This window comes from Zalophus californianus, chromosome 10 (genome assembly GCF_009762305.2).
Source record: "Zalophus californianus isolate mZalCal1 chromosome 10, mZalCal1.pri.v2, whole genome shotgun sequence".
In the NCBI taxonomy this organism is placed as follows: domain Eukaryota; kingdom Metazoa; phylum Chordata; class Mammalia; order Carnivora; family Otariidae; genus Zalophus; species Zalophus californianus.
In genome coordinates, this window is record NC_045604.1 from 22,684,793 (window position 1) to 22,756,881 (window position 72,089).

General features: G+C 35.5%; 1 long non-coding RNA gene across 1 annotated transcript; it reads right to left on the reverse strand.

The window, feature by feature from the left end:
- Positions 1-25,738: 25,738 nt before the first annotated feature.
- LOC113932860 lies at positions 25,739-49,411 on the reverse strand. The gene is made up of 5 exons (XR_003523150.2): positions 49,360-49,411; positions 46,217-46,464; positions 31,779-32,362; positions 26,412-26,526; positions 25,739-25,891 (listed from the first exon to the last, which is right to left on the reverse strand). It is a non-coding gene; the product is annotated as an uncharacterized LOC113932860 (long non-coding RNA).
- Between the last annotated feature and the right edge of the window lie 22,678 nt (positions 49,412-72,089).

The following is a 72,089-nucleotide window of genomic DNA, read 5'->3' on the forward strand; positions in this document are numbered from 1 at the left end:
TCATTTTGAGCCTTTAGAAGGAGGGTGACTCTACCAATACCTTGATTCCAGCCCAGTGATACTGATTTCAAACTTCTGACCTCCAAAACTGTAAGGGAATAAATTTAAGCCACCAACTTAGTGTTAATTTGTGATTATAGGCACAGGAAACTATCTCATATTTAACTCTGAGTTTTAGTGTACTTACCTCTGAAATGGGAGATATAAGTTAGAAAGCCTTTCCCACCTAGCAATCTTTGATATAAAGTATAGACGATCTATTTTTAAAAAATAAAATAAAAAGTGTCATTGCAAGAAGTGCATTTGTTCACTTATTTTTTTTACCCATTAAAAAAAATTCTGTGGATAAATTAAATGAATCCAACAGTATTATTTGCATATCTTCTATGTTACATGCCTGTTATATGCACAGCAAAATAAAGAATTTACCTTTTCCATCATAGAACTCACTTCTAACCCAGAGACTAACACATAAAGAAAAACTGTGAAACACCACGGTGAGTCCTGTGTAGAAGTCAGTCTACAAAGTGACCTAAGGGATGTTTCACTGATGCATCCCCAGGACTGTTTTAGAGAAAAATATCTGAGTGACTTAACGCAAAAAGTGAAAGTTATGAAAACAAGTTCTATGCAGTTAAAAACAAAGGAAAGAAAGAAAAGAAACAGTTATAATTGCAGAGGCAAAATCACTGTGTTTGGCACTCAGGCCATTGTTCCAATGATGGGGGTGTGAGATGTTAGTAATTACTAAGATATTTTCTCTTGATTATTTTCTCCCTTTCTTTTCAAGACATGTTGCTATTTTTGAATCCAAAAGAAACTAAAAACTCAAACATATGAAAGAGATAATGGCCTTTCTTTACATTCTGTGGACTTCATCTTAAAAATACATGCATATATATATATATATATATATATATATAAAATGAAATTATCTGTAACATAAATATACAGTCTCTGGAATAAAGAGAACAAGTATATGTAGGCATATTCCTAGTGCTAATTCAACCAATGTCTACTGCAGAGGCCAATATATTACCTGAAAAGAAATTAGTGCTACATGTCCATGACTCTAAAACTGGGGCATCCAGAATAACACCAGCATCTTTAAGGGAGTTTTTAGAAAGCGCCAGGCATAAGTGTTGTATGACAGTTTGTGTTGTTTGCTAGGGCCACCATTTTGTGACCAGATAATCAGTGTATGATAGACACACTACTTGGAAGGCAAGTGACTACTAGCAGACTAAACCAACAATTGACTTCATCCTTCAGTATTAGTATCATTTAAACCATTAAGAATGCCTTTAAAGATCATCCTAGTCACTTAAACTTTGGAGGCATTCTTAACAATATAGAGCATCCTAAAACTGTGGGCCAGCAAGGAAAAATCTGGCTCATGTGTAATATGCTCAAAGGTGAAATTTGACACAGTCATATGTTTATTCTAATTTAATGAATTTCCATTGAAACACAGTAATCTCCCTGCTTTTTAAAAATATATTTAAGCATAAAAACTCATTTTGGGGTGGTATTGAGCTTTCGTTGTGGTTTAACTCATTTGTTTCACAGGTGTTAATGAGACCATGTCATTAAATTAAATCCTATTTTTCTTTTTTTTTAAAGATTTTATTTATTTATTTGAGAGAGAGAGAGAGAATGAGAGATAGAGAGCACGAGAGGGAAGAGGGTCAGAGGGAGAAGCAGACTCCCTGCTGAGCAGGGAGCCTGATGTGGGACTCGATCCAGGGACTCCAGAATCATGACCTGAGCCAAAGGCAGTCGCTTAACCAACTGAGCCACCCAGGCGCCCTAAATCCTATTTTTCAACTAATCAGTCACATCTATGTTATTCCTTGGCTACAGACTGGAAGGTAACCCTGGGCACCAGTCATGCAAACTAGTTCAGTTGGCCTCTTCCAAAGCTCCCTCCAACATCCTCTAAGCACAGTGTTCTAATCTTTTTCACTGGAATACTTAGCTAGTGGCTATAAATCCAATAATACTTTAATCTGGTCCACAGAAACATTTCTCCATATTCTGAATAATCTTCTTCTCCCTCTCCCGTTTCAAAGAAGTATTTTTTGTTGTTGCTGATCCTTCTATTTTTGTTCTTTAATGTATTCTCAGGGCTTAACTTATTGTCTAATATGTATGGTTAGAATTCAGTACATGTTTTATATATGTCTCCTTTCTTCCAGTCTTCAGAAAGTATACTTCACAAGATTAATCTTTTTCATTTCTTTTATCTCATCCTTTCCAATCTCAGCTAGGTTCTTAGCTCATCTTGGTTCCTTACTCTATTTTTTTTTTTAACGACATGTAATAATGGTTAGAGCTATTGTGATAGGCTACCTGTGTTCAATTTCTAACTCCATTACTTACTAGATATATGACTCTGGGCACATTATCAATCAGTCTGTACTTCTGTTTTCCTGTCTAGAATTGGATATAATAATGCCACCTATCTCACAGAGTTATTAGGAAGATTAACTAGGTTATACATGGGATATATATAGAGCACTTAGAGTAGTGCTTTGCACATAGTAAGCATTCAGTAGTATGCCTGTTTTACTCGTCTGGTTTACTCATTCTATTTTTTCTTTCTCTTGGCTTATCACTTTGCTTGGGACTTTTCTTACTACAACACAACACCTTCATACATGTCTGATTTCCCTTTAATTTTCCATATTTTGTTTTTAATTTTTGGAATTCATACCCCTTAATAGAAACAATAATCTGATTGAAAAATGGGCCAAGGATCTACATAGACATTTACTTAAAGAAGTCCCACAAATGACCAACAGGTACATGAAAAGATGCTCAGCATCACTAATCATCAAGGAAATGCAAATTAAAGTCAAAATGACATATCACCTCACATCTGTCAGAATGATATTATCAGAAAGACAAGATCACTTTCCCGAGCTGATCAACTAGAATGTACATCAGACACAAAGATAATTCTGGAATAGGATGCCCCTCATCTGTTAGTAAACAACAGAAACAAACAAACAAACACCAGGAGGCACCAAAGGCAGAGTATGGGATTTATGTTAAAAGTCATGCACTGGGTCCTTTCTGGAATCTAGAGCATCTTTCTCTTGTTTTATGCAACTCTTAAGACAGTAACTACATCTTTTGGTCTGGTGAGATGCTGGTATACTGGCATGTAGCCAGGGGGAGCTATCAGCCACACAATTTCTGCTAATGGCAAACCCCTGTTCTCATTTCCAACTGGTAACTGCCAATAAAAGACTGTTAACAATAGATTGGGTCCCAGGAGCCAAGTCTGAGAAAAACATGCGGGCTGATTCTCCCTTCCTCCAAATAGGCACAAACTTCCCAGACACTATAGATGATTGGGAAGACTGAAGCTGTTCTTCATCAGCCTTTTCTTCATCCCTATGATGCAGCAAGAGATATACTAGCATTGTTCAGCTCCATACAACATTTATGTGTCACGATGATATATGCAAAACTGAACTATCTGCCTCTCCTGGACTCTTTCTATGAGGACAAGAATCTTCCTTTATTTGTATTGAGTAAATATGACCTGCACCCCAAGTGGAGCATCTTGCTTTTCCAAGATTTTTAGTTAAGACTTTCTTCTAGGACCTCATGTCCACATGCTGGTCAAGGTTTTAGGGAGTTCTCTTCCTGGGAAAGGAAAGGATCAGAGGAGACAATGTAGTGCAGAACTTTAAACATGATCCTACTCTCAGGTTGATGTAATTGAGCGGATGACAATAATATTCTGTTAGCCACATAAGGCCAAATAGGCAGTGATACCAAGCAAGTCTTTGAGGCCCAGCAGATTAGTCTGCTTTCCTTGGCCAGAGTAGTTTGCAACAGTAAAACTACCTCTAAATATCTGTGGTCCACCATGTAGGAATTTGCGTGGAGCAACTCATGTTATATGTAGGTTAAAAATAGAGTGGCTAAGTAGGAAAATCCAACTCCTGGGTGTGGGAATTTGCAGAAGATTTTCTAAAACACCTCAATCAGTACCTTAACATCTTTTTTCCTGGGATGATCTGGGCTCCTTTAAGGGAGAACTTCAGGTGTTCAAGGGTTTTTTGTTTTTTTTTTTTTCATTTATTCATTACTCTTATCTTTCACTCTCTCCTTCAGGAAGCTCAGCAACTATCCTGACAATCCTTGTGGGTTGAAATAAGATGATGGTCCATCATGAGAGGAAATACTTAAAGAGTCATCATAGATTCAGGATGGAAGAACCCTAGGAGATAAGGGTTATCTTATTCAAGATTGATCATAGACTGGGCCAGGACTCCCTCCAGAGGTTCCTGTAAACATGCTAGAGTCAGCAGTTTAAGGTAATTCGACTCTCAGAGTGCTGACAGTATGGTTGGGAGCTCTTAGACCTCTATGACATGCTGCGACAGTGACCCAGTTTTGTATCCCGGAAACTGATCCTAGCAGGGAAAGATGTAGTGTACTCACATCGTATTTCTATAATCATGGGGTTTATCTCCTGCCTTTTGCCCACTTGAGGAGGCAAAGGGACACAGTTCTTCTCTAGCTGTGTAGTTTATGAGCACATAACCCAAAGACTGTGGTCTATTTATACAAGTTTAGCATGAGGCTCTGTTTGATACCTGAAATGCTTCAGAATGTAATGGGAAATGGGGACCCCAAGCACTTGCTACTGTGCAGGTCTGTCAGTTTTCATCTGAAAATGCTTCTCTGGAAAAGTGGGTATGTTTCCTAGGTACTTAATCTTGGTTATTGAGTAAAAAGACACAATAAGAAACAAAGACAATAACGTCACAAGGTAAAAGGGAGGGGCGGGATATCTAAAAGAAAATGCAATTATGGTACACTACTTGATTTTGGATCAAGTAATAATTCAATCATCAAAATCATCTAAAAATTATTTGTTGATATTGCTAGATTGGTGTTAAAGGGGCAAAAAAAGAATGAGAAAGGGATTTATAGAAAAAGAAATACAAATACTTGTTGTATGTATACATTTCTTAACTTTATTACTAATCAGAAAAATACAGATTGAAAAAGCAATGAAATAATGTTTTCAACCCTAAGACAAGAAAACATTTTTAAGGCGTTATAGTTTGGATGTTGGCAAAAGTGTGAGAAAACTAATGTTCCCATAAACTACTAGTGGGAGTGGAAATTGGGTCAGTGACTTTGGGAAACAATTACATAATATATTGAAAAATTTAAAGAGGGACTATCCCATTTCTGGGATTATTATATCTGTGAGTATGTCTATACATGTAAAGCATCCCAGACAAAAGTTATTGCTGTTCTGATAGTCCGTGTTCTCATACTTATTCTGCTTCATGTGTTAATGTTAAATCATGATTAGTGTTAAGTCATGCTCCATGTCTTTCACTATGATTGTGGACTTATTATATCTCCTTTGAACTTCATCAATTTGTGTTCTTACAGCTCTATTCTTACTCCATTTCCCAATGTATAATTTACTTATTTTTTCTATTTAATTTTTTTAGCATCTTTTATTTATTTAATTTGGATATCTTTGATTACTAGTAAGATTGGGCATTTGTTCACATGTTTATTAGACATATATGTCTTCATTTTGGTATTTACCTATTTATTTTTTTGTTGTTTCAAATTCTGTTTAAATTCTAGTTAGTTAACATATAGTATAATATTGGTTTCAGGAGTAGAATTTAGTGAGTCATCACTTACATATTAACACCCAGTGCTCAGTTGTGTATGGAATATCTTTTTTTGCCTTCCTCCAATTTATTTTTTTCATACTTTTTTAATGACATTACTTCTGAATTCTTCTTGAAATTGGCACAGAGCTAGAATCTGTTGCATCCAGCCAGAGAATCTCTGATTTTATTAGATGGTTGAGCTATTCCATATTTATTGTTTATTAACAAATATTTGACATATCTATGCTATTTTATTTAGTGCTTTTTCTCTATCATGTTTGATTGATGTTTATTTTTCCTTTCCTACCATTTGTGGGATTGGCCATATTTTCTTGGTTCTGTTCTTTCTTTAATATTTTAGAAGATAATGCATTTATTTCTATCATATTAATAACCACCCTAAAAGTTTAAAGTTTCCTAAAAATGAGTAAATCTAATTAATGCATGCATATTTTTACAATCAATGAACTAATTACCTTAGATGGTTTTGAGTCCTTCCTCTTGCATCTCCACTTAACTCCTGTGTTCAGATCATCATTTAAATTTTTTTTCTTATTATTTTTAACAAAACACAAATTTAAATTTGGTGTTATAATTTTACCAAATGTATACATATTTTTGCTACTCCATTAATCATTTCAGTTTGAAATTTCCTTTTTCTTGCTGGAATATATGATCTGAGGAAATGAATGGAAGTCTTAAACATATTTCACTTTTAATATGTCATTTCACCTTCATACTTGAATGTTAATCTGGTCAGAAAAAGTGTTGTAAGTTATTTTTGTTTATTATTTTAACTAAACTTTTAATATAGTGAATATGTTGATTTGTTTTGCATTTAGTGTTTAGATGAGGCCTCTGTTATTCTGATTCTTATCATTATTTATATCTTTTTATTTTTCTTTATCTGTATTTTGGGGATTTTTTTCCCCTCTAGTATAATTATTTGAAATTTAATAATTTAATTCTAACTTATTCTGAATTGGCCACATGTTTTTACTGTTTCTACATTATTAACTTAAAAAAATACTGCTTAGTTCATTTTGTATTTAGAATCTGTGTTTCTGGGGCACCTGGGTGGCTCAGTCATTAAACGTCTGCCTTCGGCTCAGGTCATGATCCCGGGGTCCTGGGATTGAGCCCCGCATCGGGCTCCCTGCTTGGCGGGAGGCCTGCTTCTCCCTCTCCCACTCCCCCTGCTTGTGTTCCCTCTCTCGCTGTGTCTCTCTCTGTCAAATAAATAAATAAAATCTTTAAAAAAATAAAATCTGTTTCTGTTTACCTTCAATTCTAAAAAAGCTTCATAGATTTATTTTATTTTAATTCACTTTAAATATAACCTCCATGAATACTTTCTATTTTCTTTTTCTGGGGTGCTTACCATATAGATCTTTCAAGTTACGCTTTTAATCTCCAATATTGTAAACTTTCTTACAATATCTCCATCTAAGACCCTCTTCAGGCTACATCTTGGGAAAACTGTTGATGTTATTTTTTAAGCTTAGTAACAACTTAGCAATTTGCTCTGCATCTTTGTCCATTCTAATCACTCCTATATTATATATATATAGAGAGAGAGAGAAAGAGAGAGAGAAAGAGAGTGAGATCTCCAACTGACTTTTCCATCATAGAGTTTTACTGATGTAATAAAGTTCCATTATCCTCAGAAAAAAAATTATTATATTTATTTAAGGTTGTCTTATGGTTGTACTATTTCTTACTTATATGCATGTTCTTCTATTTAGTGAAGTTTTCTTTAATTTCCAAAAATATTGTCATTTAAGATATTTTTAGGTGAGAGTATCTGTGAACTTCTGTATTACATATTTATACATCTTATGTAAATAGGAGAAACCAGTACTTCTACCACCTGCATTTTAGCCTTTATTTTTACCTATTTTTTTTTGTAAGAATAGAGGAGGGATTGGAAGTGTCATGGAAGAACTTTTGGTCCATAGTTTGGGAGTTGGTGCTCCCCACCCTTCTTAGGTATTACCTTAGAAGTAATACCTGGAGTATTACTGCTCTATATACCCAGTGCAGGATATAATGTTCTTCTTTGGACATAGATGTTACTGTTGTCCCAGGGTCCCAAGAATTTGTGAATCTAGGAGTGGAGTACCCTTGTGGCCACATCCAACTTCTGCAGCATGACTACCCTGGATGAGATTTGAGTATCATATTCTTTATAGGATCTTGTTGGATTTTTATCTTTGTGGGATGCTTCATATTTTCTTGTTTTATACTAGTATTATCCATGCATTCCAATATTTTTAATTTAATCTATAAACTTTATGAATTTGGTTCATGAATGGAAGCCTTTAATGGATGATTAAGTTTCTAGAATTCTTTAGTCATCTAATCAAAATCATTTAGGTTAATAAAAAAGAACTATGAAATTACAGTTGAAATGAGAAACCATTTAATTATATATTTATATAATTAGGTGACTAAAATAGAAGGAAGAACATTTTTCAACTTTTAGTTATGATTCATCTTCAAAAATATATATACCATCAATTCTATAGAACATTCAGATTCTTATGATTTAAACATTGTGATTTATTTCACAATAAATACATGTGATAGTAATATTGATTAGTTACTACTTTATGATTATATGATCAGAAAGAGTGTTTTATTTTTCAATGACTGAAATGGTTTTATATCATTACATGGAAATGATAAATATAATCTTTTTTTATTTTTTATTGTTATGTTAATCACCATATATTACATCATTAGTTCTTGATGTAGTGTTCCAAGATTCATTGTTTGTGCATAACACCCAGTGCTCCATGCAGAATGTGGCCTCTTTAATATCCATCACCAGAATAACCAATACCCCCGCTCCCCTCTAGAACCCTCAATTTGTTTTTCAGAGTCCATCGTCTCTCATGGTTCGTCTCCCCCTCCGACTTACTCCCTTCATTCTTCCCTTCCTGCTATCTTCTTTTTCTTTTTCCTTAACATATGTTGCATTATTTGTTTCAGAAGTACAGATCTGTGATTCAACAGTCTTGCACAATTCACAGCGCTCACCATAGCACATACCCTCCCCAATGTCTAGAACCCAGCCACCTATCCCTCCCACCCACCACCACTCCAGCAACACTCAGTTTGTTTCCTGAGATTAAGAATTCCTCATATCAGTGAGGCCATATGATGCATGTCTTTCTCTGATTGACTTATTTCACTCAGCATAACACCCTCCAGTTCCATCCACGTCGTTGCAAATGGCAAGATCTCATTCCTTTTGATGGCTGCATAATATTCCGTTGTGTATATATACCACCTCTTCTTTATCCATTCATCTGTAGATGGACATCTTGGCTCTATCCACAGTTTGGCTATTGTGGACATTGCTACTATAAACATTGGGGTCCATGTACCCCTTCAGATCCCTACATTTGTATCTTTGGAGTAAATACCCAGTAGTGCAATTACTGGATCGTATGGTAGGTCTGTTTTCAACTGTTTGAGGAACCTCCATACTGTTTTCCAGAGTGGTTGCACCAGCTTGCATTCCCACCAACAGTGTAGGAGGGTTCCCCTTTCTCCGCATCCCCGCCAACATCTGTCGTTTCCTAACTTGTTAATTTTAGCCATTCTGATTGATGTGAGGTGGTATCTCATTGAGGTTTGGATTTGGATTTCCCTGATGCCGAATGATGTTGAGCACTTTTTCATGTGTCTGTTGGCCATTTGTATATCTTCTTTGGAAAAATGTCTGTTCATGTCTTCTGCCATTTCTTGATTGGATTATTTGTTCTTTGGGTGTTGAGTTTGATAAGTTCTTTATAGATTTTGGATACTAGCCCTTTATCTGATATGTCATTTGCAAATATTTTCTCCCATTCTGTCGGTTGTCTTTTGGTTTTGTGGACTGTTTCTTTTGCTGTGCAAAAGCTTTTTATCTTGATGAAATCCCAAGAGTTCATTTTGGCCTTTGCTTCCCTTGCCTTTGGCGATGTTTCTAGGAAGAAGTTGCTGCGGCTGAGGTTGAAGAGGTTGCTACCTGTGTTCTCCTTTAGGATTTTGATGGACTCCTGTCTCACGTTTAGGTCTTTCAACCATTTGGAGTCTATTCTTGTGTGTGGTGTAAGGAAATGGTCCAGTTTCATTCTTCTGCATGTGGCTGTCCAATTTTCCCAACACCATTTGTTGAAGAGACTGTCTTTTTTCCATTGGACATTCTTTCCTGCTTTGTCAAAGATTAGTTGACCATAGAGTTGAGGGTCCATTTCTGCGCTCTCTATTCTGTTCTATTGATCTATGTCTGTTTTTGTGCCAGTACCATACTGTCTTGATGATGACAGCTTTGTAATAGAGCTGGAAGTCCGGAATTGTGATGCCACCAGCTTTGCTTTTCTTTTTCAATACTCGTCTGGCTATTCGGTGTCTCTTCTGTTTCCATACAAATTTTAGGATTGTTTGTCCCATTTCTTTGAAAAAAGTGGATGGTAATTTGATGGGGATTGCATTGAATGTGTAGATTGCTCTAGGTAGCATTGACATCTTCACAATATTTGTTCTTCGATTCCATGAGCATGGAACGTTTTTCCATTTCTTTGTGTCTTCTTCAATTTCTTTCATGAGTATTTTATAGTTTTCTGAGTACCGATCCTTTGCCTCTTTGGTTAGATTTATTCCTAGGTATCTTATGGTTTTGGGTGCAATTGTAAATGGGATCGACTCCTTGATTTGTCTCTCTTCTGTCTTGTTGGTGTATAGGAATGCCACTGATTTCTGTGCATTGATTTTATATCCTGCTACTTGACTGAATTCCTGTATGAGTTCTAGCAGTTTTGAGGTGGACTCTTTTGGGTTTTCCACATAAAGTATCATATCATCTGCAAAGAGTGAGAGTTTGACTTCCTCTTTGCCGATTTGGATGCCTTTGATTTCTTTTTGTTGTCTGATTGCTGTGGCTAGGACTTCTAATACTATGTTGAATAGCAGTGGTGATAGTGGACATCCCTGCCGTGTTCCTGACCTTAGGGGAAAAGATCTCAGCTTTTCCCCACTGAGAATGATATTTGCTGTAGGTTTTTCATAGATGGCTTTTATGATGTTGAGGTATGTACCCTCTATCCCTATACTCTGAAGAGTTTTGATCAAGAAAGGATGCTGTACTTTGTCAAATGCTTTTTCTGCATCTATTGAGAGGATCATATGATTCTTGTTCTTTCTTTTGTTAATGTATTGTATCACGTTGATTGATTTGCAGATGTTGAACCAGCCTTGCAGCCCAGGGATAAATCCCACTTGGTCATGGTGAATAATCCTTTTAATGTACTGTTGGATCCTATTGGCTAGTATTTTGGTGAGAATTTTTGCATCCATGTTCATCAAGATATTGGTCTGTAATTCTCCTTTTAGATAGGGTCTTTGTCTGGTTTTGGGATCAAGGTAATGGTAGCCTCATAAAATGAGTTTGGAAGTTTTCCTTCCATTTCTATTTTTTGGAACAGTTTCAGGAGAATAGGTATTAATTCTTTAAATGTCTGATAGAATTCCCCTGGGAAGCCATCTGGCCCTGGGCTTTTGTTTGTTGGGAGATTTTTGATGACTGCTTCAATTTCCTTAGTGGTTATAGGTCTCTTCAGGTTTTCTATTTCTTCCCTGGTTCAATTTTGGTAGTTGATACATCTCTAGGAATGCACCCATTTCTTCCAGGTTATCTAATTTGCTGGCATAGAGTTGCTCATAATATGTTCTTATAATTGTTTGTATTTCTTTGGTGTTGGTTGTGATCTCTCCTCTTTCATTCATGATTTTGTTGATTTGGGTCATTTCTCTTTTCTTTTTGATAAGTCTGGCCAGGGGTTTATCAATCTTGTTAATCCTTTCAAAGAACCAGATCCTAGTTTCGTTGATCTGTTCTCCTGTTCTTTTGGTTTCTATTTCATTGATTTCTGCTCTGATCTTTATTATTTCTCTTCTGCTGCTGGGTTTAGGCTTTATTTGCTGTTCTTTCTCCAGCTCCTTTAGGTGTAGAGTTAGGTTGTGTATTTGAGACCTTTCTTGTTTTTTGAGAAAGGCTTGTATTGCTGTATACTTTCCTCTCAGGACTGCCTTTGCTGCATCCCAAAGATTTTGAACAGTTGTGTTTTCATTTTCATTGGTTTCCATGAATTTTTTAAATTCTTCTTTAATTTCCTGGTTGACCCATTCATTCTTTAGTAGGATGCTCTTTAGCCTCCATGTATTTGAGTTCTTTCTGACTTTCCTCTTGTGATTGAGTTCTAGTTTCAAAGCATTGTGGTCTGAAAATATGCAGGGAATAATCCCAATCTTTTGGTACCAGTTGAGACCTGATTTGTAACCTAGGATGTGATCAATTCTGGAGAATGTTCCATGGGCACTAGAGAAGAATGTGTATTCCGTTGCTTTGGGATGGAATGTTCTGAATATGTCTGTGAAGTCCATTTGGTCCACTGTGTCATTTAAAGTCTTTATTTCCTTTTTGATCTTTTGCTTAGATGATCTGTCCATTTCAGTCAGGGGGGTGTTAAAGTCCTCCACTATTATGGTATTGTTGTCAATGTGTTTCTTCGCTTTTGTTATTAATTGGCTTATATAATTGGCTGCTCCCATGTTAGGGGCATAGATATTTACAATTGTTAGATCTTCTTGTTGGATAGACCCTTTAGGTAGGATATAGTGGCCTTCCTCATCTCTTATTACAGTCTTTGTTTTATAATCTAATTTGTCTGATATAAGGATTGCTACCCCATCTTTCTTTTGGTGTCCATTAGCATGGTAAATGGTTTTCCACCCCCTCACTTTCAAGCTGGGGGTGTCTTTGGGTCTAAAATGAGTCTCTTGCAGACAGCATATTGATGGGTCTTGTTTTTTAATCCCATCTGATAGCCTGTGTCTTTTGATTGGGGCATTGAGCCCATTTACATTCAGGGTAACTATTGAAAGGTATGAATTTAGTGCCATTGTTTTGCCTGTAAGGTGACTTTTACTGTATATTGTCTGTGTTCCTTTCTGATCTCTGCTGCTTTTAGGTTCTCTCTTTGCTTAGAGGGCCCCTTTCAATATTTCTTGTAGGGCTGGTTTTGTGTTTGCAAATTCCTTTAGTTTTAGTTTGTCCTGGAAGCTTTTTATCTCTCCTTCTATTTTCAATGACAGCCTAACTGGATAGAGTATTCTTGGTTGCATATTTTTCCTGTTTAGTGCTCTGAAGATATCATGCCAGTCCTTTCTGGCCTGCCAGGTGTCTGTGGATAGGTCTGTTGCCAATCTAATATTTCTACCACTGTAGGTTACATATCTCTTCTCCCGAGCTGCTTCAGGATTTTCTCTTTGTCTCTGAGACTCGTAAGTTTTACTATTAGATGTCGGGGTGTTGACCTATTTTTATTGGTATTGAGAGGGGTTCTCCTTGCCTCCTGGATTTGGATGCCTGTTTCCTTCCCCACATTAGGGAAGTTCTTTGCTATAATTTGCTCCAATATACCTTCTGCCCCTCTCTCTCTTTCTTCTTCTTCTGGGATCAGAATTATTCTAATTTTGTTTTGTCTTATGGTATCGCTTATCTCTCGAATTCTGCCCTCATGATCCTGTAGTTGTTTCTCTCTTTTTCTCAGCCTCTTTATTTTCCATCATTTGGTTTTCTATATTGCTGATTCTCTCTTCTGACTCATTTATCCTAGCAGTTAGTGCCCCCATTTTTGATTGCACCTCATTAATAGCCTTTTTGATTTCAACTTGGTTAGATTTTAGTTCTTTTATTTCTCCAGAAAGGGTTTCTCTAATAACTTCCACGATTTTTTCAAGCCCAGCTAGTATCTTTAAAGTCAGGATTCTGAACTCTAGGTCTGACATCGTACTCTTGTCCATATTGAGTAGGTCCCTGGCTGACGGTACTACCTCTGGTTCTTTTTGATTTTTTTCATCTTGTCATTTTGTCCAGAGGAGAATAGATGAATGAGAGAACAAAATGCTAACAGGTTAACAATGTCCCTAGCAAATATACTCTATACAAATCAGAAAAGACCTGAAACCAGGGGAAAAGAAAGGGAAAGAAAGAAAAAAGAAAGAGAAAAGAAAGAAAGAAAAAAAAAACAAAAAGAAAAAGATAAATACAAAAACAGAACAATACTAAAAAAACCGAATATGATCAAATATGATCAGGCTAGTGCATAGATCAGTGCCACACACTAGATTTTGGGTGTATTTTGGTCCTTTAGAAAAAAGTGCCTAGGGGCACCTGGGTGGCTCAGTTGGTTAAGCGACTGCCTTCGGCTCAGGTCATGATCCTGGAGTCCCGGGATCGAGTCCCACATCGGGCTCCCTGCTCAGCAGGGAGTCTGCTTCTCCCTCTGACCCTCTTCCCTCTCGTGCTCTCTATCTCTCATTCTCCCTCTCTCAAATAAATAAATAAAATCTTAAAAAAAAAAAGAAAAAAGTGCCTACTAAAATTTTAAAGGAAGAAAGACTTATATATGTACAAAATAAGTGTTGATACAATGAAGGGATGGAAGATGACTGTAAAGATGAAAATTATAAAAGATTTTATAAAAGGAATTGATACGATATGAAGTTGTTTGAAAAAAGAAAGAAGAAGATTTAAAAAAAAAAGAAAAAAAAAGGGGAGAGAATGTGATCAGGCAGGAGACTAGAACAAAGCCATACACTGGTGATTTAGGGTATATTTTGATCTGTTAGAAGAAACTGTATCTCAAAATTTTAAAGAGAGAACAACTTATATATATATTACAAAAATAAGGGTAACTACTATGAAGGGATAAAATATGACTCTAAAAATGAAAAATAAAAATTTTTTTTAAAAGGGATTGATGTTAGTTGAAAAAGGGAAAAAGAAAAATTTAAAAAACCATTTAAAAAATTAACTTTGAAAATTAATGAATCATGGTAAAAAAAAGCCATGAATTCTATGTGCAGTATTCCCCTAGTGCTGGAGTTCTCCCATTCTCCTTGATCGGTAAACTTGGTCTTGGCTTGCTGGCTGTTCGTGCTGATCTTCTGGGGGAGGGGCCTGTTGCCGTGGTTCCCAAATGTCTTTGCCGGAGGCGGAATTGCCCCGCCCTTGTCGGTCCAGGCTAAGCAAGCTGCTCGGGTTTGCTCTCAGGAGCTTTTGTTCCCTGCAAGCTCTCAGTACAGCCTTGGAGGACCAGGGTGAAAATGGTGGCCTCCCAATCTCCACCCGGAGGAGCTGAGAACTCGGGGCCCTGCTCCTCAGTGCGCCCCCAGAGAAAAACAGTCACTCCCGTCTCCCTGGTCTCCAGCCGCACTGCATGCTCACCTGTCCTGTGACTGAGCGTTTCTATCTCTGGTACCTGACTCGGTGTGGAGTCTCCAAACCCAGCAGATCCCTGCAGTGCGCTCCCGCACCGCTCTTCCAGGGGAGGAAGGAGAGTCTCCCTGGATCTGCCGCTTGTTGGGTCCCTGCTGGAGGAGCAGGGGCCGACTGGGCCGCCGATCACAGTTTATGGCAACCCCGAGCTGAGAGTCTGCGCCTCGGCTCCGTCTCTGCAGCCGGCTTCCCCGCTCCGATACCTGGGAGCTCTGCTGCACTCAGGCACCCCCGGTCTTTCTGTGACCCCGAGGGTCCTGAGACCACACTGTCCCGTGAGGGTTCCACCCCCCACTTAGCCACTGGAGCGACGTGCCTCAGCGGAGCCGACTTCTAAAAGTTCCAATTTTGTGCTCCGGCTCTATCACTTGCCAGAAGCGGCCGATGGAGGCCCCCTCCCCCAACCGTCTAGCCTCCCGAATATCGCCTCGGATTCACTTCTCCGCACGTCCTACCTTCCAGTAAATGGTCGCTTCTCTGTTCAGAGTTGTTGCTACTCTCTTCTTTGGTCTCCTGTTGAGTTCGTAGGTGTTCAGAATGGTTTGATCCCTATTCAGCTGAATTCCTGAGACCAGACGAAATCTAGGTCTCCTACACCTCCGCCATTTTGCTCCGCCCCCTGATAAATGTAATCTTAATGGAATGTGAATCCAGCAATGATTTTGAAATGAATAAACATCATTATTGAGGTAAAATAGTATTATACGATTTATTTAGGATGTACCACAGTTAGTATTGGTACAAAAGGTGACTTAATATTGAATTTATACATTAAACACATTTTCACGTTTACTCTATATATTAGTATTCTCTAGAGAAACAGAACCAGTATGAGATGATAGATAGATAGATAGATAGATAGATAGATAGATAGATAGATAGATAGATCTGTTTGAGTTGTTTTAGTGCTATAATTTGAGGGCAATGTCCCCCCAAAATGGTCTCTCCAGAGGACTAAATTAATCATTAGTGGAATCATCCAGTTGTATAATGTATAGAGGTTTATGGGTATAGAAGTATACAATTTGCAAAGATATCCCTAACTAAAATATAATGTACTAGTAGTTTTTTTTTTCTTTTTACAAAAACATTCAAATTGAGTCTTACTAAGTCATTGTAATTTTCTTCTTACATAAGTAGACCAGATATAACCATTTCACTTATAAGGTAACTAAGACTCAATATTTGGCAAAGCCCAAGGCCCGGAAGCATTCAGGGATAGGCAGGACACCTAGCTTTTGTGACAAATGCACCAGCACAACATCCAAATGGTCCCTGGCCTCTTCTTTTGGATTACAAAGGTGCACTAGTGAATTTCCTCATCCTATTAGCATGTACTCATTTATCACATAAACCAGCTGCAATCTATTAAAGACCAAGACAAGAGAACATAGAATACTAAACAGATAGGGTTTTTAATGATGTTTCAGGAGTAAAGGGCTTGGAAGATTAAAACTTTACTGTTGTTACTGAGCAGTTCAGGGGCACATGAGGCACCAGCAAACAAAATAAGAAGGTAGTACTAAGAAATTAAAATATATCCTTAAACATCTTAGTAAATAAAGATCCTATGACATATCTTTTCTGTTTATAACCAAACTAGCAAACCAAAAAGTGATGACAGGGCGCCTAGGTGGCTCAGTTGGTTCAGTGACTGCCTTTGGCTCGGGTCATGATCGCAGGGTCCTGGGATCGAGTCCCGCATCGGGCTCCCTGCTCAGCAAGGAGCCTGCTTCTCCCTCTAACCCTCCCCCTCCTCATGTATTCTCTCTCTCTCTCATTCTCGGTCTCTCAAATAAATATATAAATCTTAAAAATAAAGTGATGACAAAAAAGCTAAAAGTATAATGAGTTGAGGGGTGCCTGGGTGGCTCAGTCGTTAAGTGTCTGCCTTTGGCTCAGGTCATGATCCCAACGTCCTGGGATTGAATCCCACATCTGGCTCCCTGCTCGGCGGGAAGCCTGCTTCTCCCTCTCCCACTCCCCCTGCTTGTGTTCCCTCTCTCGCTGTCTCTCTCTCTCTCTGTCAAATAAATAAATAAAATCTTTAAAAACATAAAAGTAAAAAAAAAATAAAAGTATGAGGAGTTGGACACATTATATTGCATTAATTTTAAGTTGGTGTAATCTTTCTGGAAATATGTTTGTAAACAGGTAACATCCATGTTAAAATATCCATATTCTTTGGGTTTGACTCAGTAACTTCACTTTCAGTAGTATTCTTCCAAGAAAGAATAAAGATATAACCATCCTTTTATAAAACAGTTGTTTTATGTGAACTATGTTTATAAAAAATATATATATATCATTTATATAAAATCAGCAAATTGAGAATGAATAATTAGGTATTTAATTATCCCAGAACAGAATAAAGTAAATAAAAATATAATTAAAGAGTATATTGTTACTAAAATCTTTTGTGAAAAAAATACATGGAATTATGTATTCCAGATAACACTAAGTAAACAGAAATTATACAAAAATATATACATATGTATCATATATATAGAGAGAGATGTAGATACCTAGATATATGTATGGTACATCAATTTAAAATTTATACAGAAATCAACTGAAAGAAAATAAAACAAAATACAAACCTATGAGGGCACCTGGGTGGCTAGTTGGTTGAGTGTCCACCTCTTGGTTTCAGCTCAGGTCATGATCTCAGGGTCCTAAGACTGAGCCCCAATGGGGCTCTGTACTTAGTGCAGAGTCTGCTTGAGATTCTTTCTGTTTCCCTCTGCCCTGCCCCCAGCTCATGCTCTCTCTTTCTCTCAATCTCTTTCTAAATAAACAAATAAAATCTTTTAAAGAAATACAAACCTATGATATTATCTTGGAAATGAAGATAACAATAACTCTTGGTTTTTAATTTTTTTATTTTTTTATTTATTTTTTAAGATTTTATTTATTTGACAGAGATAGACACAGTGAGAGATGGAACATAAGCAGGGGGAGTGGGAGAGGGAGAAGCAGACTCCCCACAGAGCAGGGAACCTGATGCGGGGCTCGATTCCAGGACCCTGGGATCATGACCTGAGCCGAAAGCAGACGCTTAACTACTGAGCCACCCAGGCACCCCTAACTTTTGTTTTTTTTTTTAAACTTTTATTTATTAAGTAATCTCTAGCCCAAATGCTCCACCAGCGGAGCCAGCCTAGTGCCCTAATAACTTGATTTTTATCCTGAGTGCTTTTCTCTGTTATTTTTCAAATTTCTAAAATGACTGTGTAAAATTTCTATAAACATTATTTATCATGCTATATAAATTTTAAAGCAATTATGAGGAAGGTAAACTTTTCCTAGATAACTTTTCACTTACTTCCCTTTTGAGGTCTTAGCTTCTGAAGTTAACTTTCAGATATTTTCATGCTTTTTCAGAAATCTTCACTTAGAAAAATCTGAATCTGTAAATTCTATACCGAAGCATTAAATCTGAGTGGTACTGGGAATGCTAATTACACAGGACAGTTTTCCTTTTTTTTTTTTTTCTATTTTTAAAAACTTGGCAGCTGTGTTTTTAAGAGAATTTGCCTTCCATTAGTTGTTGGGAGTGTTCAAGTCAAGAGGGCTATGCTGTAGCTTGTGGGTGAATGATCTTATGTAAGCACATTTATTCTACTCAAAATGGCTGTGATGTGACACAAGAGTTTCATGTCCTTGATATTCTCACCACCTAAATTAGGAAAAATGAAACAGCTTAAAATCACTTTAAAGTGTCGGCTAACATTTGGGCTGAATCTAACTGGTTCTGCATATGAAGAGACACAATGTTGTGTGGAATACTGAAGTTAGTTGGTGTGATTAAGCTTCATTTAAGCCAGTCCTTAAGGTGAGGGTTCTCTTCTTTATATCTATTCTGGAGGGAGATAATGTAAATCACTATATACATATTTTTTTATTAACCTAAGACTGACATTTGCTTGAAAGCTTAAAAGGATACTATTACATGTTATTGGACCCTAAGTATTTAAGGTAATAATCATTATTTCCTTTGAATTATAGTGTGTGTTCTAATTTCTATGATAGGGATTGGGGAAAAGATGAAACAATAGATGTGATTCTTGGCACATCAGTTAATATGAACAAAATTATATTTTAATGTTATTTTTAAGAGTTTTTACTTATTCCAAAATAGAAAATTGGCTACTTAGATCTGAAGACTTTAGTAGTTTGCACTTGAAGTATTCAGTTTATGATGTTATCATAACCTGCATGGTGAGAGTTTTAAAATCCAGTCATCTAATATAATTAACGTTTTTTCTGTCCATGAATAAATGGTATTTTCAGATATTTCACAAAACAAGATAATCTAATAGCCACTTCTCAGCAGACCATGGCGGGATACATAAAATTTGCGTTTGATTTTGTAGCTTATAAGTAAATGGATAAAGATGTTAAAAATCTATAAATTCATGTGGTTTAACTATGCTTACTGAAATACTAATTTTTATTCTAATGGCCTATTTTAGCCAACTTCATATCTTTTTGTTTTGTTTTGTTTTGTTTTTTTAAAGATTTTATTTATTTATTTGAGAGAGAGAGAGACACAGTGAGAGAGGGAATACAAGCAGGGGGAGTGGGAGAGGGAGAAGCAGGCTTCCCACAGAGCAAGGAGCCTAATGTGGGACTCGATCCCAGGACCCTGGGATCATGACCTGAGCCGAAGGCAGACACTTAATGACTGAGCCACCCAGCTGCCCTAACCAACTTCATATCTTAAGGTCATTTAATGAAGGAAAAGTCTTACTATTATTTTTTAAGTGTCTGTAGAATATTCTTCGATTTGCTTATATAGAAATAAACAATTAATAAGTAAACTTTAAAAATTTTATTATATGGACCACCACTTCCATTTAGGGTATGTAACAAGCGGGATAAGCTACAAAATAATAGTATTTAAAAAACATAGGAGTACTGAAGATCCAAATAGTTACATTTCCTTCCTAGGAACAAAGAGACCCATGACTCTTTTCATTCCTGGTTGAATGATAGAAGGAACACCCACCACAGAGAGAAATAAGGAAAAAATATGCTGATTGTTTAATGAACTAATGGTAGCATATGCGTGCTGAAATGACAAATAAATATTTTGTATAGCCTCAGCCCCAGAGTGAGTCTACTTTCACCCACTAATTTCCCATGGGTTTACTTACACCAAGTGCACAGGGAAGCAAACCAAAGGCTGGGAGCAGGGCAGGAAAGCTGAGATAGACCCTCCTGGTTTGCACAGGGTCTTCCCAAGGTCAAGATAGCAGTATGCTGAAGAGTAAAATAAATCTCTAAAGCACCTCAAGACTCCCCCGTGTGTAGTGCAGTGAACCTCCAATGGCTGGACCAGGAACGAATGACTCAGAGAAAACCCAGTAAGACACTCTGGATCTTCACTAAGTGCAGTTCACTAGCCCTCCAAGGGCTGGAGTCAAGGCAGCCAGGGGGAAGAGTGATCCCTGAGGTGCAGAACACCAGAGGGAGGGTTATAACACACAAGAATACCCTAGAACACAAAAAAAGATGAAAGCCAAGCCATAAAATAGAATTAAATGGTCCAAAAGTTAGAAAGCTGGCAGTTGGGCGCCTGGGTGTCTCAGTTGGTTAAGCGACTGCCTTTGGCTCAGGTCATGATCCTGGAGTCCGGGGATCGAGTCCCGCATCGGGCTCCCTGCTCAGCAGGGAGTCTGCTTCTCCCTCTGACCCTGCCCCCTCTCATGTGCTCTCTCTCTCATTCTCTCTCTCAAATAAATAAAATCTTAAAAAAAAAAAAGAAAGCTGGCAGTTGAATTATAAATCATAAAGAGATCTCTGAGTCTAGTTGGTTTTCAGGTCCCATGACCTTCTGAAGGAAAAGTAATCTCACCCTCAAAACATTGTAAACAAATGGTAATTGAATGTATTTAGAGCTGCAACAACGTTTAGGCATTTCTAAACTATGGACTAGACTCACCCAACTACAGTGACCCTGTGTAATATTCTGCAAAAATGTTTTTAATTTCTGCCTCTATTGGTCTTTTACACACAATGTGTGGAATACAATAAAAAATAATATATGAGAAATGCAGAAGAGCAAACAAACTCATGGATAAGAGTGGAAACAGTCAATAGAAACGAGTAGAGAGGGGCGCCTGGGTGGCTCAGTCGGTTAAGCAACTGCCTTCGGCTCAGGTCATGATCCTGGGGTCCCGGGATCGAGTCCCACATCGGGCTTCCTGCTCAGCGGGGAGTCTGCTTCTCCCTCTGACCCTCTTCCCTCTCATGCTCTCTATCTCTCATTCTCTCTCCCTCAAATAAATAAATAAAATCTTAAAAAAAAAAAAAAAGAAACGAGTAGAGAGACAACTGAGAATTTGAAATTATGTGAAGGACTTTAAAATAATTTTTAAAAAGTGTTAAAAGGAGGGGCCTTTGGGGGGCTCATTGAGCATCTGATGCTTGGTTTCAGCTGAGATAATCTCAGCTGAGGTCCTGAAGTTTCTCTCCCTCTGCCCCATCCCCACTCGCATTCTCGCTCTTTCTCCAAAATAAATAAGTAATCTTTAAAAGAAAGTTAAAAAAAAAAGTGTTAAAGGAAACAATGGAAAATATAGACAGCATGCAGGAACAAATAGATCATTTTAGCAGAAATTAAAGTTATAAAAAATAGAAATGGTAGAAGATACATGGTAATAGAAATGAAGCATTCATTCAGTGAGCAAACAATAGACTAGATACAGTGGAGTAAATAACCAATAAACTAAAAGACTAGTTAAGAAACTTTATTCAAAATGGAACACAAGGGGCACCTGGGTGACTCAGTTGGTTAAAGCATCTGCCGTGGGCTCAGGTCATGGTCTCAGGGTCCTGGGGATCAAGCCCTATCATGGGGCTTTCTGTTCAGCGGGGAGCCTGCTTCTCCCTCTCCCTCTGCCTGCCGCTCCCCCTGCTTGTGCTCTCTCTGTCAAATAAATAAGTAAAATCTTAAAAAAAAAAATGGAACACAAATAGAGAAATAAAGATAGAAAAAACAGAGCAGAGTATCTAAGATTTGCACATCAAATAGTTTAGCATTGAACAGCTCAATTGAAATAGTGTCTCATAATTATTACACTTATAAATTCATTCTTTTTGTTGTTTTAGGTAATACTCTAATGTTATCACAGTGATGAAGTGAAACTAGATATAATGGAATTGACATTTGAAATATGCTAACAATTCACAATTTCTTTTAAGTTTTGGAGTGAGCACCACCAAATTTGACAGACTTAAATAAAAGGGCAGAGGCAATAAATATATCAAATCATATTTTTAAAACCCCTTTTTCACAGATGTAATGAAACATTCAGGTTTATTTCCTTGTTATTTCCTTTAACAAATATTTATTGTATATCCTTATTTATGCATATTTTCATGTGTATTTGGACAAGATTTACCTTGTAGTTCATCATATTTGATACATAGATTTTCCCCCTTTTTTCTTATAAATCGGATTAAAGCAAATTTAACCCTAAACTTTACCATTCACTAAACCCTTTATTTATCCATATTTTATTAAAGTTGCTTGTATTCAGTGCTCCACAAGGTACATTTTTGGCAGCAGTTGGATAATTCATTGAATCTCTTAACTTGTATCCTAGCTAAGATGTACACGACTTCCAGGCCTGACCCATCGCATCCTTTACTTGCTCTCATCCCCCATCTAGTGGCTGGACAATATGAGAACATTCCATCTGGGATCTGGGCCAGACTATATGGAGCAGAGTTAATTCACCCTGCCCCCAGTCTATCACACTCTGTACCGATTAATATATATGTGACAGAGAAGTAAAAATGTCCTGAATTATAATTGAACTCCAGGGTGTATCTATTATAGCAGCCTGTGTTACCCTGAGTAGTATAACACTATTTTTTATTGAGTTTTGTGATAAAATGAAGAACATGGCAATAGACAAGTAAGAATGAACAAAGGATAAACATAGTGTTCCATATCAATTTGCACTTTTTTTTAAAGATTTTATTTGTTTGAGAGAGAGAGAGAGAGAGAGAGAGACCACACAGAGGGAGAGTAAGAGGGAAAAGAAGACTCCCCAGTGAGCAGAGAGCATGATGTGGGCCTCGAACCCAGGACCCGGAGATTGTGACCTGAGCCAAAGGCAGCTGCTTAAGTGACTGAGCCACCCAGGTGCCCCTAATTTGCACTTTTTTTGTGGGATTTTGTCATAATTTTATTCTAAGTTCACTTTGCTTTTGTTTTAAGTTGTGCCTCTACTTGTCCTACAAAAGTGTTACCTGACTTGTAAGATGTTTTCTTTGTGTCATCTGTGGTGCTCAGCATTATCCTATGTATAGCTACCAGTAAATAAATATTATTCCGAAGGAATAAATGAAATGACTAAATATCTGAATATATTATTTATTTAGTTTACTGTGTATCTCTATTTCATTTTTTATAGCAAATATCAAATGACTAAAACATATTTACACATGACATGTATATTGTCTTAGTTTGTAGATGAACTCAGAAGTATACAGGGATTTAAAGCAAAAAAAAAAAAAGTGAAGAAGAATGGCAACGGTCCTTGGTAATTATTTTTTGATTGAATGATCCCAAACATTAAAAGCCTTTTCTATTTAAGGTACTCTGTGAGTGATATTATATAAAGATAAAAACATTTCTTTGCTAATCGTACAATCTAGAAAATCAGATAGGTAAAAATTGCACACAATGAAACTTACATTAATAGGAAAGTGTTATTATAAAGAAAATCACATACTAACAATGAAGTACTAAGAGCAGAAACTTAATTGTTCATGGTATGAAGACAATTTAAAATATAATCTCTGAGGAAATTAATTGTAGTGGAATTTGGAAACTCAATGGTCAAGAAAAGGGGGGTAGGTTTTCCCCAAGTGAAAGAGGGAGACTTTGTAAAGGCATGAGATTATGAGAGAAAGCAACACCTTTCCTAGGAAGGGTAGTATTTCAGAAGAGTTAGTTAAGAATGTGGTAGACTGGGGTGCCTGGGTGGCTCAGTGTGTTAGGCATCTGCCTTCAACTCAGGTCATGATCCCAGGGTCCTGGGATCGAGCCCTGCACTGGGCTCCAGCCCTGCATTGGGCTCCCCGCTCAGGGGGAAGTCTGCTTCTCCCTCTCCTCTGCAGCTTACCCTGCTTGTGCTCTCTCACCCTCTCTCTCTCAAATAAACAAATAAAATAATAATGATAATAAAAGAATGTAGTAGACAGAGTCAAAACCCTGAAGTTCTATGGATATCATTTCAAGGTCTTTGGACTTTGATCAGAAAATATTGATTGTAATTGGCATGTTTTCCTCCGGTATGTGACGTGATCATTTTTTTACCCACTTGTCCTACAGCCTGTTGCCAACCATGATAATCTCATCAGAGGAATGGGAATCTTCCTAGCTCTTGTGTCTTATTTACGTTCTTTCCCTGCTGTCTACTTTTTTTTTTTTTTTTTGATATAGTAGCCAGGATGTTTTACTATACTTTTAGTCTGATCATATTTCTCCCATGCTTGAAAACCTCCAGCAGATCATAGTGAAATTCAAATTAGAAAATGAAATTCAAATTTGTTACCACAGCTTACATGAATGGGACACTGCCTGCCTCCCAGAGGCCATATTCTACCTCTCTCCTTATTTACTATTTCACTGCTGCATATGTACTTATTTCCTTGATTTTTTTTCCTTAGATATCAGATGCACAGATTGAGGAAAAATACCCCTCCAAGTTCATAGCACCTTTTAATCACTGGAGTCTTTATTACTATTATTCTATTTTACTGTGCTTATTGTTTTAAATTGTATGTCTGCTTGCCCTATAAAAGTGTCATCCCACTTTATAAGGATAGGAATTGGAGTCTCTGCAAAGCCCAAGTTTGAATTTTAATCAGCTAAATCATTCATTCATTCCGCTCATTCAGTTTTGTAGCCAACTTCCACTGTCCTCTCCCCATATAAAAGAAGCCATCCTCATGTATTTTTATTAAAATATATTCTTGCAACAGGGGAACTGTTGTTTTGTGTGCATACTTTTGTGCTGATTCTAAAAGTGTTTTTATTGTTACATATCTCACACTACTTTCATTAAGAATTCTCTTTTTAAGATACACCCATGTTGGTAATTTGTGCATCTAATCCATTGCTTCGAGGCAATGAACATGCTCTTTCTTTCTTTAAGGTAGGTATTACTTTTAGTTGCTGCTTCTCACATATTGGGCGCTCAGTAGTAGTAGCAGACACATCAGCTTCAGTGATGTGAAATTCGTGTTGTTCAAAGCTCCTTGCTACATGTTATTTGTTGAAAGGACATGTCTTTGCTTTAAAACTGTAGTGGTGTCCTCTATAACTTTTCTTTCCAGACTTGCCACAAGCCCAGTAGAAAATATGACCTTTCACAGAAACCTTGAACACCATTGAATGTATGGAATCACAAAATAGAAAAAAAAACAAAAAAACAGTGTTCATGTTGCATTTTAGTGAGCACACCCACCCAGGAGACATAACAGTGGGTTGGAGGGGGGCAGCAATAGGACAGAAACAGGCATTTTGGAAATATAAGAAACAGTTTATGTAGCTTTCTTGGACTTTATCACTTGCTTACCCCAGATTTATATAAACCACACTGACTTGATGAAGGAATGGTGCTAAGAATGCCTTAATTTATGGTTTTGTTGATCAGATTATTCACAATTGATAATGGAAAGCTTGGGTCCCACTGTCATGTTACCTTATGATCAGGCATATGGTCTCCGCTAGTGTCTGATAGCAAGCCAAGAACAGTTTTCCATCTCTAGCAAATGCATCTTACTAGGATCTCTACCAAATATAAGTCATTTCCTTCTTCGAGGTTCCCATGAGCATGATTCCATCACGGTAGTGGACCAGTATAATGTCCTGTGGGAGGATGAGGTAGTCAGTGTTTCTGTACACTACCTTATAACCAAGACTGAAGAACTAAAATAAATCTGAAGTAGGATGTTTATATTCTGCTGCTGCCCCTGCTGCTTTCTCTGTGCTTTATGGCAGATTTCTAAAGCAATGCCCATTTAAAGAGTTGCGTAGAACCTGCTAGGGGCTCCATAACGCACTCAAGTAAGGACAAAGCACCTGGAAGAACAGTTTTTTATCAAGGTTAACATCTGCTTGCACTAATAATTTATCAAGATGCAATCTCTTTCAGAATATCTAAAATGAAGACATTATATATCCAATTAAATAGGTATTTACTAAGATTCTTCTAGGTGCCAAGGACTGGAAACCTGGGTAGACTCTCCCAAACTAGGAAATTATGCAGAAACAAAGGACACAATTAAGCCTGGCTATCAGGCTTGAACTCCCCAGGCTGCTTTGGCCACTTCTCTGGGACTCCACCCAAGTGCAGCAAGACATCTGATGGCACTTATAGTGGACTTACCTCCTCCTCTTGGAATTCAAAACTGGGACATGAAGCACAGAGCTTTTTCTCATAGATCTCTCAGTATGTCAGCTGTGTCTACATTCTCTTTAGTTCTTCACTCCTCCCACCCCAGCTTGATTAAAAAAAAGGAGATGAAAACAATCTTGGTTACATTATAGGTTATCATATTGCATTATATAGAATGTTTAGAACACAGAAGGCAGTCAGAAAATATAAATTTCCTGGGGTGCCTGGGTGGCTCAGTCGGTTAAGTGTCCAACTCTTGATTTGTGCTCAGGTCATGATCCCAGCGTCATGGGATCAAGCTGTGCATCCAGCCCCACTGAGTCGGCTTGGCTCTGCACTGGGTGTGGAGCCTGCTTGATATTCTCTCTCTCTCCCTCTCCATCTACTCCTCCTTCAACCCTCTCTCCCTCTCTTGAAAAAAGAAAAAAAAAAAGACCTTTCTTTATCTGCATGTCCATTTTAGAGTTATTTAGTGTCAGGGAAGAAGACTTTGCTCTGTGGTCCTTCTAGCTGGACTTAGAATCAAATTGACACGAGACAGAGTAACAGAAAAAAATCAAACTTAATAGGCGTACATATGGGAAATCCATACAGACACAAAATTCCAAAGACAATGGGGCAACATGAAGCTTATATGAGCTAAGGAGAGGGGAGGGGCCTGAGGATTCAGAGGGGAGAATGCTTATTAGCAAGAAGGTGAAAAGAGATGTTTAGAAAAACAAGGTTGCCCTATTATGTGGATGAGTTCCTGAGGTAAAGGGGAGGTTCTCTGTTAATAGTTCTATTCCTGTTGCAGGCTTTCCCTTCCGATGTAAATTTAGGCAGCTGTGGGGGAGGCAGAGAGCTTTTTCTGCAACTAATGGGTTTTAATTACTTTGAACTTGAAATAATCTTTGTGCCAAAGTGGCACGTTTTGGGGCATCTCATCCTGCACTCCTTCATTTGGTATCTCAATTTACTTATGAATTTTCTTCATGTTAAACTATTTAATGCAATCCCGTGTCTGGTCCTGTGTTCAAACTTGCATTTCTACGTTTGAAGGTCTGGAAAAGAAAATGTGAGAATAATACCATTTTGTATTAAGATCATCTCACTTTTGTATACTTAAATTTTCAAATAATTACAAAATATGCATTCTGAAGAGGAAGAAACATGAAGTGATGTTTCATTTTATGAAATCAGTTTCTAAATAGAAACTTTTTTCTTAAGCTCTCTGCCCAACATGGGGCTTGAACTTATCACCCTGAGACTGAGACACATGCTGTACTGACTGAGCCAGCCAGGCACCCCTCTTAACAGGGACATTTTTAAAAGAAAAAAAAGAAAGAAAGAAAAGAAAAGGAATAGATGCATAGTTTAACTGTATAAAATACCACAGTTTATAGATGATCATTTGGTAATAAAATTTTACTAAAAGGACTTTTGTTATAATTTGGAAGGGAAAATAATATTTGAGAAGATCAGAAATTAAGCTATAAAATTAAGCTGGATAAATGTTTCATAACAGTTGAATGGCATAAAATCAACGATATTTTAGGATGCCCTTTAGAAATACAAACCGGATAAAACAGCAATTTCTGTTGGAAGGAAAATCAAATTCTCCCACTCTAATATAAATGAGCAGGGGATTTCTCTGAAAGCTTTTAATCCACTCCAGCAGTCAATCTTCTTATAGAAAGAGCTGTCCTGTTATTTAGACATTCAAGTAAAATTCTACCTAAATTAATAGCGACTGCATTGTAATAAGAAAATAAGAACTGGTTTATATGTGTAAATTCTCCTTTAATTATAGAAGGAGTGTGTGATAAAGTCCATTATAAAACAAAAAAATGTTCCTACTTTTAGCAAGTCACTTCTAATCAGGGTATATAAATATTTCTTTCTGGTTTTACTTTCCTAGTACAACCCACATAGTGTCGATGGGTAGAAATTTGAGAGTGGCCCCTCTCCTTTATTCAACTGATAGAAAAACAACTCAGGGGGCGCCTGGGTGGCTCAGTTGGTTAAGCGACTGCCTTCGGCTCAGGTCATGATCCTGGAGTCCGGGGATCGAGTCCCACATCGGGCTCCCTGCTCAGCAGGGAGTCTGCTTCTCCCTCCGACCCTCATGATCTCTCTCTCTCTATCTCATTCTCTCTCTCAAATAAATAAATAAAATCTAAAAAAAAGAAAAAGAAAAAAGAAAAACAACTCAGTAGTGAAATAGTCTTTGGTCTAGGCTCTGGGACTACACGATGTGGCCTCACTATTCTTTATTCCATGTAATAGCCTTTGTGCCTTTCATCCTCTCTCCCTCTCCTCTCTCATGCCCTCTGGTATCCATCACTCCATTCCCCTCCTCTGATCCCAGTGCTCAAGATGTAGGAAATGGTTAGGGTTTGGGTCAAGAAAGAATTCTTAAGATGTCTTCAGTGCAAAAAGGTGGTTTTATTAAAGCTCGGGGACTGGACCCCATAGGCACAAAGACCTGCGCTGGGATTGTGATGAGTGGCTGATTACATACTTTCAAGTTGGGAGGGGGTTAGGGATAGTATAGGTCTCTAAGGAATTTGGAAGTAAGGTTTCCAGGACCTTAAGGGGCTAGCTATGGGTCGGAAAATGTCATTTTATTGCTGTCTAATAAAACCTTAATCCTGAGAGTCTTCAGATGTGCATTGGTGGTTCATATGCTTGGGGGATGATTTCCAATATGTATCTTGAGGGGTAGAGATAAAGGAAGTTTCCAAAGGAATTTTTATGTGTTAAAGTAGACTCCCAGGATCCTGGAGGTTGGGCTAAGATTGCCTTTTGCCCTTAGCAAACTATTAACTTCTAGGCAGCTGAGTTCCTAGAGGAATGTCACTCTGCCTGTTTCAAGGACTTGTCCGTGGTCTGTAGGCAGTAAGAAATGTAATTATTTTTTTCTTTTGCCTGTTTTCCACATCACTCAGGCATAATAGCCATTTACTTACATGTAATTATGCTACTTGATGTATTGGGTTCATATTTTATGGGGGGTGGGTAATAAGAGGGGAAAAAATGAGATCCTAATCTGGTCTAACTCCAGGTGATTTATCTGTATAACAGATACATTATATTTCTAAGTTTACCCTCCTGAACTACTTTTACCCGTGGCCTAATTTTAAAATGTCCCTGTTGGATTTCTTCCTGCCCAAGAGTGCATTATCAAAATTCGACTACTTTTATCCAATCTATAAAGAAATAGGAGTTTTTTAAACAGCTTACTTGCTGTATGTTTTACATAAACTGAGTTAACACAAAACAAAACTGTTTCTGAAATAGACTACATTTCTGTCAGAAAAGAGAGTTCACTTTTCCAGAGGCTCTTTTTTAATTTCCTGGTTAACTTTTCTTCGTTTATCTCACTATTCTTTTTTTTTTTTTTAAAGATTTTATTTATTTATTTGTCAGAGAGAGAGAGAGTGAGTGAGAGAGAGTGAGCTCACAAGCAGGGGGAGCTGCAGGCAGAGGGAGAAGCAGGCTCCCCCGCTGATCACGGGACTGGATCCCAGGACCCCAGGACCTGAGCCAAAGGCAGACACTTAACTGACTGAGCCACCCAGGCATCCCTCACTATTCTAATTCTTGAGATTCATGTTTTACCAGCTCTCAGTCTTTCGTCTCTCATCATTATTATAGTTCATTATCAATCAGCTTAAAATATTTTCTAATTTCCACTGTAATTTTTTTCTTTAACCTTTGGATGGTTAGGTAATATATTACCATCCATCTCTTCTCCCAAACCTACTCAATATCAGGGAAAATTTATTTGCTGTACCCTGAAAGTGGAGATGGGAAGGATAGTTTTCTATTTTCCTTGCACTGAGGGTGTATCTTTTTTATCTTGTATCTTTTTTGAGTTAACATTGCACTGAACCAACTTGAGTTTGCTCCTGGATCCTAGTCAGAAACTGTATCAGGTTGAGTTGTTGCACAAAGTAAACTATTTGCAGCAAATAAGGAGATCATGGGGAATGGCTTCCAAAGCTGTGACTCCCCAAGAGAGGACTTCCTTCTGTTTAGGGTTAGGATGAATATTTAGATAGGGAAACCTTGACATCCTATGTGGAGGTGGGTGTAAGATCACACATGTGCCTTGAGGAAATACGTGTATATATACATGGTAAATTATGTAAATGAGGCTGAGGCTCCTCCTGGGGTGGAGATTTTAGTATTACAATGAGGTAAAGGTAATTGTGTTCCAGAGGTCTCTCCATGGTCCTTCTGCAGGTGCGAGCCAGGTTTAGCTTAAATGGTCTAGGTGGTCTGGGCCAGCAGGAGATTTTGTCAGGGCAGTTGCCAGCACCTAGGGGGTGGTTTGGGGTTTCATTTGCCTGAGTTAAGAGGAAGGTCAGAAAGAAGAGCTTAGAGGAAAATGTAAAACAAAGGTTAGTGAGTCCAAGCAGATGGGCAGTCTTGGGGTCTAACTGGTGACAGCTCTGGGTCTCCTATTATACCTCTACTTAGGCCCCGGGATTCAAACTCGTTCTTGTCCCTGGAGTTTTTTGAAACAGGAAATGCTATAAGACAACTGCAGATTCAGTGTTTCTCATGCCTTCCTCTGTTCTTGCTCTTACCCAAATCCTGAACTGGTGATTCCTTAACATATTGGCATTTCTTCATTTTTCATTAAAGAATTTTTAAAAACATGTTTTACAAAGAATCTTACTTTTTTATTCATGAGATTTTGTTAAAATATTCCAGTCCATAGTTTTCTCCCTGCTTCCCAAAGAAAGTACATTTACTTTTTTTTTTTTTTTTTAGTTCTTCAATCAAGAGATGCCGGTGGACTTAGAATAGGATGTTAGCCAAGTGATTGATTGGAAACTGAATAAATGATGCTTATGATACTGCGTGGAGTTAGGGGAAAATGGGGGAAGGGATGGAAAATAAAATTTCAAGGAATGTCACTAACACAAAATTTTATATATATCTTTTCTTTTTTGCATTCGCTTTTTTGGAACACACCTGTATTCTGTTCATATTTCATGGGATATGATGTCTTCTACCATTTTATGCATACTATTCATAGTTTCATGAACTTTTCCACTGTGTCTTTCATTGCCCTATATTCATTTGAGGATTTTTTTGTTTGTTTGTGTTTTATATCACTTGTTAGATTTTTGCCCCTGACTGATAATCCTTTGCTGTCAGATAATAGTCAGATCTAAGGAGCTCATTTTAAACTTTGGCTATTTGGAAGGGGACTTATTAATTGTTGGGTCTGATTAACGGATAATAGGGAGAAGACCATGTCTTTAGGTAGTGTTTTAATGTCAGTCTCTGTGGATTTTCTTTGTGGGCTGGCCATTTCTCTAGAAAGGAAGACTGAGTTAAAGAAAATCCTAGATGTCTTACTGTTCTATTTGTAGGCTTTCATTCAATCCTGCTGCTTGTGTCAGTGTGCAGGAGTTCTCATGTCTGATTGGTGTCCATGTTGTAGAAAATCTGATTTTCAGAATCTTTGTAGAATAAACATTCCAAGCTCTATCATCGTGGAGAAAGCACAGTGGAGAAAGCATCGTGGAGAAAGCACAGTTTCTGTGCTACACAAAATAACAAAGGAATCCAGAGTTCAAGTGATTCTTATTCAAAGTTTTAACACTTCAGTTTTGTAATTCTATCTCACATGTCCTCTGTGTCGGTGGCTGCTAATTTACTACTAAAAATTCATAAACTGGCCTTATTGATTTTTGGAATAAAGATGAATTTTTTAGTTTTTCTTGAAACTAGGAGTAATTTTTTTTTTTTTTTTTTTTTTTACTAGTGAGATGCAGGTGGTTATGTGTGACATTTCCAAAGCATCTGCTTTAAAATTGCTAACTCTACCAGATTAAAACTTTTTGCTGTTTTTGTTCTTCCATTTTCCAAATTGCTACGTTGATGTGATGACTTTCAATCATCTTGGATCGTGAGGTAAACCTGAGGAAGGAGGCCAGACCCTGGAATGGTGGAAAAGAAAGTCGGAATCAAGATGGCTACCACCGTATAAGCCCTAGACTGCCTACCCCAGTTGTTGTTTTTTTTTTTTCCAAAAAGAAAAATAAAATTTAACTTTGATTCAGTAATTTTAATTTGGAATTTTACAATTATATATTGTTGAGCTTACCCTAACTCAAAATTACTTTCTTTTTTTTTTGTTATGTTATGTTAATCACCATACATTACTTTCAATGACATTTGCTGCTTCCTCTTCCTGAGCCTTTGCTCAGTTCTGTGACACAACTGTGTGAAGAATGTTATAAAATATATGGAGGCAGAGATTCAGGATTGCTTCTAGAGGGACACTTGCCAAAGACTCCACCCTTTTCTTCCCCACTCCTCATAAATACCCTATTGGTCATCCTAATATAGTGCTCCTTGGGCACTTGGAACACACTTGTCTCCACTAGCAACACAGATTTTGTGTCGATAATGGGGAGTGGAGTACTCTGCTATTGTCCTCTACTCATTGGCCTTGCTCTATGCTTCTTGCCTCAAGAAATGAATTAACCCTGCTCACTGCATCTGCTGTCTGTGCTGACTCAGGAGATTTGCCATCAGACCAGAATTCATACCTGCCTCTCAGAAGGATGCCCTAGATGAGAATGGGGACACCTTGGTCCACTTGGGCTGCTATAACAAAATACCACAGGGGTGCCTGTGTGGCTGAGTTGGTTAAGTGACTGCCTTCGGCTCAGGTCATGATCCTGGAGTCCCTGGATCGAATGCTGCATTGGACTCCCTGCTCGGCAGGGAGTCTGCTTCTCCCTCTGACCCTCCCCCCCTCATGTGTTCTCTCTTTCATTCTCTCTCTCTCTCTCTCAAATAAATAAATAAAATCTTAAAAAAAATACCACAGACTGTGGCTTATAAAAAATATAAATTTATTCCTCACTGTTCTGGAAGCTAGAAGTCCAAGATTAGCCGTGCCAGCATGGCTGAGTGAGGGTCCTCTTTCAAGTCATAGACTTCTCCTTGAATCCTTACATGATGGGAAGTTTCTAGGGAGCTCTGTGGGCCTCGTCTATAAGAGCATTACTCCTTTCCATAAGGACATTACCCTCATGATTTAATTGCCTCCCAAAGCTTCACTCTAATACTATTACATTGAACATTAGCATTTCAATGTATGAACTTTGGTGTGGGGGGGGCAAACATTGAAACCATAGCATAGGAAGTACCTAATCTAGGGTTTCTGATAGCCTAAACCCTGCCCAGCCAAATAATTGGAAATGTCTGCTCTTCAAATTCATCACCAAATGATCATTCACAGATAGTCCAGCCTTAGAATACTCAGTTTTCCTTACAGTCCTGACAGTTGGTATTTCTACAAAACACTTTCTGACCTCTTTCATATATGCTTAAGCTTCTATCTGAGATATACTTTTGCTACCTTGTTCAATTAGGAAATGGTGAGTCCTCCTTGAGGGCCCAGTTCTAATTTTTCTTCCCTTCTAGTGTTCTGCTTAAATCTTCAAGTTGAATTTACTGATTTCTTATGTGTTCTCTTTTCATTTCATATTAACCAGGTAGATAAAAGTTACAGAATCATTTGATGATACCACATTGAAACCATTATGGGTGGGATGAGGGTGGCACCTTCAGTGCCCTAGACAGAATTTCTTTAAGTTAAGGAAAATCCACAGAATCTATAAGAATGTAAAACAAAACAAAACCACATTTATTTAGTTTGGGTTTGAGATGTGCATTACAATCTTCTAAAGGCACAATAAGAATTCTTAAATAATCAATATTGATTTGTCTGCCCTTTTCTATTATCATCACTAGCATCAGGTTTCCTCCCTGGTCAGGACCTCAGTTTTTTATCTTTTTCTATGAACACACCATGGAGAATCATAGAGCATAGTCTTCTTCTAGCACTGCCCATCTGTTCTTCTACCTTAGTTCACTTATATCCATATGACCCTTAGCCACAGGCACCTTACTTTTTCTTATATTAGCTGCCTATCCTTATGCACACTCAGCTTTCTTTCAATCCTATGGAATAGAGAAGGAAAGGTGAGGAAAAATGCATCTTCATGTGAATTTGCCCTCATAGTGTTTTCTTGAAGATGATAAGGCTTCTTTATATACTGCCCAGTTTAATAATCGTCTGGTCATCTTTAATATGATTTTTTATGATAAAAGAGGGTCTATACTTGACCATAATCTGAATTTATGCTTGACTCCAGAGGAGGGAGAAATAGGAAGCAGTTAGTTAGTTGATATGCTAGTTAGTTGAATTTTACCTATTGGATTGCTGAGAATCTTAAAGGCAAGTACTATGTCCTATTCATGTTTACATTCCTAGCATCTAGCATGGTTAGATGCTAGGAACCTTAAGGTCCTTCATATAGGTTTCCCAGAATTTAAGAACATATTTATTATGTATATATAATACATTTTTAATTAGTTCAAAATAAGTTGGGTTTATGTTAGCAAACAAAAATGTCTGCAGCACTTATAAAATTTGAAATTGTCTAGTCAGAGGTATTCTTAAATACCCATTAGAAAAGCATGAAGTTTGTAAAAGAGTGTGTATTTTAGTTTGTAAATTCTTTACATAACTAGAATGAAGAGCTTCTTTTCAGAATAAAAACTTGACACCATGTTAATCATTCAGCCAAATAGTATTTTGAGTGCCCAGAGAAAAGTTATGATAAAGTTGCTAAAATATAAATTTGCCTTTTTCTCTAAAGCATGCTTACATGTCACTCTGACATTTCCTTGTATTTTTTGATAAGATGTCTGGTTACAATGGCATGTACTAAAAAAAAGGCACTTACATTTTTATAAGAAAATTAATCAAAATATCAAGGTATCTTCCATTTTATGGTACTAATTTTACTGTTGTTCAGGAGGACATACACAGTGTTACTGTATGCAGTATTGCCAACAATCTGGTTTGGTGTTTAAGTGTTCAGCTGACTTTTAAATATGTATCCAGCATAATTCAAAAAACAAAACAAAAAAAAAACAAATAGAAAGCATGTATATTTGTTCCTAGGTGCATAGATAAAGTGCACCTTTTAAATGGTCACTTGCAAATAGTCATTGAGAACTTACGTACTTTATTATGTTCTAGGTTTGGATCTATACTAAAAAGTTTCAGCTTCTATTGCAGGTTGGATTCCCTGGGATCTCTAAGATAGTTTTCATGTAGAGGCTTCTATAAGGAATTCTGAAGTGGGGATGACCCTACAAAGTTGTCCCAAATTGGAGGAAAGGAGGCAAGAATTTTTTTTACTCCAAATAGATCAGTCATTGGATGCAAGCCACCCTGAGAAGGGGGCATGCCATCCAGTAAGGTATTCTTTTCAACGAAGGCAATCACCAAAAGTTGTTGATAGTTAAGAGCTATCTGCCAGCAATACTTACCTAAGCTAGGGAATGTAAGGATAGATGATTGCTTGCTTGATAGATAGATGATAGATAGATAGATAGATAGGAGACAGATTCTCAGTAAATTATTTCACCTGTCTCTCTGTTTATTTTAAGCAATAAAACATAAATTACAAAAATTTATTCTTATTGATAAAACAGAAAGGCCTAGATTATTCCTTAGTGGGCTATATTATTCTTTTAGTGCACTAAAATTTTTAAAATAGAAACGGATTCTGTCTTGGTAGTTTTATGTGAATGGTTCTATGTGAGTTGGCCAAGTTAATGGATTTGACCCTTCTTAGTAAAGGTAATGGACTGATACCAAAGCTTAAGTAGAAATAAAAATCTAAATGTCTATGTGAAATACATATTTGAATATCCAGCTGGTGATAACATCACTCTAAGTTAAAATTAGTTCTAGTTCCTCAAAATGTATGATTTTGACCTTCTCCATAGTTCCCTTCTGCAATTCATTTTATCTTTAATGAAAGAAGAATGTTAGACAATTTTTAACACTCAAGAATCATGGATTTATGTCTTTTATATATTTTACTTTGTAGCTCAGCCAAAACAGTCAAAATGATTGAGTAAATTATATTTATAGTTCTAAACTATATAATTATTTTCTATGACTTTTAATCAGATACATTTGTAGTTAACTTTGTTGAATATTATTTTATTAGTAGCCCTTGAAATTTTCTGAATTTATTCCAACTCAATGGGACACATTGAGAATAATAAGCCAATGTTATTACTAAAAATTAAAATAATTTGTATTCTATTCATTAATACTATATACAGTTCATTAGCAATTTCAGCATTAAAGCTGTTTTATAGACCATATCTGCCATACAACCTGCTTTTTTAAAGTGTAACATTTAAACAAAAGAATTTGAATAAGTGTGTAAGTAATGTTTTGTTTTGTTTTGTTTTTAAAGATTTTATTTATTTATTTATTTGCTAGAGAAAAAGAGAGAGAGCACAAGCAGGGGAAGCTGTAGGCAGAGGGAGAAGGAGGCTCCCCACTAAGCAAGAAGCCCAGTGTGAAACTTGATCCCAGGACCTTGGGATCACGACCTGAGCCAAAGGCAGGCGCTTAACTGGCTGAGCCACCCAGGTGTTCCCAAACAATAATGTTAATAAGTAATATTAACTTCCAAATATGTTTGCAAAAAGAGGAAATTCTAGGAAATGATGCTGAAATTGAAATAGGTATAGATTACCAGTTACTTTCACCTAAAGTTAAGTTTTTCCTTGAAATTGCTATTACCGAAACTTGAAATGTATAATAGTAGATCAGAATATATTCTCTAAAACTTTCTCGATGCTAATGCCAAGAATGGAGAACGTGGTAGGTTTCCTTTCCAAACTCCAACAAACATATCTGACAGGCCTGGCAACTCAGACAAATTTTGGAAAGCACACAAACTCTCTCACACACAATGGCAGTTAGAAAATGAATGCATTCTGCAAGCTTTTTCATTGCTCTTTGCCAATTTGCAAATAGTCCCTTTTTATAGATATTTGGAATTATCTTTGCATGCAAAATTTAAACATTTTTGAGAACATGTATGGTTTTTAATGATATTTCTATGAAAGATTGTAATTAGGACCTCAATTATATAAGGAAAAGTAAAGGTAAATACATGTTTATATTATCAGTTATTAAAAAAAACTATGAACAGCCATCAAATTAAAGAATATATCAATGACATTTCAGATAGCTAGTTTTTTTTTAAGATTTTATTTTTATTTGACAGAGATAGAGAGAGAGAGAGTACAAGCAAGGGGAGCAAGAGAGGGAGAAGCAGGCTCCCAGCAAAGCAAGGAGCCCAATGCAGGACTCGATCCCAGGACCCCGGGATCATGACCTGAGCCGAAGGCAATACTTAACCATCTGAGCCACTCAGGCGCCCCTCAGATAGCTAGTTTTAAAGCACTGAATATCTGACTATATATGTAGACTATCTTAAGAAATGAAATATTCATTATTTTGTGTTTTCACTATTATGACATTCACAGAAATAACTGAAAGTTCTGTAAGACTTTTAGCTGATTTAGATGATATTACTTACTTAACAAGTGTACAAATAGAACTAATGTTCAAATATATAGAAATTAAGTCCATATCATCTTTATATCAAAGAGACACATATTAAACTTTAATAAGAGGTTTATATGAAAGAAATGAGAAAATGTTATTTGATATTTGTTTTCAATATGTATCTTTATGTTACATACACTTTTAAGGTTAAAAATAAACAATTTGCATATAAATGAGCATTATGTAGTAGTTTGCATTTAATTCACAAGTTATTTCTAAGATGTTTTCTTTATAATCAATTGATGTTTACCCCAAACTACAAATTAAAATATTCTCCAACACTGACTTATTTTTTACAGACTTTTCAATTAAGTTTCAGGGATGACTAAGCAAAATAAATTGCTGCTACCAAAAGTCAATTTAAGAGTTTATTTTTTTCCTTTCATTTTCCAGTAAACAATAAACTATTTGAAATATAGAAAAAGATTAAAACAAATCAAAACATATGAAAGATTATAAAAATTAAACTATAACTCATATATTAAATGTTCACAGAAATAAATGTTCTTTAACAATCAAAAACTCTGAAATAATGGAATTTCAATTTTAAATGAATTCTTTTGAATAATTGTAATATTAATTTACTTACATTCTAATACAGAAATTTTACAAAAAAATATACTGTGTGTGTGTATATGTGTGTGTGTATGTGTGTGTGTGTGATGTATTTAAATTTTATCCTGTCTCACTTCATAGAATTTCTGGGATCCATGGTTTGATGTTTTTGATGTTTTGGGAAAATTTTCAGACATCCTGTCTTCAAATCTTGTATCTATGGGAGTCTTTTTCTCCTTATACTGTGAGATAATACAATTCTGTAAGAGGTTTACATGTGTGCCTGGTGATTTTTTGGCTCTTTTAACTAAAATCCCTCTCCTTTCCCCTCTGTTCCCTTCATCTTCCTTTCCTCTTTCCTTCCCACCTGCCTGCCTACCTTTTTATAACATTTCCTTAAGTTTACTTTGGGACAATTCACTATTAATATTAAAAAAGACTATGACTTCTGAGACTTAGAATGGCTCCAGAGTCACCAGTTATCTGTAGGCAGAAAGTGAACTCAGAAAGTTGCTTGGCAGCTAAGGAGGGCAACTTTTCCAGTGTCCAGTTACTTTATGGCAAAAATGGTAACGAAGGAAGATGATTCACAGAGAGGGTGGAATACAAAATCTACAGAGATTAATGAACCATGTTCCCCTTTCAAGGGACAAAACTAGGGTCTACTCAAGAAATATTTTTTCTTATTCCCAGGGCAAGATGTCCCCTCAATGTCTTCCACAGGAAGAGACACTGTGCTCATTGTGCTCAGGACCATTCTGCTGTGTTTCCCATCTCCCTCCCCGACTGCACATGGCACTTTCTATTGTTGTTATAGTGTTTCTATTTCTCTAATTAGACCAAATTCATGATGTTGATACCATCATGTAAGGAATTTTTGTTTTTATTCCACTGTGAGGGGATGAGTGATTTTTATTTAACCCATCCTCCATCCTCCACCCCCTTCCCCTCTGATAGCTATCAGTTTGTTCTCTATAACTGAGAGTCTGTTTCTTTTCTTTTTTAAGATTTTATTTATATATTTATTCATTCATTCACTTACTTATTTAGAGGGCAAGCGAGGGTAGGGGCCGAGGGAGAGAGAGAATCCCAATCAGACTCTGTGGGGAACGTGGAGCCCAACTAGGGGCTTGATCCCAGGACCCTGAGATCATGACCTGAGCTGAAATCAAGAATTGGGCTCTTGACTGAGCCACCCAGGCACTCCAAAAGTCTGCAGAGAACCTTTTTCTCTCTCTCTCATATTTTTATTATTTTTTATAATTTTTTGAAGATTTTATTTGTTTGACAGAGGGAGAGATAGCATGAGAGAGAGCACAAGCCGGGGGGGGGGGGCAGGCAGAAAGAGAGGGAGAAGCAGGCTCCCCACTGAGCAAGGAGCCTGACAAGGGGTTTAATCCCAGGACCCTGGGATCATGACCTGAGCCTAAGGAAGATGCTTAACTGACTGAGCCACCCAGGCGCCCCTCTCTCTCATATTGTTAATGAGAAAAGGAAAGTGAACTGAGGTATTTAATAAATTGAAAGAGGAATGGTTGTAGGCATTAGTACTGTGTACAGACATTTCCATTTTTCTTTATTCAGGCATGAGATAAGATTGTACTTGCTAACTCCCCAGATGTTAAGTTTGGCTAAGTGATTTACTGTAGCCAGTGAAATGCAATTAGAAACACATTGGTCACTTCTGCTAGAATCTTGAAGATTCTTAAAGGGGTAGCTATGTCCTAACTTTCCTTCCTCCATAAACATTCATTGCATTTCTAGAAGAGTTTGCTCTCAGAGTCTGGTTACTAGAGAACAACACAGAATATACACCTACCTGAATTGTGTATGCGCTGTGAGACAGAAATAGATCTTTTTTTTTTTTTTAAACACAGATTTGGGGTTATTACTTATTACAGCAAAATATAACTCATCTTTACCTGATAAAATTATCTTCCCTTTTGTATCCTCAACTTTCTTTACACATAAAAATTTCCCTAATTTTTGGTATGTACTGTGATGTTATTTATTTAAACAGAGCTTATTTTTTAATCAATACCTTAGGAATATAAATGCAAACACAAACATATACGTATATACTGAAATACACATCTGAAATAAGAAAAAAACTAGTTTTATATTAAGTAAAAATGTATATGTTAAAAGAACCATTTCTTTGATAGAAAATTATTAAATATTTTAGAGCATATTTATATTTAAGCACAAGTTTGATTTTTTTAAATAGGTTTTCTCCAAAAGTGTCAGTGTCTGGCTTGTGTTCTCTGTAAATACGATGAGACCATTTTTTTTTCTTTTTTGTTTCATTTCATCTGTAAATTTTTTTTTTTAAAGATAGTCAACAGAACTATTTAGGGGAATACTTTGGACTAAGCTCAGGTTCATAATTCTGTCTCCCCTCTAATTTCCCACTGTGATATCTGAACAAGAAAAATAGCATAACCTGACATTGGAACCGAATAATGTCATAAGAAAGGTTTGCCTCAGGGGCACCTGGGTGGCTCAGTCATTAAGCGTCTGCCTTTGGCTCAGGTCATGATCCCAGGATCCTGGGATCGAGCCCCACATCAGGCTCCCTGCTCCGTGGGAAGCCTGCTTCTCCCTCTCCCACTCCCCCTGCTTGTGTTCCCTCTCTGGCTGTGTCTCTCTCTGTCAAATAAATAAAATCTCACAAAAAAAAATAATAATAAAAGAAAGGTTTGCCTCAGTAACAGAGCTTAGGATAAGGACCATCTTCTTTTCTTTTCTTTTTTTTTTTTAAGATTTTATTTTTAAGTAATCTCTACACCCAATATGAGGCTGGAACCTACAACCCCAAGATTAAGAGTTGCACATTCCACTGATCCAGCCAGGCCTCCCAGGACCATCATTTTCCAGGCAACTTGTGAAGTCCTAGCAGCAGATGTGAGAGCATCTTAGCACTACACAGAAGTGGCTGTCCTTAGTAGATCCCTGCAGTTCATTTTCAGAATGGTCATCCAGCATTGAGCTCAAAGATAGACAAAATGGGAGAGTATTCAAAGTAACTAGGAGATGACTGACTCTCCCAGATTTCATGTGTAAACTCCCGACAAGGGTAGCCTCTCTGCCTTGCTCAACAAACACTCGCATCTTAGCAGAATTTCTCATGGACTCCCCACCTTTGCACCAGCCCACTTGATCAGAAATGCACCTCTTGTCATGTATCATGTTTTAATTTACTAGAACTGAGGCCAGTGAAATGAAATCACTAGTAAGATAAATACAAAATAGGACCCCCTGTAATTATAGAAACTTGTGTCAAATATCCAAGACAATTCTTGAAGGAAAGAAAACTAAAGTGTATAAATATGGAGACATGGACAAAATTACATGTCTAGGTAAATGGTAAAGCTCAAATAAAATATTAAAAATATTAAAATTTAGTATGGGTTTTAATGCAGCTTTTATTTCTTATACTTGGAATTAATAGTTAGGAATGGAAAGGAAAATAACCATTGAAAATTCAAACTACATATTATAAAACCTATAAAGAGATAAAACAGAAAAGCATAAGATTCAGAACAAAACTCAAAATTTAGAAAGGGCATAAAGCCCCAAATATCAGCTTATCATATTATTGGTTAGGAAATTATATCATAAACATAATTTCTCATGAAATTAATATATATCTTTTGCAATTTAAATCAGGATACCAACAGAGATTTTTCTTTAATAGGAAGTGCATGAAAACCTGACGCAAAAATTTTAAGACTTTTTGAAAACGAAATGTGACTATTTTCCAGTGTCATTCTGCCAGTTCCCGGGTCAGTTTTCCCCTTGGTATTTTGACACTAGGGTTCATGATCCTAAACACTATGTAATGTAGATTACCGTGTAATTTGCTGTTTCTGGAGTTACAACTGAAGAACTATTATTATCAGATAAAACTTCATTATCACTATCATTATTATTTTTAATATATCAAATATCCTTCCTAAGTATAATAGGTTATGTGTTGGTGAGAAATATGTTTCCCATGCCTTTAGTTTTTCATTACTTTGGGAGAAGCATATTTGCTCCCCATTGCCAACTTTATAACTGCCTCCCATTTCCCAAGCCTTTGCTCTGTTTTTCTTGGTACACAGCTGCCCAGCTACATTCTCCTTCTATTTCACTTAGATGTGGTCAGGTTGACTATTTTTTCCTCCACGTGGGCTTGAGCAGGAGGGAGCTCAGTAGCTTCAGGATTATGTTTTAAAATAATATTTTCTCTAGACAAACTCTTCCCTTTTTCTTCACCTGGATGTATCTGGCTATGATTGGAGCAATCTTAGTTGTTGTGTGTATAGGGCTGAGATGCTCTGCTTAGCCTGGATCCCTGGATCGTAATGTCACAGAGACTGACCATTCTCATTGATTAGCTGCGTTAGAGAGAAAATGATATCCTATGTGAGGCACTGTATTTAGGCATGGGTATGCACAAACAGGCAAATTTAGTAATTATCCTGACTAATATATGCTGGAAATCACTAATCCCCTCAGAGATTTTTACACATTTGAATACTTTCGCTTGTCCTTGAGAAATGGCAGCTCTAGAACAAAGGTATACTACAGCTTTTCAAAAAATAGAAATGTATAAAATTCTCAAGCGGGCTTCTAATAAAGTCCACTTATTCATTACTATGAAGTTTGATTTCAATTATGCAATGTAATGTCAACAGTTTTCTTAATTGATATTGATATCATGATAAAGATTTTAGACACATTTTAAAATTTTACTTTTTGTGAGAACATTTGACATTTATAAATTGGAACTTAGATATTATTCCTCCTTTTTTTTGCTTGTGTTATGCTAAGTGGTATGGCATTTTTCTCAAAAAATAGTTTTTTTTTTAAAAAATAAAATCATGTTTTCCTTGAATAAGAAAAATTATGTTGGAAAAAACTAATACATATTCCACATTTTTTTCACTTGAAACCAACAGGATGTCCAGTACCCAGAACCTTATGCAATAATGTATAAGTTGTATGCCTAAATTGTAATGTTGTTTTTGCAGGATTGCTATTTTTAGTCATACAATAATGCAGAAAGCTACTGAATATTTTTGGCTTTTCCAAATCAATATTAAAATTATATATTCTTTGAAATATAAAACATGGTACAGAATAACTCCATTTTTATTATGGTTACAAATTATTTAATACAGCATTTAGCAGTAGAATGATAGTGTTATAGATTATTTGCTATGACTTTACTACTAAAGAAGTTTCATTATAAGAGGAAGTGTTGTCAAGATTTAACAATTATTATAATTTTTCCATATCCATCACTGGCATTAAATTGACTAGGCCAAAATTGCTGAAAGAAAATCAGAATCAAATTAAACTTGTTACCAAAGTAGATAATACAGAAGAACCACAATGAGCAAGCTAGATTTATTTTTTTTAAACTGAACAGACTTCCATATAATTTTAGAAGTCATTTCAATTGCCTTTGATTTATTACTCCTCTAATCTGTACCAGGATTGGCAGGACTTTAACCGAGATAATGCACACAACATGAGACTTATACAACTACAGGTTTATGGTATATGAACAAGTCCCAAGCTAGTCCTGAGCTGCTGCTTCTAGGATGCATATCATAGTGTGGCACAGGAATTCCTTGGCCTGACAAATTCTGGTTTTTGTTTGTTCTCCATTTTATATAGAAAGATTTTGAACTTTCATATCTATGACATGTCATAAAGAGGAAAGTGATTCCATAGAGAAAATGCAGCTACCTTACTAAAGGATCAAAGAGAATACCGATGTGGGAGATTCAATTTAGAGGAGACAGAATAGTAGCACTCATTACACAGGCATAGACAGTATTTGCCACCGCATATTGGAAGCAGAGGATCCTGAATAAAACAGCTGATAAAAGATCCATTGCTAAAACTATATTTTGAAAAAAGAAATCATAAAGCAAAGATACAAAGCATGCAACAAAGATTTCTGAACAAGAAAATAATGTGGAACAAAAACAACGTAAGGCAGAAGAAGTTAACCGAGTCAAGAACACAAAAACTTTCATTGCCACACTAGTTAAACTTTTTTGACGGGTCCTTATTAAAGAACCAGAGTCCTACATCACATCTATTACAGATTTTTTACATTGTTGCCCATAAGTATATTTAATACAATATGTATAATTCTTTGGACAAAGAGGAGTTTAACATTCTTAACAAATTTTTGCATGTTTGTGTGGATCACTGGTATGCAACACTGAGATCAAATAGGTCTAAAATTCTCCCCATCCAAATTCAGAAACAATGGAGATTTAGAGAGAGAAGTTAAATATATAGAATCAAAATTAACATTAATGGCAGCTAAATTGGAGATGTCTTAAGAGTGCAATTAAATACTCTTTGCCTTTCCCACTTTCCTGCTGCTGGAGCAGGATGCTCAGGATCCTTCTTTGGAGTCCAAACCTTGCAGCAATCCTTATAAAATATCCTTCCCTTCCTCTTCTGTGCGATTCTCCTTGGTTCCTCTCAAGTTCCCCCTTCACTGGTTGGAGCCAATAAATGTCATTTTGTTAGATTGCAAGTTGTTCTAGTGGTCTTTGACTTGTTAAGCTTTATTAGGATTAAACTCTAGTCACCTACTATTGAAGCTGTCTAAATTTATTTACCTTTTTGGATTGTTTCTCTTCCCTGGATTGTTTCCATACCCCCTACTAGTGATTCTTGCCTACAAACCCAAGCTACTTTCCCTAGAATCCTTGTCTCAGAATCCACTTCTGGGCTGGGGTGCCTGGGTGGTACAGTAAGTTAAGCATCAGACTCTTGGTTTCAGCTCAGATAATGATCTCAGGGTAGTGGGATCAAGCCCTGGCTCAGGGTCCATGCTCAGAGTCGAGTCAGCTTAAGACTCCCTTTCACTTCCCCCCCAAAAATAGATAAATAAAATCTTTAAAAAATACATTTTAAAAAAAGAATCTACTTCTGGGGAACTCAAACTAAAACACTATCCATGTAGATAGGCAAAGAGGAGAGTGTTTTAATTCCCTAAGGGAAATAGTAAGAAATGTCTTATTAAAATGATAGACCAATAGAGAGTGGATAATAAGAATGATTCCATATCTATGCCTATAAGACTGGTGAAAAAAGAATATTAGTTGCTTGTATTTCAGATCAATAGTAGTAGAATACCAGGATGAATAGCATGGAATAATAATGGATGACATACTTGGTAGGCTTCACTGTGGTTTAGTTTTTATAGATGAAGATACAGGTATTCCCTGTGGTTTGAGTGATTTTTAGGGAAGCCAGAGGCAAAGTGAGATTTTTAGAGGGAAGTCCAACAGAGCAGTAATGTCAACATTAACAACATGCAAATGTCATACAATTTATCTATTTTTATAATACATTATAAAATCAAAATGCAAATCGGTATGTTGTTCCTCTTCATTTGTAGTAAGGCAATGTAATAGATAAAATTTAAGTCTTTTAATCAAGCAAAGTACATAAGGCATGGTTTTCCTTTAGTAAGTGTGTAGGTGTGTGTTAATATCTGTTTTTTCAGCTTTTGAGAATAATCAGAATCTCAATAAAAATAGAATACCGTGTTAAAAATTTTTCCAACATATTTCATAAAAGTTAATATATATAATGCTAATGATTAATTGGTCCTGAAGCTACCTTGTACTGCTGATGCATCATCATCTGATGTCTGTTAATGATAAATAAAAATTATTGAATAACTTAATGATTAAATAACTGTGGTGGCATATTCACTACTGTTCCTATAAAGGATATACATTCCTACCTGCCCGTATGTGACTCTCTGTGCTTCCCTATGCCATGGGCATTAGGCTTGGCTGTGAATTGTCTTTGGACTGATGATGAATCAGAAGTACAAGGTAGGCAAGATCCGAATAGAAGCTTTAAGAAACATTGAGAGGTTCCATACGCTCTCTTGTTTTTTCCCTCTGGTGTCGGAATGACTTGTCACAAACACAGGTGTTTCTTCAATCTGCTTCTAGACTGAAGAAAGTATGTGGCATGTAGATGCACCTGTAGTAAACCAATCAATAAGTAGAGCAAAAGATAAAGAAATCCATGTTGTTCAAAGCAACTGAAACTTGGTGGTTGTTTGATACAGTAACATAACCTGGGGTAAACTCAATAAATGAGTGACTGGGATAGATATTTAATGGTGTTTATCCACACTGCTTCTGAAAGATATCAAGTAAAACGTTAATCCACACATTCCATCCAAACAATCTTGAGACATTTGATTTCCTTTGAAATCTTTCCACTTATATTTTTAAAAAACAGCTTTACTAGGACATTACTTTCATTCAGAAAGGAAGATAGAAAGCTGTAAGGGAGGTTTTTGGTTCCCTGAGATAACATTAAAGAAAACTTCTCTGAAACAAATCTTTCCATTGTCACTTTGGCAATGCACCATGGTAAGATTCCAGATGGATAAGGAGCATGGCTTTCTTTTCTAAAAAGGAAGATGGCTATTTTTGAAGGATTAAGGGTAGATATAAGGGGCTGGGTGGGGAACAACATGTGATCACAGAAAGAATAGTGTTGGCCTTTTATGATGTCAGTCGATTTTAGAACTAAATGCATAGGAAAGTTGAATTTCTAGAAATATGTGTGTGCTTGTGTGTGTTTATGCCTGGCAACTGTTTGGAGGTTCTTCTCAAAATCTCAGGGTTATGGACCCACTTTAAGATTCCTAATGTAATCTGTATGCTTAGGAATGTAATATATTGGTCAAAGAAAATACAGTCTCTGACTTTTTATGGTAGTTTGATTTAGGACCTTTTGGCTTTGTGATTGTGTGAAAGTAATTTGCATTCAGTAGAAATTATACTTGAATTTTGAATTTTGATCTTTTCCCAGGCTAGTGATCTATAGTAGGGCATTCTCTTCTGATGCTGGGCAGCTCACAGTCAGCCATGTGATCACAAGGTTAAACAATCTCTACACTTATAACCATTCTGTGCCCATACAGTCACTCTGTTTTTCACTTTCATTACTGTATTCAATAAATTACATGAGCTATTCAGCATTCATTATAAAATAAGCTTTGTGTCAGATGATTTTTGCTCAACTGTAGGCTACTATAAGTGTTCTGAGCACTTTTAAGGTGAGCTAGGCTAAGCTATGATGTTCAGTAACTTAGGTGTATTAAATGCATTTTGACTTATGATATTTTCAACTTATCTTAATAGGTTTATCAAGATGTAACCCCATAATAAGTTGAGAAAGCTCTTAGTATTCACTTCCTAGATACATAAAACTTTTCTATGATGATATTCATTGGAACAGTAATTCATGACGATACCTTTTCCTCCTAGATAACTTGTTTTTTCCAGTCTTTTAAGAACTTCAAAGTTGTTTGTAAAATAGTATCTCATTGTGGTTGTAATGGTTTTAAATTTTCTCCAATACTGAAAGAATGGTTCTTCCTGAGGTTATGGTTTATGTCTAGGTTATCCTGCCAGTTTGCTTGCTAGTAGCTTATTGTCTTAATATAGTTTTTAAGTCAAGAATCTGTAGTTTGTTCTATAAAGTCTGGATTTTGAGGGGCTTAAATTATTTCTAAAACTTCTATCACAACACAACAATTTGTCCAAGCATAACCATTTTTGCTTTTATTTTAATAATGAATAAAAGTAGCCTAACCCACCACCACACATGAAATTTTAAACAATGCCACTAAATTGCAGCTATCTATATGTTTCTCTCCCATCTTATCAACCTGCCTTCTTTCACTGAAGAAATAATTACTTCTTAATTATCCTTAATTTTTTATCATGCCCTTTATATTCATATATGTCTCAAAACACACACACACATGTGATTTTGTAAGAAAAATGGATTACTAAAAATATATATTATTATTAGTCATTTTAAACTTAATGTAAAGAAAATCATATAGGGGTGTCTGGGTGGCTTAGTTGGTTAAGCGTCTGCCTTCTGCTCAGGTCATGATCCCAAGGTTCTGGGTTAGAGCCCCGCATCAGGCTCCCTGCTCGACAGGGAGCCTGCTTCTCCCTCTCCTTCTGCATGCCACTCCACCTGCTTGTTCTCTCTCTCTCTGTCAAATAAATAAATAAAATCTTTTAAAAAAGGAAAATCATATATATATTTTTAAAGATCTTATTTATTTATTTATTGAGAAAGAGGGAAAGAGAGAATGGGGGGAGGGCCAGAGGGAGAGAGAATCTCAAGCAGACTCTGTGCTGAGTGCTCGGCTCGGCTTTACCTTTTGACTCTGAGATCATGACCTGATCTGTAGACTTAACTGACTGAGCCACCCAGGTGCCCCAAGAAAATCGTATTTATAAAAATTATTTTTCCATTCAATATTATAAAGATTCATCCATGTTTTTGAATATTGTTGTTTTACTCCTTTTCAAGTTAGTATTATGTTCTGATCTATTTATATGTATCTCTGTTTCTGGAAGATTTTATTGTTTCCAGATTTTCGCTATTGGGGATACTAAAAGCACATTCAGACAAACACATAAAAAAAGAGGTTACCACTAACATTAAGATATTTTCTTAATACAAACTTTCAAACTGATAACACTTGTGTGTCTAAACATTGACATAAAATATTTTGAATTATAAAAATTCAACAGAAAACCTAAACTCTAGGAAACAGTAGCATATGAATTAGGAAATTGTTTTCCAAATTTTAAGTATATTCTAAAATCACTACATTGAGTAGATAGTATTATTGATTAGATTTAGATTAACTTCAAATGTTAACATTTCCAACACAATAACCAAAGGAATAGAAGTATAACATAGATTGTAACAAGTATAACATAGTATAACAAGATTTCTAAATCTTGATCTTTTGTGATCTCTTTACAATTTTCATTAAAGAGTATACTCTCAGTTACTAAGAATAAAGGGACATAGTTTGGTTATGAGTGATACCTATATATCAGTGAAGCAGGTTTTCATCCAGGAAGTTTACCCCAGTAGATTGTAATATGGGTATTGAAGGATTCTGGGAAGATGATGGAATAAGAAGCACCAGGAATATGTCTCTTCACCTAGGCAACAGTTGCACTCGCAGAGTCTGCCTGATGTAACTACTTTGGAACTCTGGAGTTTTTTTGAAGGCTTGCAACTTCCAGGGGATGGCTTGGATGGTAAATCATGATTCATTTTGGTCAACTTCAGAATTTATCCCAGGATCAGCAACCTATCCACCACCTGTCAGGCCTGTGGCATGAGGCCTTGCACCTGTTCCAGGAGCAGCTTGCACACAACTTGTGAGACCTAATTGGGCCAAAAGGACCTTGTTATCCAAATATCAGAGATCTGTGCTCTGATCCTGGATTGTTGCTTCTCATATCAGAGGTGCAGACTAAGAGGCAAGTGGCCATCATTTTACACCTTATGTGGCAAGCCCCTCCCACTCAGGCTGAAAGGGCCTCCAAGTATTTAAAGAGCCAGTGCCCTTTTTTTCTTCCTTATCAGCAATCAGATACAAGGGATTAAAGACAGAGATTGGCAGAATGAATTTTTTAAAAGTGATGCAACTATATACTGTCTATAAAAGACTCACTTTAGATCCAAAGACACAAAAAGGTTGAAAGTGAAAAGATGGAAAAAGATGTTTTATGCAAATAACAATCAAAAGAGAGCAGGGGTTACATGTCAGATACTAATATCAGACAAAATGGACTTTAAATCAAAATAGTAATTAGACAAAAAGGGCATTATATTACTAAAAGATGTAATGCAGCAAAAAGACATTACAATCACATTTACATACCCAATAACAGACCATCAAAATATATGAAGAAAAAATTAGCAGAATTAAAGGGAGATACTAGTGGTTCTATAGTAACAGTTGGAAACTTCAATATGCTACTCTCAATACTGGATAGAAAAAGCAGATAAGATAACTAACACCTAAATAACACAATAAACCAACAGGAACCACCAGAAATATATAAAACATTCTACCCAGTGACAATTGAATACACATTTTTCTCAAGTTCACAGGGATATTTTCCAGCATAGACCATACGTTAAACAACAAATTCAATCTCAGATTTTTAAAGGTAACTATCATATAAAGTATCTTCTCTGACCACAACAGAATGAATCTAGAAATAAATAGCAGAAGGAAAACTGGAAAATTAACAAATTTGTGGAAATTAAACAACAAACTCTTAAACAGCCAATAAAGACATAAGAAATCACAAAGGAATTAGAAAATAGACATTAATGAAAACCAAGATACAGTATTCCAAAACTTACTGGATGCAGCAGAAACAGTGCTAAGGGGGAAACTTATAGCTAAAAATGCTTACATTAAAATACAAGACAGATCTCAAATCAGGAACCTAACTTTACAACTTAAGGAATTAGAAAAAGAATAAGGTAAACCCAAAGCTAGCAGAGGAAAGGAAATATTAAAGATCGAAACAGATATAAATGAGATAGAAAATAAAAAAAAATGATAGAGAAAATCAATGTAACAAAAAGTTGGTTCATTAAAAGATCAACAAATTGAGAAACTTTTAGCTATACAGACTAGTGAGAAAGATAGAAATCTCAACTTAATAAAATCAGAAATGAAAGTGGGACATTACTATCAAATTTTTGGAAATAGAAAGGATTATAAGAGAATACTGTGAAGAATTGCACACCAACAAATTGGACAATATAAATGAAATGGGCACATTCTTAGAAACACAGAACTTAACAAGACTAAATCTTGAAGAAACAGAAAATCTGACTAGACCTATAATGACTAAGGAGATGGAATCAAAAATCAAAAATGTGTTCCCTTCCCCTAAAACAAAAAACAAAAAAACAAAACCTTGTACCAAATAGCTTTACTGGTGAATTTTACCAAATATTTAAGGAAGAACTAACACCTAGGTTTTTTTTCAAACTATTCCAAAAAAATTGGAGAAGAAAGGATGCTGCCTAACCTATTCTTTGAGGCTGGCATTACCTTAATACCAAAGTCAGACATAGACATTACAAGGAAAGAAAACTACAGATTAATTTTCCTTATGAATATTGATGCCAAAATCTTCAACTATATTTAGCAGCATCTTAAAAGAATTACACAGCATGAGCCACATGGGATTTGTTCTTAGAATGTAAAGATATTTCAACATACAAAAATCAGTCAATGTAATACACCATGTTTACAGAATAAAGGGAAAAAATACACAATTGTAGAAAAAAACATTTGACAACATTCAACATGCTTTCATGATAAAAATACTCAACAAAGTAGGAATACAAGGAAACTACCTCACCATAATAAAAGCTGTATTTGAAAACCACACATTGAATCATACTCAACAATAAAAGACTAAAAGCTATTACTCTAACCTGAAGAACAAGAAAAGAATGCCCACTTTCACCACTCCTATTCACCATAGTGCTGGAAGTTCTTGCCAGAGCAATGAGGCTAGAAAAGAAATAAAAGACACTTGCATTTGGAAAGGAAAGAGTAAAATTAACTATATCTGTTCACAGATCATATGATCTTATATGTAGAAAACCTAAAGATTCTACACACAAAATCATTAGAATAAATGAATTCAGCAAAGTAGCAAAATACACAGTCAACATATGCGCATGCACACACACACACACACACACACAATCAGTTGCATTTCTAAATAATAACAATGAGCAACATAGAAAAGGGAAATAAAATAATTTCATATGCAATAGCATCAAAAAGAATAAAATACTTAGGTATATCATTAATCAAGGAGGCACATGGTTTGTATAATGAAAACTATAAAACATTGCCAAAAGAAATTAAAGAGGACATAAATAAATGGAAACATCCTGTGTTCATACGTTTGGAAAATTTAATATTGTTAAGAAGTCGATACTACCAACGCAATCCACAGATTCAGTATAATCTCTATCAAAATCCTAATGACAGGTTTTTTACAGAAATACAAAATCCTAATGACTTTTATACAGAATCTTAAAGGAACTGGGATAGCCAAAACAATCTTGAAAGAGAACACAGCTGTAGGATTTGCACTTCCTGATTTCAAAGCTTACTATAAAACTGCAGTTACCAAAACAGTGTGATATTGGCATAAAGACAGACATATAGACCAATGGAATACAATAGAGTTCAAAAATAAACCCTCACATACGTAGTCGTGATTTTTAACAAGGATGTCAGACCATTCAAAGGGGAATGGATAGTCTTTTCAACAAATGGTAGTGGGAAAATTGGATATACACCTGCAAAAGAATGAAATTGGACACTTACCTAATATCATATACAAAAATTAAAATGGTTCTAAGACCTAAATATAAAAACTAAACTATAAAACATAGGGTAAAAGCTTCATATTGGATATGACAACAAAGGTGCAGGCAACGAAATTAAAAATAGACTTCATGAAAATTTTTAAAAATGTGCATCATATGATACTGTCTATAGATTAAAAAGACAACTTACACAAAGGAAGAAAATATTTGTAAATCATGTGTGTGATAAGCAATTAGTAGCAGAATGTACAGAGAATAACTAAAATTCAACAACAAAAATAGAAACAACCCGATTCAAAAAGAGCAAAGGACTTAAATAGACATTTCTCCAAAGAAGATATGCAAATGGTCAGTAAGCACACAAAAAGATACACAACATCATTAATCATTAGGGAAATGCAAATCAAAGAGCTACAATGAGGTACCATCACATACCTATTAGGATGGCTACTATTAAAAGAAAAAAAAACAAAACAGAAAATGACAAGTGTTCTTGAGGATGTGCAGAAATTGGAACTCTTGTGCACTGTTGGTGAGAATGTGCAATGATATAGCCACTGTGGAAAACAGCATGGTAGCTTCTCTAAAGACTAAAAAGAGAATAACCATATGATGAAGAAATTCCACTTCTGGGTATTTACTCAAAAAATTGAAAGCGATCTTGAAGAAATATCTGTGCACCCATGTTCATGGCAGCATTATTCACAAAAGCCAAAACATGGAAGCAACTCAAATGTCCATTGGCAGATAAATGCATAAGAAAATGTTACACACACACACACACACACACACACACACACACACACACACACATGAACATTATTCATCATTAAAGAGGAAAGAAATTCTGGTGTATGCTATACATGGATGAACCTTGAGAACATTATGCTAAAGGAAATAAATCAGATACAAAAAGACAAATACTATATAATTCCTAGTGTAAGATGTGCTTAGAATATTTTTTTTTTTTTTAAAGATTTTATTTATTTATTTGACAGAGAGAGAGAGACAGCGAGAGCAGGAACACAAGCAGGGGGAGTGGGAGAGGGAGAAGCAGGCTTCCCGCAGAGCAGGGAGCCCGATGTGGGACTCGATCCCAGGACCCTGGGATCATGACCTGAGCCGAAGGCAGACGCTTAACGACTGAGCCACCCAGGCGCCCTAGAATATTTATAGTAACAGAAAATAAAACAGTTGACCACTAAAGCCTGGGTGGAGGGGAAAATGAGTTATTTTTTAATGGGTATAGAGTTTTAGTTTTACAGGATAAAAAAATTCTGGATATGAATGGTGGTGATGGTAACACAACATTATGAATGTTTAATACCACTGAACTGTACACTTAAAATGGCTAAGTTGGTAAACTTTATGTTATGTACATTTAATGCAATAAAAATTGGAAAAAATAGAACAGACATTAATATGCAATCAAAATATGGCTTAGATTTTGCAAAGAGAAATGCACTTTTTTTTGGACAGCATAATGTTTTGATCTATCATGTTCTTATTAGTGAAATATCTATATATTCCTCACGTTCTGTATATTGCCAACATAGCATAGTACTTAAATACTAAGTACTAATCTTATGCCAACTGACCAAAGAACATACGACTATAAATGTCTTGAGCTATTTTTCAAGAGCAGGCTGTAAATTCATTCAAGCTTAATGGCAACTCTTTGGCGATTGTTTCTTTAGGATCATTGAGAAAATGTGCAAATACTGAATTTAAAATAAAAGGTAGGTGTTTGGGTTAAATTTGCTTAATTTTAGACTCATCACTTAAGCTTTGAAATACTTTGTCTGGAAATAAGAGGGAATACTTTTTACGGATTTTCAAAAATATAGTATCTTAGACTTTTTGGTTTGGAATGTTTCTAAAAACAGTAATTGGTTAAACTGTATATTTGTATACTCTTTGGCTTGATTATTTATAATTTCACTAGAGAATTTGTAACAAGGTTATGGTACATTCCCCCTTTCAGACTCATTATTTTATTAAATCATCTGAGCTCTCACATACTGTATTTTTTCTAAAATAAGTCAGCAGTTTGTTCCATTTTCATAATGAACTACAATTATCCTATATTAGAAACAGATTTTTACTTTCTGATGTCAGATTATTTTTTAAAAATGATTCCCAACTGAACACAAGGGTATAATTTAATTTCTGCTGACATCATAAACTATGAGTTCAGCATAAGTAGTTCATGAATGACAGAAGAACAATTAAGTTAAATTATATCCTAAAGATTTATTCCAACAGAATAAAAGTTTTTAAAAAAAGTGTCTTCTATTGAAATTCAAATACTGTACTTTCTTCATAAAGGGCAGTGAGGCAGAATATCCTCCCCAAAAAGTCATTATTTCATAAGTAAGATTTAGATAGTGTAAAAGATATTTGTTATAATGTGAAGAATTAATTTTCACATAATTAATATATGGTCATAGGTTCCATTTTAAGTATTTTAAATATACTGCTCTTTTCTTAATTTTTCTTTACTATTCAAAAGTCTTTGTAAAAATCACAAAATATATAGCATTCTTTTTCATTTTGTTAATTACAAATTGAAAAACACTGTAACGCTCATACTGAATAACTCTGACAGTATATGAACTTATGGTAAATTGTGCATAGATCATGTGAAATCAAGCAAGAAGTTAAATCACATTATCATGTTCTCAATGAGGGAAGTACCTTGACTTCCTTAAATATTATGTTAAAATATATTATTTTACAACTAGCAATGATCACTTTTCCACAGGGATAACATGAAATTATGGATCTACTGACAATGATATTTCCTTTGTGTATAGTAATTCAGCCATTGCAATGAATCAGCAACCTCATTGTGCTGATGCCTCCTAAACATCTTTTAATTTTACAATCTCCACTTTATTTCCATTTCTGCTCCTTTAGTTTGATCCACAATAACTCTTTCCTTGTCAAATCTTATTTACTTTTCCCTTCAGTGTTGCCATTTGTCTTCCTAATGTGCTTATCAGGTCTACTTAAAATTCATCAATGGGTCTTCATCTCTTGTGTATAAATCCAAAACTTATAGTGGGTTATACAATATTATAAAAGATGTGTTTGTAACTTCTTCCCAGGTCTGGTCTTTCCTTAATCCATGGATGGGGAAAAAATACAAGCTAATAAATACAAGTTTGTCAATATTATGAGTCTTGATAGTTAACTAGTAGATGCTGAGTACCTTATACTCTCTTTATTTTCAGGCCTGAATATATCTTGGGCATTATAGGAATGCAGTGGCCAGATGAAACCAACATGCATTATATCCGTTTTTTAGGCTAAGGTAAAATTTTCAGATTGCCAAGCCCTTCCACAATTTATCACTCATCCTGCCTCTTAATTCTACATGATTATTTTAGAACTTTTTGGAATAAAATGATGAGGCAAACACCATTGTTTGTTTCTAATCTACATACTCTAATTTCAAAATATTATAGTTTTAAGTACCCACGAGTTTTTATTTCCTTATCTCCTGGTGGATATTGTGGGAGAGTCATGCTGAGCACCAAGCAGTACAGATAGGATATTGTTTATACCATACAGAAATACAATCTAATAGCCATGAGAATGTTGTTAGGAATATGCACCTTTCTACTTCCTTCATTTTATAATTAAAGTAGTGCCCACTCTCCTATTACAGGTACATCTTCCTATATATACCCTGAATCTCTACCTATCAGCATCACACTTTTGATCATTCTTTGTTCTCTATGATATTCAGTATGTTTTTTTTTCATTCTATTCTATTCTCACTAGCATTTAAGTATACATGTAGTTCTTTTTTTTTTTTTTTTTTGAATGAAGACCTTGTCTTTACTTCTGCATGCCATGCTGGTTGTGGACATTTGTTTTATTTCTGCTTTAGAACCAAGTTAGTTAGATAGATTTTCCACACTCATTCTGTTTTTTTTTTTTTTCCCTCTTACATCCATTCCTAAATCCAGTAAGTCTGGATATGCCTTACATCACACAGTGAACTATGCTCACTGAATCCAAACACTTTTCTACTTCTAATTTGTTTGACTTTGCTAATTTGACAGGTTGGGAGAATGCATCATTCTTGAAATAGTATACACACACAAACACGTACACACAATGTGCTTCACAGTTTGTATTAATTTCTTACTGCCATTTCATACTCAAAATAGTCAAAATTGAGTTGATCCTTGACATGGTCTGGATGTTTCTGTCCCTTGCCCCAAATTCATATGTTGAAATCCTAATACCCAGTGTGATGGTATTAAGAGGTAGGGCCTTTGGCAGATGCTTAGGTCATGAGGGGCGAGCCCTCATGAGTGGGATTAATGCTTTAATGAAGAGACCCCCAAAACTCTTGCCCCCCTTCCACCATGGAAGGACATAGCCAGAAGTGGTAATCTGCAGCCGGGAAGAGGACTCACCAGATCATGCTGGCATCCTAATTTTGGATTTCCAGCCTCCAGAACTGTCAGCAATAAATTTCTGCTGTTTATAAGCCATCCAGTTTATGGCATTTTGTTATAACTGCTCCAATGGACTAAAAGTTATCTTTCCATTACAAGTATGGCCTTCTGCCAGTTCCCTCCATTTCAGTCCTTTTTCAAGTTGTTCAGTGAAGTACCTAAACATGACAATTTATTCTTATCACATTCAGTCACCAAAATATTCATATAATGTAATAATTTATTACTTAAGTATGTTTATTTTTTTCTGTCAAGTCACCACTGCTTCTCTCCAAGTCACTGTCAACCCCTCTCTAGATTATGACAAGAGGCTTGTGATCATTGTCCTATAATTTATTTTTCATACCACAGACTCAATAATTTTAGTAAAATTGGGGTGCCTGGGTGGCTCAGTTGGTTAAGCGACTGCCTTTGGCTCAGGTCATGATCTCAGGGTCCTGGGATCGAGTCCCGCATCGGGCTCCCTGCTCGGCAGGAAGCCTGCTTCTCCCTCTCCCATTCCCCCTGCTTGTGTTCCCGCTCTCGCTGTCTCTCTCTCTGTCAAATAAAAAAAAAATAATAATAATTTTAATAAAATTAACATATATCACTCCTTTAGTTAAAATCATGCAACCAATCAATCATAATAACAATTAACAATGATAATATTAAAATAATAATGAAAACATTCAAATATTTGTATATCAAGTATCATATAACAAGTACTAAGTGAATTGCATATATTAGCACATTTATTACTCAAAACATCCCTATGAAATATGTATTGTTGTAATTCTCTTTTTGTATTTATTTTGCCATTTTTGTGGTTCATTTATTCATTTGTTTATTTAAAGATAAAGAAATTGAGGCAAAAACACTTGCTGAACATCACACAGCTAATAAAAGCACTGGCCAGTGCAAGAGATAGAGCTCACATGGCCTGTACTGTGTATTTATTTAGATCTCCCCTTCTGACACATGAACTTTAATGTTTAGCTCTAAATAATTTGAATTCCTTAAAGAAGTCTTTATCTTTTCACTTGCAGGTCTTATCTCTTCTACACTAAAAAACTCTTTATGTGGCTAATCTCCTATCATTCTTCAGTCTCTCTTTTAGGATCACTTCCAGAGACTTTTCTTACTCCCCAGATCAGGGTGGTCCCCCATCATGTGCATTTCCAGAGTGATCTCTACTACCTCTGTCACAACATTCCTGTGTTTATAATTGCCTATTTATTTGTTTATTTCTCTTACTGGCATATAAGTTTATTGAGGCCAAAAACCTTCTAGATTTGTTCATTGTTATACTTCTAGCCTTGGGTAGTATCTCTTCTGTGACAAGCACTGAATATATATTAGTTGAAAAAATAAGGGCTCTAAAGACTAAGTATACACTATCAAGCAAAGCTAAAACATTTACAAACCTGAATACAAGATCCTGGTTCTTCATTCCATATCTCATATTGAATATCAAGTAAAACTTTTTTATGTTCTGCCATAGATTTTATTTTATCATTTAAATGGTGGTTAGTAGTTTGGGGTACCAATCTGAGATTTGTGCTTCTCCCACTTACCTAAGTATCAGTTTGGCTGTGCTTTCTCTTGTAGGGTTATGAGGAAAACAGCTTGTTTAAAGTACAAAATAAAATGAGACTTCCTCACTTCCTCACATGTTTTTGCAAACGGATATATGTAACAAACTCTCTCTTAATATGAACTGGCAGTCGCTGGAAATGGTTAAATATGCAAATACTTGTAGCTATTCTGAATTTTAAAATATTATTTAAACGTTGAACTGAAATGAACCACATTAAGAGTAGAGTGATTAGCCATGAAAAAAAAAAAAAGCAGAAGGGAGGCAATTTAGGAATGTGGTTCACCCATGGAGAGAAAAGTCATGCTGGGGAAATCACAGGGATGATTTTGAACGATTCGAGTGGAGATACTTGCCTCATTTTTAAAAAAAATATATTTTTTAATAAAAAATTTATATGTTTAAGGTATACAACATTTATGTGTGTGTGTGTGTGTGTGTGTGTGTGTGTATGTAGTGAAACAGTTACTACAGTTGAGTTAGTTAACATATCATCTCCTTGCTACAGTTACCGTTTTATGCGTAAGTATGATGAGAGCACCTGAAATCTACTCTCAGTAAACTTCCACTATTCAGAACAGTATTGTAAACTGAAGTCACCATGCTGTGTATTAGTGCTCTAGACTTATTTATGCTAAATAACTGCAACTTTGCACCCTTTGGCCATGTCCCCATTTCCCCCATCCCCCTTGTCCTGGTAACCACCCTTTATACTCTACTTCTAGGTATATGACATTTTTAGATTCCACATAAAAGGGAGATCAGTTTTTTTCTTTCTGTGTCTGCCTAATTTTCCTTAGCATAATGTCTTCTAGGTTCTTCCTGTTTGATGTAAATGGTAGGATCTCCTTTTTTAAGACTAAATAATATTATATACACACATGCGGTATTTTATATATATATAATATATTTAACATTATATATATATATTTAATATTATATACAGTTTTATATATACATATATTTAATACATGCACATATATATACATATATTTAGGTTATTTCCATATCCTGGCAACTGTGAGTAATGCTCTAGTGAACATGGGAGCACAGATATCTCTTACAAGTGCTGATTTCATTTCCTTTGGGTGTACACGTGGAAGAGGTATCGCTAGATCACATGCCAGTTTTATTTTATTTATTTATTTATTTTTTGGAAGACCCTCCATACTAATTCCTATAGTGGCTGCACCAATTTGCCTTCCTACCAACAATTTTCAAAGGTTTTATTTTCTCCACATCCTCACCAACACTCATCTCTTGCCTTTTCTGAGACAGAGTTGAAAATTAAAACTGAGTCTTTCAGTCTGCAATCTCAATTTTCTAGCTAAACAAAATTGATTTTAGAAACAAAACTATAGGATATAATAGGCATAAATAGTATTTTTCTTTGCTATTAAAATGTCAATTAGCTTAAATGTTATATTATTTGCTTATTTGCTCTATGTGATGTCTCAATGTAAAGAGACTGAGAAACTACCTTTGCTCAAAGTTGGCTATGTATTTTAGGTTCAATTAAATTTTTTGGGGGGGGACTTGCAGGGGTGGCTCAGTTGGTTAGTGGTCTGCCTTCAGCTGAGGTCATGATCCTGGAGTCCTGGGATCAAGCCCCAAATCAGGCTCCCTGCTGAGCAGGGAGTCTGCTCCTCCCTCTGCCCCTCACCTCACTTGTGTTCTCTCTCTCTCGCTCTCTCTGTTTCTCTCTCAAATAAATAAATAAAATCTTTTTTAAAAAGTTCAATTAAAAAATTTTTAAAAAGTCAGAATTCACTTAGGAAGTCTTTGTTGCTTAGCATTTCTTTTGTGAGCTAGTTGAGTTTTGACTTGTATGTGTATGCATATTAATTATTGGAAAGACTTCTCTAATTTAAATGCTTCCAAAGAATTTTAAATTATACAGTTTCTATAAGGATTTACATACTTCTATGGCCCACACCTTTCATTTGTGTGGATGGGTTGCTCAAAAGTTAAAAGTTCACAAGCCAGAGACTGTGTATGTTGAAGCAGGAACAGCGAATGTGAGTGTGGTTGCATAAGGTAAATGTATATTGGATAGGAAGAAATGTTTTAAATTTGGCCTGTGGACTTTTAAGTCTAAACTAATACAGATAAGCCTTGTTCAGTGATAAAGAGAAACATAATTTAAACATATGACACAAAGAAAAGAAACATGCATGAAATAATAAAGGCAAAAACCATGATTTACTACAGAAGTGATACACACTTCATCAATTCGCTAACCAGGGCTAACATTATTTCATATTTTGACCTAGATTGCTGTGGTCAGATGGATATGTTGTGGGTTAAGTATTTGTTGACATTTAAGAAACATATTTCTCGTATTATTCATTTTTAGAATGCAGAATTCAATGTGGTGATCACAGAAACTATTTTTAATAAACTCCTAAACGCTATCACTTTTATCTGCAAACACTTCATGAGTTCCAATATAATATTGTAGTAGAAGAGGAACGATAAAGCTTTTCAAAAACTGGAAATTCTTGTGTGAACAGAATCCTTTATCTCTGCTTAGTCTACAGGGAAGTGTTACAATGATGAATGACTTTCAATTCCCCTACTTTCTTCTCCTTAGCATTACAAATTTTCATTCTGTACCCAACTCTCCTGTCTGACATATTCTCCTTCTCAGATTGAAAAGTCCCATAATGGGAGTATTTAAACCTTCCTGTCAGTAGTAAATCAGAGTGGGTTTAGTCTGTTTATAATTTCTGTCATTTTCTAGTTTGTATAGTACATTAATGTAACCAACATTCTGACAAATAATGTTCATATCATCATTAAAAGTTGCCTCACAGTAAATGATGAATATCTCATCATAAACATGGAAAATTGCCTTTTATAAGCCATCAAGGACTAAAGTCTAAGAATCTAAAATTCTTAATTTCACTCCCTGAGCTTTAATTTAAATTTGGAGTGGCTGTCTTTGAGCCAGTGGTATAACAAATCCCAGACGAGGCAGATTTGTTTTGCTAAGCTAAAACATAGATGTCACAAATTTTGTCCTTCCCTCAATTTCACATAAAAATCAAATAATGAGGGTGAATAGGTATGTCTTTCCTTGCTTTAAAACAAACAAATAAAAACTGAAGATAATGATTTTAAAAAGGCATAGATAAAACTTTTATCTTATTATACATCTTATTATGTATATAATAATTTCTCAATTTTCAGCTGCTTCCTCCAAAATCAATGAAGTAAATTTATTTAGTCAGTGGGGAGCCTAAAAAGCAAGAGTTCTGCTTGGTGTAATGACAACAGAATGCATATCTCAAGAAGTAGTCCTGTGTATTTCCCTTTTGGAAAATAGCTTGCATAGAAATGAAGAGACTCACAGTTCTTAAGTGCACAGTTTCCTCCGTGAGAAACAAGATTAGATATCCCAAATATCCTACTTGATACCTGTACTCTGGGAGAAAGGAACCATGGACAACTAGTTCAAGTGATCCATTTAAGGTAGTGGTAGTGAGTCTTTAGCAGGAATATCAAATGAAATTTCCTGCAGAGTGGTGGGTTTGGCTTATAGAAACAGAAAATGCTGAGAAAAATACATATGCACATGTGATGAATAAATTCTCATGTATTAGCAAAAGTGTGCAGAAACCCTGTTCCTACAGTTCAAGATTATGTCACCTTCATGGCTTATGCCTGGTCTGAGCAGAATTTCCTTCGGCCAATAACTTCTTTCCTCTCCACATTTCAGCTGAAATAATTTGAAAGCAAGGGCATGTAGAATATTCAGGAAGAAAACAGATGATTTTGGAACAGGACCTTATGTAGGTGTGCAACAAAGCAGTCATAGAAAAACAGGAAGATGGGAATTGGGACACAAGTTTTCCTTTATATTTGGACCAGAGTAATAAAATACAGAAGACATATAATAACTCTGGTGCTCAACAAATGCAAGTTATATTTTGGGTGCTCTAGTGATACAGGCCTTTTCCTCAGATATCACTGTTCCAGAACAGAGAGCCAAGAGTAGCCTTTCCTACACTGCCAAATGGCCAGCTAAGCAGTGCCATAGAATGTAACATGACCCCTTGTCTTGATCATTGTGACAGCAGCAGAAGGTAGAGAAGAATGTTAACCTTTCTTTGCAGGTGGCAAGAGTCTCTGGGATAAGATTTATCAGACCAAGAGCTGGATGTTCTTTTGTGCAGATTGATTAATGTAGTTGCAACCACAGCCTGCCCTAAGGTGTTAGGCTTGTGTTTGTTGTTCTACTTATAGCATAGGAAAGTAGATTTCCAAAAAAAAAAGAAAGAAAAAATTGACTTTAATAGTTTGGAAATGGGCATTTATAAATAAGAAAGTTTCAGTTTGTAAAGGAAGGACTCACAGTGGGGGAGCAGTGTTTCAGAGGCATATATAATTAATAGTAAATGGATGAGTTTTAAAATTGAATAATATAAATATTCACATAATAATTTCATATAAGTTTTCTGTTTTCTCCAAAGAAGTTTTTATTTATTACTACACATTTATAAACTGAACAGATGCTAAGGCTCTGGCACTGACATTAACCCTGGGAAATTACTTACTGCCCATACCCTTGTTGCTTTTCTCACTGTAAATGCAGATCATACTTCCCTTCCTGTGTTTGACGGGAGGATTAAGTGTGTTAGTGCATGTAAGCTATTCAGTAAATGTTAGTAATTATTATAATTAATATTGCTGTGGTTAATAGCTTTTTGTAAAAATTTTAATGTCCACAAAGTGCTCAGTTTTGAGCATTATTATATAAATACAAACAAAATAAAAGACAATAGCCTGTATGTATTTATTTAAAATGTGCAATGTTAGTGAAATATCTACATGTTAACAATAACCACTTGAGCTATGTGAGTTTAGATCAAATTACAAACTTTTACATATGGTAATTTCTATGTTCCTTTGTGTTTCTATAATCTTGTAAAAATACTAAAAATTATTTAAGCACTTTTAAAAATTAAAGTAATATATATGTCAAATACAATGAATTTATCCACATTAGAAGTATAAAATATGTACTTGCAGAAGATAGGGCAAAGTGTCAGTCTTTTAAACACAAGTAAAGACCTCATATAATTGCCTTAAAAATCACAATATCCTCAAGTATTAAATAGCCAAACAAAAAGATAAATTCCACATAGAAAATATAACTAGGTAGAACTGGGTATTTACCCAAAGAATACAAAAACACGAATTCAAAGGAATACCGGCCCCCTGATATTTATAGCAGCATTTTCTACAGCAACCAAATATGGGAATAGCCCAAGTGTCTATCAGCTGATGAATGGGTGAAGAAAAAGTGCTATATATATATATATCCATCAAAGTATTTTGATATATATAAAATGATATATATAATGGAATATTATTTAGCTTAAAAAGAATGAAATCTTGCCATTTGCAATGACATGGGTAGAACTAGAGAGTATTATGCTAAGCAAAATAAGTCAGAGAAAGACAAATACTATATGATTTCACTTGTATGTGGAATTTAAGAAACAAAACAAACAAGCAACAGGGGAAAAAAGAGAGAGAGAGAGGTAAACCAAGAAACAGACTCTTAACTATGGAGAACAAACTGATGATTACCACAGGGTAGATGGGTGGGGAATGGGTGAAATAGGTGGTGGGGATTAAGGAGGGTACTTGCTGTGATGAATCCAGGTGTTGTATGGAATGTTGAATCCCAGTTGAATCCCGGAAACTAATATTATACTATATGTTAACTAACTGGAATTTAAATAAAAACTTAAAAAAAAGAAAATATAACTCATCCCTAAACATTTAGGCAATCACCCTTAATAATAACAATATTTTATTTCAATATATGATAAAAAGATTGCTTTTCAAGTGCTTATGCTTTGACATGGTTTTACACTATTGTGTCTCTGTTAGACACATGTTCCATATGCATTACTCAAATATAGGTTTCTGTGGTTTTATGCATAATCTTTTATCAACCCTATTTTACAGCTGTGGAAACTGAAGCATAGAGATACTTAAATATCTTCCTAATGCCACATAAATAATAATTTATATTGTATAAAGTATGTATATATGTATTATGTATATATTATACACATATATGCTATATATTCTTTGCATATAATACAGTATAGAATGAAGGTAAAGATGGGCAAATATTTTCTGTAAAGGGCCAGATAATAAATAGTTTACTCTTTGAATACCATCTAGTGTCAACTACTCAGCTCTGCCATTATCAGGAAGGCGGTCATAGACAATACCTACAGACATGACTTTCTTTTGTAAAAGCTCTATTTACAAAACCAAGTGGCAGACTGATTTGGCACATGGACCATAGTTTGTTGGCAATCTACAGCATAATGTATGTATAGTGATAAAAGGTTTAAACCGAGGAGTAACTGAAGTCGCCTAGGGAGCCAGTTGAATACATCCCCACTAACGGATACTGAGATCTGAGGAAGGAATAGGAATTGCCAGTGTGTTGAGGGAGGAGCATTTCAGGCACAGGGAATGGGAAATGCAATGAATATGCTGCTGCAGAGCCTCTTGTTTTGAAAAATTGGAAGAGCACTAATGTGACTGGAGTTCAAGGCAAGAGATAGAGGCGAGGAAAAATCCATGCAGAGCCCTATATAAACCACACTGAAGAATTCTTAAAGTTGTATTTAAAACCATGAAATCAATTCAGTGGTTTTCGTTCTTGTAAATGAGGGTGTCTTCGAATGGTTTTCTGGAAACACACACAAAGATGGAAGGTTGTAAGCAGTAAGTTTATTGGGTGTGCTCTCTAGGGATACCATATAAGAAAAGAAAGGCAGGTTTGAGCAGAGAGAGAAGCTGGCCTACCATACAATTCCAGCTGAGGTCACAACCTGTTTTATAGGAAACTTTGAGATGATCCTTCAGAGTTGCCCCAAATTGTGACAAGAGGTAAGGGCCCTTGAGATTTGTATCATTCATATCATATTTGTATCATATTCACATCATTCATATCATATTCATATCATTTGTATCATATCATATCAAGGCACTGGCTGGGGCTTGCCCCCTGGTAAAGGTGGGGCGGCCAACATTGGTGAAGCACTTCAATTAGACCTACAGTAATTTCTTTTGAGAGGTTCAGCATCTATTCCCAACGACTGGAGAATATCTTCTAGCTATTTCACAATAGGAGAAGGGATTTGGGAGGATCACCTCAGACTAGACTGCGTTAGTGTTTTGAAGAGATTATTCTGGCTATGGTGTAGAAAATGTATTGGTAACGATCAAATGCAAAGGGAGAAAGACCAGATAGGAGTAAATACAGTGGCTCAGGTCAAAATCAATTAAAAGTTGAATGAGAACAATGGTGATAATGGACATAGAGAGTAACTATTAGTATGAGATATTATTGGGGACGTCCAATTGATGAGTTTAGGAATATCTTGAGTATGGAGCATGAAGGAGATGATGAGTCAAGGACAAGTTGTGGTTTCTCATCTGCAGAATGTTGGAGGGACTGGGCTATTTCTAAATATTTCGAATATTGGAAGAGAGGCAGGTTTGGTTGAAAAGCATGAAAAAATTTGGAACATGCTGAGATTGAGCTTACTGTTGTATGTTCAAGGGATAGGTATGAGTAATGCATAGGATTTTGTGTTTTAGAGTTTGAGGGTAAAGATAAAATGTAGAATTCATTGGTTTAATCCATGCTTACTATAGTTGTATATGTGAATGTGGTAGCCTATGTGAATTATATAGATAAGAAAAAAAGTAAACTTTGGAAGATGTCTTCAGGAACAACAATATTTAACAACCCAGTAGAAGATATAAGAACAAACCAGGAGATTTGTAGTTTAATGGGAGTAAATTCAGGAGAGTTTTTTTTTTCCCCAGTGAGAGAGAGTGAGTGTCAGGGGAGGGGCAGAGGGAGAGGAAGAGAAAGAATCTTAAGCAGGATCCATGCTTGACGTGGAGCCCGACGAGGGGCTCCATCTCACAGTCCCGAGATCATGACCCTGAGATCATGATCTGAGCTGAAATCAAGAGTCAGACGCTTAACAGACTGAGCTACCCAGCAGCCCCAAGAGTATTTTAAAAAAATAAATAGTCAGTAGTGTTGATTACTACAAGTTAATACTGAGACACACATCAACTAAGGTAAGACAGAGATATTTCAGGTGGATTTGACAACAGATTTATAATACAGTTCGGAAAGGACTGAAGAATTGAAAAGTATATGAAAATCTAACAGATGAAGGCCAAAACAGAACAAAACAACAAAAAACAACCTTCAAAAACTGTTTCAGGAATTTGATTCTGATGCAAAAGGAAAAATATCATATGTATTGTAAGTATAAAACAAAACATTTTTGTAAATTAAATGTATTCGCTAACCAGAACAGGAATCAAAACACTACCAGCAGATGAGAAACGTCCTTTTCTAATGTCCAATCTCTGCTCTTACTGATAATCATTATCCTGATTTCTAAAAGCACAGCTTAGTTTTGATTAGGTTTGTACCTTATATGAATGGAATCAAATAGTACATACTTTTGTATCTGACTTTTAATAAATTGGCATTATATTTGTGAGAAATGTTCATATGGTGACATGTAGTTGTAAATTATTCAACCCTGATGCTTTATAGTATTCCACAATATGTTTATCCATTTTACTGTTGATGGGCATTTGGTAGTTTGCAGTTTGGGGCTATTACAAAAATTACTGCAAGTGATAAACTAACACAAATCTTTAAGTGAACATATAAGCCTTTCAATTGGGTATATAATAATCCAGGATGGAATTCCTGTGCTGTAAGTTATACCAATGTTCAACTTTAGTAGATGTGGCCAGTTTTGCACAGTGGTTTTATAAATTCACACTCCTACCAGGACTGAATGAGTTTCATGTGTTTCCTATTTTTATTAATACTCAGTAGTTTCTTTTGTCAGTGTTGAGTGGAGTGAAATTGCATTGTGCTAGTTCATTTCTTGGAAAGGCACGTAATCACATTTATTCACCATTTGGATATCATTTTGTTGTGGGTTTTTTGACATGTTCCCCCTCGCCCCCATATTTCTATGGAGCTTTCTGTCTTTTTCTTATTTATTTGTAGAAATTTACTATATTTTTGAGATATAAGTACTTTGTTGAATAAACGTGCTAGGGATTTCTTCTTTCACCATTTGAGTTGCATTTTTTTCTAAGTGATGAACTAAAATCCTTTAATATAATTTAATTTGTCGTATTTTTATCATACGACTAGCACTTGTGTGTTCATTTGATATTATATATTCCAAAGTCAAAAGGATATTTTCTTATGTATTCTACTAAAAGCTATATTTTTACCTTTCAATTTGGGATCTGAAATCCATCTGAAATTATTTGTGTAATCTAGGGGCAATATACTTTCCCCCCGTATTTAGCCAGTTGATTCAGTACCATTTAGAAGAACATTATTCCCTACTCCTACCCTCCACTCCCCTACTCTTGACCCTGTACCACTGTGTTGCATTTGTCACCAATTAGGTAAGATATATGTGTGACACCACCTTTGCACTCTCTTTTGTCTTTCTTTGGTCAGTACTGTTACTTTGTGATAGGTCTTGGTGTTTGATACTGTAAGTTCTCTAGCTGTATTCTCTCTCTCTTTCTCTGTCTCTCTCTTTCTGTCTTTTCAGGATTGTTTTCCTTATATTAGCTCTTTTCAGTCTCTCATAAATTTTAGATTCAACTTACCATTTTTGGTAAAAAGAAATACTTAGATTTGGATTTGGATTATATTGAAATTATAGATGACTTCAAAGAAAAATAAAGTTTTCCAACCACAAACTTGTATGTCACATTTAATGTTTAAGAGTTTTTAGTGTAGAGATCTTACATATTATTTGCTAATATTATTTCTAGACTTTGATGTTTTTTCATCCTCTATAAATAGTAACATTTTAAGATATTTTGTTTATTAATAGTATTTATAAATATACTTATTTTTTTCTATTGGTTTTATATCCAGTGGCATTGCTAAGTCACATATTTATTCTGTTAAGTTTCTCTGTAGGTTCTTTTTTTTTAGGTATCTAATTATATTGTTATAATTATTGTTATACTATGACATCCATTTTTTCTCTTGGCTTGTTATATTAGCTAGAGATTCCATTGCAGTTTTAAATAGAAGGGGTCATAGTGGGTATCCTTGCTTTATTTCCTATTTTAGTTTTCCTATTTTAGAACATTCTCAATAATTTAGCATATCACCATTAGGTAAAAAAATTACAGTAGGTTTTTATACATAGGCTTAATTAGATGAAGAAAGCTCTCATCTATTTCTAGTATGGTTAGATTTTTTTAAAATTATTATTTGGATGTTGCATTGAGCCAAATTTATTTTCTGCATCTATCAAGATAATTGTTTTATCTTTATTTTTTTGTTGTTGTTAATGTGGAGAATCAAGTTAAGTGATTTTCAAGCTTTAAACAAATAATGTATAACTAGAATTAACCTCTCTCTCTCTCTCTCTCTCTCTGTCTCTCTCTCTCTCTCTCTCTCTCTCTCTATATATATATATATATATATATATATATATATATAATATTTGGTGCTATTTCTTGAAGTACTCTTGGTCTATGGTCATAAGAGAAATTTTCATTGAAAGTTTATTTCTAGCTCATGCAGTATCTGATAAGGATTGGTAGGAACATCATGTTCTCAGTGAATTGGAAATCTAGGCTCCTCCCCAAGATTATATCCCCATTTAAACACATGGATTATAATGTCAGTGTGGCAGGATAAGAGTGAAATTGAGGAGGCACCACTGTTTTTAGCTCCCTGAAACCAAAAGTGACATATTTCAATTATAGCAAGGTCCGTGGCCAGAATGAGTTACAATATCCAACCCGCTTGCAAAGAAAGGTTGAAAATATAAAAGAGTACCTATTGCTTACTGAGCATTGTCTTTGCCTCAACTGTTAGCATTATATTAAAAGAATATTTTCCCTACTCCCACTCTCCTAGATTCATCTTCCGCCTCCCTATATTAACTCCAACTTCTGGTCAAAACTGTTTTAAGATATGTCACCAGTATTACTGAGTTTTCTTAACATTCACATTTAAACTTTTGGTCTGTTGGGACATCAGTTGCTTTAGCTAGCATACTTGAACTCATTTTAAGTGGCTAGATGTTTATAGTGACATCTTTACAGTGACTTTCAATACATATTTATTTAGTTAATGACTAAAACACTGGATGAATCTTGAGTTGAGATTCCCTATTTAACATGTTTCCCCTACACTCTATACTTTAAAATCATTTTTTCTTGGCTATACTAAAAATACAACATAAACCCCTTTTATTTTTAAAAGGATCTTATAAACTTAAAGATAAATGTAAGAAAATATTATCCTCAATCAATGCATTGTAATGCAGTGTAATGCTTTGATTTCAAGAAAATCATATTATCAACAGATTATTAGGGCCATGAAATCCTAACAACCTCTTTATTTAATCCTGAGTATTATTATATTTTACTTCATTGGAATTATATTTGGAGGATTTGACTTCTTTCTGTTAATCCCACTTAGTAATATGTTGGCTTCTTTAATATGAGTCTGTACCGTTAAAATAATCTGTTAAATTTAGTGAGCTTGTTGAAGTCAAATTTTCAATGCTTTTGTAAACCATACTTTCACAAGGAAAATATTCCTCTTGCATTTATATAATTGTGAACATATGACTTAGATTAATTTATAGTATTCCATGATGGGAAGTAGCAACAAATAAACAAGCCAGAGAATGAGAATGTGTAACTGCCTTGCTTAAATAAATGGAATCTATTCTTTAAAAAAAAATGTCATTGCAGAAATGAGCTTTTAAAGGATAGCCATTCGGCCCTTTCTTTTTGTCTCTCACATGCATGCTTTAGATCTTTATTCAACATTTTTTAAATGCTGGGCACTCTGCTAAGCATGAGAATCCACCCCCCCCCCCACAAAAAAAAAGATAATCTCTGCCCATAAGCAGGAAATAGTCTAGGAGGAAAAATTAGGCTTGGTCACAGAGACACTAATTTAAAGCTGTTATAAATTCTGCACTAGAGATACAGAAAGCCCATTAGAATAAGAGCTTAAGAGACCCAAAAGGATAAATGAAGAAACGCATTTCCTTTATGACTTGGTTGCATTTTAAAGTTGCATTTTTACTTTTCTGCATTCAGTGTCTTTATGAACTTTTCTATCACTTCAAAGAACTTGAAGTTTCGGGGCAATCTTAGAGTCACTTTGAAATTCCTCCCATGTATTCAGCTTTTATTGCTAGTGTCTGCCACTAGGTGATTAATGATTGTTCATTAAGTATAGTTACTATGGCCAGACTTTCCATGCATAAACAAGAAAGGGGGAAACAGGAATATTACTGTTTAAAATTTTCATTGATTCCTTTTTATAAATTAAAACATATGCATTTTATATGTGACATAAATTTTTCAGCTTAAGTTCTATATACACTATGTAAAATGTATATTATAAATGTTAAAAAGTAGCAAAAATTCTCAGAACAAATTATGTACCTGTTACTAATTTACACTGGGATCAATTATTTATGTATTCAGTTGTGTCTTTCTTTAATCATCAGGCTTCCCCACAATATCTTTTATTTGTTTTGTTTTATTTCTGTTCTTTTTCAATGGTTATCATCATTCAACAACATTCATCAATCAATAACATTCATCCATTAAACATTTTACAAGTAATATAGTATGTACAAGAATGTATATTCTTTGTGTTTGAATCTCTTTATTACTTGGTATTTATATTCTTCCAGGAAATCTTATTTTGGTACTTGTTGAATTGTTAAACTCTTCTTCTCTGAGCTTCCTGCTTACAGAGAAATAATTCAAATTAGTTTGTGTCCCATTACTTCTTAACTCCCTAAACTGATGCTGTTTCCTTACCTCTTTTGCAGTGGCCTGAATTGGCAGACTTTAAACCTTGATGTGTGTTAAAATTATTTGGGATACTTAATAAGATCCAGACTACTGGAACCTATCTTCCAAATTTTCATTTACTGAAGATGAGTGTGGACCCAGGAGCATGATAGAGTACTGGTGATTTCAATGCAGAGGATTTGCATGATACAGACCATCCTGAAAGAAAAATGAGGATAAGTTAAGAATAGTTATGTGTGAATTTATTAGTAGTTAAGCATATTATTTTAATCTTACTTTAAGATTCACATAAAGTACTAATATTATGGTAGACAAAATAATGGCCTTCTCAATGAGGCCCACATCCTGTTCCCCATGAATATGGTAGTTTAGATGGAAGGGAGGAATTAAGGTTGCTAATCAGCCACCTTTAAAATAGGATGATT